We start from the raw sequence: 72,089 nt of genomic DNA on the forward strand, positions 1-72,089 counted from the left end.
TTTGTATAATGATCGTTAGACCACCAGCAACAAGTTGAAATTAAGAATGTTCAGCATCTATTTTTTTCAGTAATTGATATGAGCATTCTGTCTTAGTTCATTTCTTGAAATATTTAGCGTTGGACTTCCAGTGCCTTGACTGGCTTTGGGATAGATGATTATCCATGGTTGGATATGAGGAGGTGAGTTAAAAGGTTGTAAGGTCTGCCTTTCAAGGGTCTGCGTTTACAGTAGATTCTAGAAAATGAGTATTTAAGAAAGCAAATAACAGACATGTCTATTATACTTGTCAAAAATTTGGAAAGTAGAATTTTAAGGAATATTTAAATAATATGTCATTGTGCTGTGCTTAGTTGCTCAGTCGTGTCTGACTCTTTGTGACCCCATGGACTCTAGCCAGCCAGGCTCCTCTGTCCATGGGGATTCTCCAGGCAAGAATACTGGAGTGGGTTGCCATGCCCATCTCCAGTGGATCTTCCCAACCCAGGGATCAAAAGCAGGTCTCCCACATTAAAGGTGGATTCTTTACCAACTGAGCCACCAGGGAAGCCCAATATGTCATTACTATTGTTAAATATTCATAAACAACATACTATATTTCTCTCCAGTTTCTGTATATACATTTGCATAGTTATGATCTTATGTTTGTGCATATTCTTTTATTTTGCTTTTTTATTATTCTTAACATAGTGTAAATATTTCACTACGTCCTTAGAAACATTAAAAGATAAATTATAAATGACTGAATTGTATTAAATTATTTGGGTATGTGATTCACCTAGCTAGTCCTCTGATATTACAAATTTTGTATGTTTCCAACATTATAAATATTTTTTTCTTTTTTTTAAATTTTATTTTATTTTTAAACTTCACAATATTGTATTACTTTTGCCAAATATCAAAATGAATCCGTCACAGGTATACCTGTGTTCCCCATCCTGAACCCTCCTCCCTCTTCCCTCCCCATACCATCCCTCTGGGTCATCCCAGTGCACCAGCCCCAAGCATCTGGTATTGTGCATCGAACCTGGACTGGTGACTCATTTCATACATGATATTATACATGTTTCAATGCCATTCTCCCAAATCTCCCCACCCTCTCCCTCTCCCACAGAGTCCATAAGACTGATCTATACATCAGTGTCTCTTTTGCTGTCTCGTATACAGGGTTATTGTTACCATCTTTCTAAATTCCATATATATGCATTAGTATACTGTATTGGTGTTTTTCTTTCTGGCTTACTTCACTCTGTATAATAGGTTCCAGTTTCATCCATCTCATTAGAACTGATTCAAATGTATTCTTTTTAATGGCTGAGTAACACTCCATTTTGATGAAATTCTTTGCTCACAATTTTTTCCTGCATTTTGCTTTTTGTTTTTTTTGCATTTTGGGTTTTAATCTTTTTTTCTTTATTAGATTATTGATATGTAATAAGGAAGCTGGGTATGAGGACTTTTAATGCTTTTGAGTTTTGTCAAGTTATTGGCAACTTACTGAAAGGATTATGTCATTTTACAACATGGCTTCTGTTAATTCTTTTTGCTCATGATCTAGTGATGCACTAAAGAAATATAATACTCCTGACAGTATGAGTGGATCTTGTTAAATTTAATACTAACTTTAAGGAGAGAGATCTAGGTTTGTACTTTATCCACTAAGAAACATATGTTCTAGGAAATAGTGGCAGAATCATGAAAAGTACTAGCTACCTTTTTGTGAATTATCCATTCATTAAAACAATAATTTATTTTTAAGTAATTAATTAATTTGGCTTAATTAAGTCTTAGTTGCATCATGTGGGATCCACACACTGACTTTCTAGTTGTAGCACATAGGCTCCAGAGCGCTTTTTATGTTCTTGTGCTTTTTATGTTGTTGTTGTTCAGTCACTAAGACATGTCTGACTCTTTGTGGCCCCATTGTCTGCAGCACACCAGGCTCCTCTGTCCTCCACTATCTCCAAAGTTTGCTTAAATTCTTGTCCATTGAGGCAGTGATGCTATCTAACCATATCATTCTCTGCTGCTCCCTTCTCCTTTTGCCTTCAGTCTTTATAGCATCTAAGTCTTTTCCAGTGAGTCAGCTCTTCACATCAGATGGTCAAAGTATTGGAGTTTCAGCTTCATCATAAGTCCTTCCAATGAATATTCAGGGCTGATTTCCTTTAGGATTGACTGATTTGATCTCTTTGCAGTCCAAGGACTCTCAAGAGTCTTCTCCAACACACAATTTGAAAGCATCAGTTCTTCCACACTTAGCCTTCTTTATGGTGCACCTCTCACATAGATATGTGACTAATGAAAAAACCATAGCTTTGACTTTATGGACCTTTGTCAGCAAAGAGATGTCTTTGATTTTTAATATGCTTTCTAGCTTTGCAATATCTTTCCGTCCAAGTAGCAAGCATCTTTTAATTTCATGGCTATAGTCACCATCTGCACTTATTTTAGTGCCCATGAAAATAGAAATTGTCATTGCTTCCACTTTTTCCCCATTTGCCATGAAGTGATGGGACAAGATGCCCTGATCTTAGTTTTTTACTGTTGAGTTTCAAGCCAGCTTTTTCACTCTCCTCTTTCACCTTCATCAAGAGGCTCTTTCATTCCTCTTTGATTTCTGCCATTAGAGTGGTATCATCTGCATATCTGAGGTAGCTGATATTTCTCCTGCAGTCTTGATTCCAGCTTGTGAATCACACAGTCCAACATTTCTCATGGTGTACTCTGCATAGAAGTTAAGTAAGCAGGGTGACAGTATACAGCCTTGTCATACTCCTTTCCCAATTTGAACCAGTCGGTTGTTTCATGTCTGGTTCTGTTACTTGACCTGCATATAGGTTTCTCAGGAGGCAGGTAAGGTGGTCTGATATTCCCATCTCTTTCAGAATTTTCCACAATTTGTTGTGATCTACACAGTCAAAGGCTTTCGCATAGTCAATGAAACAGAAGTAGATGTTTTCCTGGAATTCCCTCGCTTTTTTTATGATCCAACAGATGTAGACAACTTATCTCTTGTTCTTCTGCCTTTTCTAAATCCAGCTTGTGCATCTAAAAGTTCTCAGTTCATGTGCTGTTGAAGCCTATCTTGAAGGATTTTGAGCATTACCTTTCTAGCATATGAAATGAATGCAATTGTGCAGTAGTTTGAACATTCTTTGGCAATGGCTTGCTTTGGGATTGGAATGAAAATTGACCTTTTCCAGTCCTGTGGCCACTACTAAGCTTTAGCATAGTCAAAGAAGCTGAATTAGATTTTTTTTTCTGGAACTCCCTTGCTTTCTCCATGATCCAACAAAAGTTAAAAATTTGATCTCTGGTTCCTCTACCTCTTAGAAATAGCATAAAATTATGTATTACCTTTCTCACTCTTTATATTTATATTAAATTATATTATCTAGTCTAAAATAAATCTAAAATCTAGTCGGAGAAGGCAATGGCAACCCACTCCAGTACTCTTGCCTGGAAAATCCCATGAATGGAGGAGCCTGGAAGGCTGCAGTCCATGGGATCCCTGAGGGTTGGACATTGACTGAGCGACTTCACTTTCACTTTTCACTTTCATGCATTGGAGAAGGAAATGGCAACCCACTCAGTGTTCTTGCCTGGAGAATCCCAGGGATGGGGGAGCCTGGTGGGCTGTCATCTATGGGGTCACACAGAGTCGGACATGATTGAAGTGACTTAGCAGTCTAAAATAATGATCTCATCAGTGATTGGCATCATACTCTCTGTGTCCTCATACTAGACAGCCACTCTGATGTCTAATAACCTTAAATCTTATGATTTATTATCTTCCTAGAGAAACCTCTTTAGAAAATAAAGTGATAGCATAAAGATTGAGGTCTTGGCACTGAAGGCAGATAGACATGGTTTCATATCACATATCTGTTTCTGTTACATATTAGTCTGGATGACCTAAGGTAAGTTTTGCAACTTGTCTTATTCTTTTTCCTCATCTGTGAAATTGGAATAATACTAGAACTCATGCTGTTGTTGCAAGGAGTAAATGAATTTTTGCAAGTCTAGTACTTGGCCCATAGTTAGCACTCAAAATGTTAATATTATTGATTTAATTCTAATAAATGTTAGCCATTAGCTATTTCTATCCCATATGCTCTTTATTATTTTTACTTTATGTAAACCTTGATTCTCCAAAGTTAACAAAAAATCTAGTTCCTATTTCAGCTTTATTTTCTCCATATTTATTTCAAATCTTTTTGAATTACTAGTTTTAATGATAAAATTTCCCCTACATAAGTCCTTAATATAAATTGGAAGTCCACCCAATATCATTAAAACATTTTTAAAAGATCACATCATTAGTTGTAATAAAAAAAATTAAACTTAGTAAAGATAATACTGAGTCACTCTACCCCATCTGGAGGAGGAAATGGCAACCCAGTCCAGTATTCTTGCCAGGACAATCCAATGGACAGAGGAGGCTGGTGGGCTACAGTCCATAGGGTTGCAAAGAGTCAGACATGACTGAAGTGATTTAGCACACACTCTACCCGTATTGCTTATTCAGGAGCACATTTGCATCTACATGTGATGACAAATGGTCAAAAGTTGCAATCTTCTATTTGTAAGATAAATAAGTACTAAGGATCTAAAGTACAATATGAGTAATATAATTACCACTGCTTAATGTTATATGTGAAACTTGTTAAGAGAGTAAATCCTGTGTTTTTATTACAAGGACAATTTTTTCCTTTTATATCTATATGACATAATGGATGTTCACTAAACTTATTATGGTAATCATCTCATGATAAATGTAAGTCAGATCATTATGCTGTACACCTTATACTTATCCAGGCCTGAATGTCAATTTTATCTCATTAAAACTGGAAGAAAAACTTTTTTTTAAATATTCATGATAATATAGTACAGAATTCAGTGAAAACAAAGCCACTGTATACATTTTTACTGAATTAAATGAACTAATTGTCAAAGAAGAGGAAAAAAGTCAACTAAATGTCTACATAAATGAATACTGATGAAGAGAAGAGCCACTGCCAACGTTTGGGGGCTGGCCTGGTACTATCAACATAGGCTTAGTGTTCTTATCAGTTTCCCTGCCATTCCTAGCTAAATGTTGGTGTTCTTTTTGTTGCTCATAGAATAATTTTACAGAATGCCAAGATTAGACAAAGCTACTGTGTGACCATGATGGAGCAAGACAAAAACAAGCCCACTTAATCATGTCTGAACACAAAAGAACATAAATAACTGTGGAACGATAGAAGAGCAAACACTTCAGTCTTCTAGCTAATATGAATGACTATTGCTTCTTTACCAATTATAGCTTTAGCCTCACTCTAGTGTACCTTTCTTATAAATAAGATTTATTGAGATACCCAATCATAAAATTGTCCCATTTTCTAACAATCAACTTCAGGACATCACTGCTTGCACCCTCCCCAACGTTGTGTAGCCAGAGTCTAGATCTCTGAAAACTTCCACAGTTCTCCGTAGCATGCCTTCTCTCTCACAATAGCAAGCAACAAACCTAACTTGTTCAACTATAGACGTGTTCCTTATTTGGTCTTTGACTAGAGGGCATGACAAAACCTAAAAGCTGACAACTACTCAGATTTTCTTTACTTATATCCAACATCAACTGTTATCCATTCTGTTGAATAGTAGGGCCATTTTAAGGTATCATAGTTGGTTATTTAACAGTAAACTGTGAAAACTTTTGTACAGTTTTTATGTTAATGGCTAAAAAAATTTCAGTGTACAGATTGGTGGTTGCCAGAGGCAAGGGATGATGGTGGGAGAAATGGGTACAAACTTCCAGTTATAAAACGCGAGTCTTGGGGATGTAATGTAGAGCATGATCACTCCAGATAAAAATACTGCATTGTATATTTGAAAGTTACTAAAAGAATAGATATTACAAGTTCTCATCACAAGAAAAAGTGCATAAGGTAATAACTGTTAAATTGATTGTGGTGATCATTTTGCAGTATATACACATATTGCATCATTAAGTTGTACACCTGAGAATGTTATATATCACATTTCTCAATACAACTTTTGTAAAATTCCATTCTGTTTCTTCATTTGGTGATTGCCATACTGTTTTTTTTTTTGTATTTAATAATATCCCTCAAATACTGTGTTTACCAAATGCTGTTGTATAGCATTCAGTGTTTTTAAAGTAAATTCACTTAAGAGCTAATTAGAGCCACCTTCTAAATTGGAATACACCATTTAGTTGCATGTTGAGACAGTTAATGATTTGTGATTGTAAATTACAGTGTGAAACCTTTATAATGCTGTACTTTGCAGTAGGACAAAATAAGATATAATCAGTTCACTAACTTTTATATTGAACTACTGCCTAAAAGAATTGTTTAATCACTAGTTCCAAGGACAGTAATATTTAACAAGATAAACATTTAAGTAAACGGAACTTTTTAACACTCTGCTATCAATTGCAAATTCAATTCAATAGGAAATACTTTCTCATGAATAATTTTTTCACTAATCTAATCATTTAAGCCAGTTTGGGCCTTTTTTCCCCTATTCTTATAAAATGTCAGAGAGTGTAAACAAATAATGTTTCTATTTGTATCCTTATAAATAAAATGTTTTATTTATCAAAGATTATGTTTAACTCTACCTTGCCATAAAATGTATATGTAATGGCAATATGAGATCATCTTTTTTATATTTATAGTGATTAATCATCCAGATGGACAATAATATGTTCAATGGAATTGCAGAAATTTCAAACAAAGCTAAATTTATATTTAGGTCAACTATATCTTTTAAATTAACCACTGTAAATCAGCAGTACTAGACCCTATTCAGGGGAAGCATAAGGAAACAGGATAAATACACTTCTTTAAGATGCTTTTAATAGGACTTAATTATCCTGAGTTAAAGGACAAGAATTTGTATATGGGAAATGAATTGAAAATAATAATGGACATATATTGAGTACTTACCATGAATCTTTGCTATGTAAAATACTTAGAAGAGTATTATTCCAGAGATAACAAAATCACTAAAAAAAAAACTTGTACTTAAAAATGTAATTATAGACCAAATTCCTAGAGAATGTTTTTCCCCTTTATTAAGAACAGAGGATAGCTTAGTCTGTTAAGGAAGACTGTTAAAGATTTATATAGTAGAACTTTAAAAATTGGAGCAAAATATTCAAAGGTACAGATTTTAAAAGGTTAAATGTCAAATTTTTAATGGTCACTCCCCCAAAATGTATAGTTAATTACTTTCACACTGGAGGTAAAAGGGTCCAATAGAAGTCTAAGTCTCAACTTTGCCCAAGGCTTTTCATCAGCTTTTACACAAAAGAGCAAAGGGCTGATGAAGAAATGATCAGTCTATGTAGTACACTATAGTCTTTCAAAATGTAGGATGATTAATTTTGGTAAGGGATGTAGATTGGTTTTTGCAGCCTAGTTATTAGACTCTGTTTCTCTTGGTAGCCCTGTGCCTGAAGGGCTACCTGTGTCTCTATTCTAAACTATGAAGTTTAGGGGAAGTTAAAAATGTTCCTGTTGGTAGGCAAAGAAAGAAAGGATGAGAAAGCTATGGATAGTGAAGTTAGTGACAGTGAGGGTGTGACAGATATGTTTATGTGATTAGATAAGCAGTGTAGTAAGTTATCACATTTCATCCAATCAAAGATGCATTTTTTTCCCTAAATACTAACATATCTAAAATTAGAATGCATCTTACAATTGCTGTCAATTAAGTGTCAATTGTGATGTACTAGCTAATGCCTATACTTATTATGCAAACTTGGCATAGCTAAATTATATTTTACTTATCTAATTGAGTTATGTGTATTATTGGAACTACATCTGTTCTTCCTGCACATGCAACAATGCAACCAAAGCAGGAGAGATTACCAAGTTCATTGAAATAAATGAAACAAATTATAAACTACGGGCTAAAAGAATGACCAAATCCCTTCATCACACAAGGCATTGTTAGAGTATTGAGACGTCAATTTGTTTTAAAACCTCCCATTATTTTTTAACAGAAGCTGCATAACTTTCAGAAAAATATAATTCAACTGAGGAAAAAATAATACTATGATCTTTCAAATAGAAAAATACCAGCATCACAACTTTCAGAATGGATATTAAAAACTTGAAGATAAATCTTGTAGACAACAAAATGGAAGTCTTTTAAGAAATGCTGTAGCACCAATAAAATTTGATGAAACAGATTATGTTGAAAAATATGGAAGACAATGATTCCAAGTTAAAAACAAGATTTTATAGATTTAGATTTAATGAAGAAGTTTTTAGGAATAAACAAATTTCCTTAAGTAACATTTTCCTTGTGATATATGTTAAAAATCTATATCTAAATAAATATGTTTTCAATAAAAACTAGAAGAGTACATGTCTCTATGTATAACTTGGAGTATTTGCTAATATCCTATCATAAAAGATAGTGAGATGTCTTCAAATCAATATCAGATTAGATAAAATATCATAATTTATCATATCTTCCATGATCTAATAATAGAATATTTTGAAACACTTTTTTAAAAAGTCTTAAGCCCATGTTTAAGGATATGTGATATTTAAATGTTGATACCCATGAATTGGTTGATCCCTTTGGCCCATCTGGTGTTATAACTGTTTGTCTAATATAGAGGAAAGGGAAGAGTGACTTCATTATCATTATCATGGCTTACAGTGATTAAATAACTTCAGTTAATAAACACTAAGCTGAGGGCTCTTTGTGGGCTATGTCATATAATCCTGACAAAGATCTGAATAAGACATAATTCCATTTATCATTCTAATGTGCAAATGAGGAAACTGAGGCTGAGAGAAATTATGCTCAATGTCACATACTAAGTATACAGTGAAGTTAGTATTTGAGTTCAGGCAGTCCGGCTCCAGAGCCTGTGCTCTTTACCTTTGTTCTATGCAGGGAGATTATATTGTTTAGAGCAGACACAGAAGACTGGTTGGGTTAAAAAAAATTATACTCTGCCACTAACCAGTTGTGTGACTTTGAAGAATGAACCTCTCTGTCTCAATTATCTCTTCTGCAAAGTGCTTATGAAAATAGTAATAAAAGTATCTCATTAGTATTTTTTTAAGGATAAATAAGATATGTAAAGCATTTAAAACAGTGTCTGGTATATGATTAGCATTATCTAAATCTTAGCTAATACTACACAATCTACTTCATATTATAATTGGCCAGGAGAAGGACTGTCTGCCCTGAAAGCAACAACCTGGTCATCTCAGAAAAATCAATCAGGCATTTTCAAAATTTCTCTGCTACCTGCATTCATTTTTTAGCAGAATACCAAGTGAGATAGCCCTTTTCCAGTTGTTCTGTTTAATTGAACAATTAGGATTAAAGGGCAGTATTTACTTTAAGGAGTTCTCCTATAAGTATATTAACCCTACTCTTTAAATTGGTCTTCCATGGACCTTTTTATTTTCTCATTGATATTAGCAAATTCAAAGTCATTGTTTTATTCACTTGTTAAATGATTTTTTTCCTAAAGGTGAGAATACCAAGAAAGTTTAAAAGGACCTCTGAAAAAATCACAGTAACAGGTCATATCGGAATAGAGATTATTATTGAAATGTACTTAATGTATTCTTTTTCCATGAATTTTGTTGTCATAAAACCTTCTTGATAGAACTAAGTTATTTGTTTTGGCTCTAAAAGTTACCCATGCTTTACGAGTACTAGGGAATCATAACATAGAGGATAGAGTACACAGTGACACAGATCTGGATTTTAATCTTGGGTGTATTAATTATTACTTGTATGACTTTGAACAAATTGTTTTAATGTTTTTGAGTTTCTGTTTCTTAGTAAGCATTGAATAAATATCTGTTTTATAGGCCGGTTTTGAGGATTAAAAGAGTAAATTAATATAAAATATCTAATGTATGTGTGTGTGCGCTCAGTTGCACGGTTATGTCCGACTCTTTGTGACCTCCATGGACTTCAGCCTGCCAGACTCCTCTCTCCGTGGGATTTTCCAGGCAAGAATACTGGAGTGAGTTGCCATTTCCTACTCAAGGGGATCTTCCTGATCCAGGAATTGAACCTGTGTCTCCTGTATCTTCTGCATTGGCAGGCAGGCTCTTTACCACTGAGCCACCTGGGAAACCTGGAAATAAAGTACGCCAACTTACATAAAGTTTCCTGAATATTGAACATTATAATTCTTCCAGTCTTTGTTAGTGGGCTTCCTTGATGACTCAAGTCTTCCCTGGTGACTCATATGGTAAACAGTCCACCTGCAAGGCAGGAGACCCAGATTTGATCACTGGGTTGGGAAGATCCCCTGGAGGAGGAAATGGCAACCTACTCCATTATTCTTGCCTGGAGAATTCCATGAACAGAGGAGTCTGGTGGGTTATAGTCCATGGAGTTGCAAAGAGTTGGACATGACTGAGTAATTAACACTTTCACTGATGGCTCAAATGGTAAAGAATCTGCCTGCAGTGCTGAAGACTGGAGTTCAGTCCCTGGGTCAAGAAGATACCCTGGAGAAGGGAATGGCAACCCACTCCAGTATTCTTGCCTGGAGAATTCCATGGACAGAGGAGCCTGGAGGGCAACAGTCTATGGGGTCACAAAGAGTTGGGCATGACCTAGTGACTAACACACACAGTCCTTGTTAGAGGATGTAAACTTTTAAAAGTTATTAATGTAGGAATTTTAATATTTCTTATTAATGCTCATAAATACTATGATGGAGAATAAAACGTTGGCTGAAATCAGGTTTTGGATTGTTTTTTGATTCTATTTATCCATTTTATCTCTACCTTTATTATTACAAAATCTAGGTTCTCTATTGGAATTGATAAGAGCACTTGATAACTTGAGTCAATAGTGTTTTATTAAATATGAAGACTTCTACAGTCATTCCTGAGTGTTTAATCTCAGTAGAATTTCACATAAATCAAGAAATAAATGGAAATCCTGATGAACTAAACATGGATTAATTCTTCAGGCATTTTTGGCAAAACTTGCAAACTTAATTCAGGTAATTAAATGTTTCTCACAGCTGTAGCTTCATCATCCTCTATTTATAATCCTTAACCTATTACACGGAGAAGGCAATGGCACCCCACTCCAGTACTCTTGCCTGAAAAATCCCATGGACAGAGGAGCCTGGTAGGCTGCAGTCCATGGGTCGCTAAGAGTCGGGCATGACTGAGCGACTTTCCTTTCACTTTTCACTTTCATGCTTTGGAGAAGGAAATGGCAACCCACTCCAGTGTTCTTGCCTGGAGAATCCCAGGGACGGAGGAGCCTGGTGGGCTGCCGTCTAAGGGGTCACACAGAGTCGGACACGACTGAAGCGACTTAGCAGCAGCAGCAGCAGCAACCTATTACAAGCACTACATTGGATGCTTAATAAATGAAGTTCTAAAGAATGATAACTTTCAGAAAAATATGTTTACTGGTAGAATATAATGAATATATTTTATATAACTTTGCATGTTATTAGAAATGCCCATGTTGAACTTATTTATATTTTTATCAGCATTGCAAAATCCAAGTGTATATAATTTATTAATATACCTATTAAACTATACTTTATAGATGACAATTTTTCTAAATTTTATAAGCATTAATATTGTACAAAAATAAATTACAATGCATTATTTTTTGCTAATTATTGAGGTATTGAAAAATGGAGTAAAGTGGGGGATTATATTCAAAGATGTATAGTTCCACATCTGAACTTAAAGAAATTAATCCAGGAAAATATGGGTAAGGTTATAAAAATGTAGGTGGACAAAATTTTATAGTTCAGGAAACAGACAAGGAAAGAGATTAAAATCATATAGTTTTTACAGGTATTGATGAGATTTCTTTAGACTACATATATGAAAACTGAGTCTTGGACTTATTCAGGGTTGTAAAACTAGCAAATAACATTTAGTGATTGAAACTCATATTTTACAATTTTAAGCCAGTGTTTTTTGTTCAATATCAAACTGTAGAAAGAATAAACTTCAGTGTCTTTGTATCACATTTTAAAAGGTTTACCCCTCTTACCAACTTTGTTTTTATTCTGAAGATTGTCAGTAAAAAGGGTTTTGATGATTTTTATTTCTAATAATAAATTTTGAAACTCAGCAGTGGCCACAGGACTGGAAAAGGTATTTTCATTCCAGTCGCAAAGAAAGGTAATGACAAAGAATGCTCAAACTACCACACAATTGCACTCATCTTACACGCTAGTAACTGCTGCTGCTGCTAAGTCACATCAGTCATGTCCGACTCTGTGCGACCCCATAGACAGCAGCCCACCAGGCTCCCATCCCTGGGATTCTCCAGGCAAGAATACTGGAGTGGGTTGCCATTTCCTTCTCCAGTGCATGAACGTGAAAAGTGAAAGTGAAGTCGCTCAGTCGAGTTCGACTTCGCGACCCCCTGGACTGTAGCCTACCAGACTCCTCTGTCCATGGGATTTTCCAGGCAAGGTACTGGAGTGGGGTGCAATTGCCTTCTCCGCACATGCTAGTAAAGTAATGCTTAAAATTCTCCAAGCCAGGCTTCAACAATATGTGAACCGTGAACTTCCTGATATTCAAGCTGGTTTTAGAAAAGGCAGAGGAACCAGAGATCAAATTGCTAACATCCGCTGGATCATGGAAAAAGCAAGAGAGTTCCAGAAAAACATCAATTTCTGCTTTATTGACTATGCCAAAGCCCTTGACTCTGTGGATCACAATAAACTGTGAAAAATTCTGAAAGAGATGAGAATACCATGTTTTTTAGATTCCACTTATAAGTGATATCATATGATATTTGTCTTTCTGATTTACTTCATTTAGGATGATAATCTCTAGATCCATCCGTGTTGTTTCAAATTGCATTACTTCATTATTTTTATGGCTGAGTAGTATTCATATGTACTATATCTTCTTTATATGTTCCACTATTGGTGGACATTTAGGTTGTTTCCTTGTCTTGGCTATTGTAAATAGTGTTTCAGTGAACTTTGGGGTGCATGTATCTTTTAGAATTATTGTTTTCTCCAGATATATGCCCAGGAGTAGGATTGCTGGATCATATGGTAGTTCTATTTTTAGTTTTTAAAGGAGCATACACAATGTTCTCTGCAGTGGTTTTACCAATTTACATTCCCACCAACAGTTTAGCAGGGTTCCCAGTTATCCACACCCTCTCCAGTGTTTGTTGCTTATAGAATTTTTGATCATGGCCATTCATACTGGGAGCTGACTGTGGCTCAGATCATGAATTCCTTATTGCAAAATTCAGGCTTAAATTGAAGAAAGTAGGGAAAACCACTAGACAATTCAGGTATGATCTAAATCAAATCCCTTAAGGTTATACAGTGAAAGTGACAAATAGATTCAAGAGATGAGATCTGATAGACAATGCCTGAAGAACTACAGATGGATGGAGGTTTGTGACATTGTACAGGAGGCAGTAATCAAGACCATCCCCAACAAAAAGAAATGCAAAAAGGCAAAATGGTTTTCTGAGGAGACCTTACAAATAGCTGAAAAAAGAAGAGAAACTAAAGGCAGAGGAGAAAAGGAAAGATATACCCATTTGAATGCACAGTTCCAAAAAATAGCAAGGAGATATAAGAAAGCCCTCCTCAGTGATCAATGAAAAGAAATAGAGGAAAACAATAGAATAGGAAAGACTAGAGATCTCTTCAAGAAAATTATAGATACCGAGGGAATATTTCATGCAAAGATGGACACAATAAAGGACAGAAATGGTATGGACCTAATAGAAGCAGAAGATATTAAGAAGAGGTGGCAAGAATATACAGAAGAGCTATACAAAAAAGATCTTCATGACTCAGATAACCACAATGGTGTGGTCACTCACCTAGAGCCAGACATCCTGGAATGTGAAGTCAAGTGGGCCTTAGGAAGCATTACTGCAAACAAAGCTAGTGGAGGTAATAAAATTCCATTTGAGCTATTTCAAATCTTAAAAGATGATGCTGTGAAAGTGCTACACTCAATATATCAGCAAATTTGGAAAACTCAGCAGTGGCTACAGGACTGGAAAATATCAGTTTCATTCCAATCCCAAAGAAGATCACTGCCAAAGACTGTTCAAACTACCGCACAATTGGACTCATCTCACATGCTAAGCAAAGTAATGCTCAAAATTTTCCAAGCCAGTTTTCAACAGTACATGAACCACAAACTTCCAGATGTTCAAGCTGGATTTAGAAAAGGAAGAGGAACCAGAGATAAATTGCCAACATCTTTTGGATGGTTGAAAAAGTAAGAGAGTTCCAGAAGAACATCAACTTCTGCTTTAATGACTATGCCAAAGCCTTTGACTGTGTGGATCACAACAAACTGTGGAAAATTCTGAAAGAGATGGGACTACCAGAACACCTGACCTGCCTCCTGAGAAATCTGTATGCAGGTCAAGAAGCAACAGTTAAAACTGGACATGGAACAACAGGCTGGTTCCAATTTGGGAAAGGAGTACATCAAGGATGTATTGATGACAATATTGTCACCTTGCTTATTTAACGTGTATGCAGAGTACATCATGAGAAATGCTGGACTGTTTGAAGCACAAGCTGGAATCAAGATTGCTGGGAGAAATATCAATAACCTCAGATATGCAGATGACACCACACTTATGGCAGAAAGCAAAGAATAAGAACTAAAAGAGCCTCTTGATAAAAGTGAAAGAGGAGAGTTTAAAAATTGGCTTAAAACTCAACATTCAGAAAACTAAGACCATGGCATCTGGTCCCATCACTTCATGCAAAAAGATAGGGAAATAAGGGAAATAGTGAGAGATTTTATTTTCTTGGACTCCAAAATCACTGCAGATGATGACTGCAGCCATGAAATTAAAAGACATGTCCTCCTTGGAAGAAAAGCTATGACCAACCTAGAAAGCATATTAAAAAGCAGTGACATTACTTGGCTGATGAAGATCTGTCTAGTCAAGTCAATGGTTTTTCCAATAGTTATGTATGGATGTGAGAGTTGGACTATAAAGAAAGTTGAGTGCCGAAAAATTGATGCTTTTGAAAAATTGATGTGTTGGAGAAGACTCTTGAGAGTCCCTTGGACAGCATCAAACCAGATATCAAGCCAGTCAATCCTACAGGAAATCACTCCTGAATATTAATTGGCAGGCCTAATGCTGAAGCTGAAACTCCAATACTTTGGCTGCCTGATTCAAAGAACTGAGTCATTGGAAAAAACCCTGTTGCCAGGAAAGATTGAAGGCAAGAAGAGAAGGAGAAGACAGGATGAGATGGCTGGATGGCATCACTGACTTGATGGACATGAGTTTGAGCAAACTCCAGGAGTTGGTGATGGACAGGGAAGCGTGGTGTGCTGCAGTCCATGAGGCTGCAGAGAGTCATACACATCTAAGCAACTGAACCAAACTGAACTGATTCATACTGATGTGAGGTGATACCTCACTGTAGTTTTGATGTGCATTTTTCTAGTAACTACTGATGTTGAGCATATGCTTGTGGCCATCTGTATGTCTTCTTTGGAGAAATGTCTATGTAGATCTTCTGCCTATTTTTTGTCGGGGTTTTTTGTTTTTTGATCTAGAGTTGTTTGAGCTGTTTATCTTCCTTTTCTTAATGTTGTGTAACACATTGATTTATGAATATTAAGCCATCCTTGTATCCCTGGAATAAGTCTAACTTGATCGTAATGTATGACATTTCTTATATATTGTTGGATTTTGGTTTGCTTATATATATATATATATAAACTTTGGCCAGTAACTTTATTTTTTTGTAGTATTTGTATTTTTTTTTGTTTGTTTCAAGGTAACGGTGGCCTCATAGAATGAATTTGGGAGTACATCATCTTCTTGAATTTTTTGGAATAATTTGAAAGGAATGGGTAATAAATCTTTTTGAAAATCTTGTTTTTTTCTGCTTTCGTTGCATTTTTTTTTTCTTTTTTTGGTGTCAGATTCAAAAAAACCATTGCCAAGACCCATGTTGAGAAGCATATCTTCTATGTTTTATTTAGTAGTTTTTTTTGGTTCCAGGTTTTACATTTAAGTCTTTAATCCATTTTTAGTTAATTTTTGGTCATGGTGTAGATAGTGGTGTAGTTTCATTATTTTGTAACCAGTTTTCTCAACATAATTTGTTGAAGAGACTGTCCTTTCCCATTTATATCCTTGGCTCCCTTGTTATACATTAATTGACCATACATGCATGAGTTTATTCCTGGGCTTTCTTTTTTGGTTCCACTGGGGTGTGTGTCTGAATTTTTACCAATACCATACTGTTTGGATTACTATAGCTTTGTAATCTACTTTGAAATCAGGAAATGTGATACCTCCTGCTTTGTTTTTCTTTCTCCATTTTGCTTTGGTTCTTTGGAGTCTGTTTTAGTTTCATACAAATTTTAGGATTTTTTGTTCCATTTCTGTGAAAAATACCATTCAAATTTTGATAGAGATTGTACTGAATCTGTGGATTGCTTTGGGTATGAACATTTTAACAATATTAATTCTAATCCATGAAGCATGATGTGCCTTTCCATTTATTATGTCTTCTTCAATTTCTTTCATCAGTGTTTATAGGTTTCCATTTAAACCTTGATTAAATTCATCTGTTAGGTATTTATTCTTTTTGATGGTGTAAGTGGAATTGTTTTCTTACATTCTCTTTCTGAAAGTACATTATTACTGTATATAAATGCAGCTGATTTTTATATATTGATTTTGTATCCTGCAACTTTACAGAATTTATTTATTAGTTCCAACTTTTTTTTTTTTGGTGGAGTCTTTAGGGTTTCCTATGTATGATAACAGGCTTCCCTGGTAGCTCAGCTGGTAAAGAATCTGCCTGCATTGCAGGAGACCCCAGTATTCTGGGGCTTCCCTGGTGGCTCAGACAGTAAAGAATCTACCTAAATGGGGGAGATCTGATTTTGATCTCTGGGTTGGGAAGATCCCCTGGAGGAGGGCATGGCAACCCACTCCAGTATTCTTGCCTGGAGAATCCCCATGGACAGAGGAGCCTGGTGGTCACAGTCCATGAGGTTGCAAAGAGTTGGATGCAACTGAGCAACCAAACCAGCACAGCACATGTATGGTATCATGTCATCTGCAAATAGTGACAGTTTTACTTCTTCCTTTCCAGTTTGCAAGCCTTAAATTTATTTTTATTGACTAATTTCTCTGACTAGGACCCAAAAACCTACTTTTTATAAATTCTATTTTATCCTAGATTTCAGAAGCTTACAAAGCAATAGTTCTTTACAAACCATATCTCATTATTTTCAAGATATTCTGCCTCATTTTATTGGGAACAATTTATAGATCACAAAATATTCTTAAATTACTAAGCTTCTCTGCTTGAGAGTAGCCCTAAAGAAGGCAGACATATAGGTATCATTCAAGGTTGTTAGCCTTGAAATGGCGTAGAGACAGTGAGGGTAGGATATTGACAACAGAGTGTTTGAAGTGTTGGGATGTATAGCTAGGGAAAATAAACATATGTCAGTAAAGTTGAGGGCCCAGTCAGGTAAAAAATAATGGAAGTAGATGGAAGGATAAGGGATTGGAGTCAGAAAGTTGTACTATATTATGGTATTCAGGTATTCACTAGACCATTTAGTTTTGTTTGTTTGGCTTTGGGGTTTTTTTCACCATGCCTTGTGGCTTCTTGGATTTTAGTTTCCCAACAAAGGGTCAAACCTGTGCCCCCTGCAGTAGAAGCATGGAGTCCTAACCACTGGACTTAAGGGAATTCTCTAGAACATCTAGTTTAACTAGAGAAAAATAACGTCAAAGCTATGGTTTTTCCAGTAGTCATGTGTGGATGTGAGATTTGGACCATAAAGAAGGCTTAGTGCTGAATATTTGATGCTTTTGAACTGTGGTGTTGGAGAAGACTTTTAAAAGCCCCTTGGACAGCAAGGAGATCAAGCCAGTCAATCCTAGAGGAAATCAACCCTGAATATTCACGGGAAGGACTGACGTTGAAGCTGAAGTTCCAGAACTTTGGCCACCTTATGTGAAGAGCCGCCTCACTGGAAAAGACCCTGATACTGGGAAAGATTGAATGTAGAAGGAATAGGGGATGACAGAGGACCAGATGGTTGGATGGCATCACCTACTCAATGGACATGAGTTTGAGCAAACTCCAGGAGATGGAGAAAGACAGGGAAACCTGATGTACTGCAGTCAATGGAATCACAAAGAGTTGCACATGACTGAACAAAAACAAGAAGCAGCCTAATTACTGGATTGATTAAATTTTTGGCTGACTTGAATTAGAATTTTTCCTTGAGAATTCAAGATGGTGAATATAAATTAAGTAATATTAAAATACTTCCCAGTTTATTTGTATACAGTTGTGAAATTCGATACAGCAAACAGGGATATTCTCTATTTTACCAGCTTAGAGTATATTGTCATTTAAAAACCAATATAACCAAGTAAAATGCTAATAAAATAAAAGTATATTCCTGAAATAAAGTTTCAAAAGTGCTCATTGTCACTACTGATTTAAAAAGGAAAGTTTATGGTGAATAAGGAAAAAATAACGTCAAATATTCTGAGGTAAGATAGATTTATTCTTTTATAATTGCTTTCATGTTCACACACTTCTAGGAAAAAGAGCCATAATATAATGCTTTCTTCTTAATTTCCCATAAATGGAATGTTTACATTAACATACATTTAAAATTTTTCTGCTTCTAAGCTATCAAAGTTTATTTTCTTTTGAATAAATCATCAAAGACTTTGTCAAGTATTACTTTGTTTTTAATTAGAGTCCACAGATATTTATGAGACCAGTTGGTTTTTGTGGGGTTGAAAATTTTAAAATATAAATTGGCATTGAGAGTCTAATACATATTAAATTTATTATTGCAATTATACCACCATTCTTCATTAAATAAACCTTTTACTCCAGAGCACCTACTTGAGTGTTGTGTTGTTGTTATAGTTGACCTGTAGAGGTCACTATTAACAGGCAAATGAAAAGCCTGTTAGAATTACAGGTTAATATAGTTAAAACTTAAAATCTGTTTGTCCCAAATCACTGGAAAGACCATGGCAGTACTTTATATTAAGATAGCATAGAAATATGACACAACTTTAAAATCAGAATAGTTTTAGATAAATTATAATAAAAATCGATGTTATTACTTGGATCAGTTAGCCACAATCTCATGATTTAAAACTGCAATTACTTAAATTGAAAACAAAAAGTGACCCCACTAAATTGAGTTCTAATGATTTCCTATTATTTACTTATTTCTCTAATATTTAGTGTCAGAATATAGGGTAAAGACAGAGATGGAAACTGGATTCTGTTTGGACTCAAACCAAACATGAGCTGTATCTTTAGAAAGTGTAAATTTTACCCCATTTAAAAAAAAAAAAAACCCTGAGAAAATTCTAATAAAAAGTTATATAAAGTAACCATTTTTAATGTTTATTTAGCTGGACGGTAATCAAGTGGATATATCTAGGGAAAGATAGGAGAACTACTTAACAGAGAAACCACCCTTACCATGCAAATGCCAGTAAAACCTCCTTAAAATGAAGGGAATCTGTCATTTTGTATAAATTCTCTTCTGCTTCCATAAACACAGCCGTAATCAATTAAAGACCCACTTGTGAAGGAGTCATTGTTTGCAGTTCCATTCAGACATTGCTGAGTTGTCTTTTAGACTGCCCATGCGGAAAGCCTGGTAAGGTGATGAGAAAGTTCAAAGCACCTAACTTTTCAATGTGGATTTTGTTATTGAGACTTCTCTATCTTTTTTATTCATTTTAAACTTTGGAGTGTAGTATGTGTTGATTATTGATTCTAGGAAATGGAGGGGGCTTAAGAATGTAGCAAAGAATGAAAATGATCTAATGATATAATTCCATGTGACTTTCAGATTGCAGTGCCTCATAGATTAGTTCAAGAGACATCAGTGCTGAAAATGTTCACAAAGATAAATAATATTACTTTATCATAAGTCTTTTAGTACAAAGTAAGAGTGATTTCTCCAACACCAATAAGTCTTTCATTATTTTTTGTCATAGTCAGAATTTTATTTTTGTTCTCAACCTCTCCCTTACACTCTTAATTTAAGCTGGACATTATAATTGTATTATTATTGGTACCAATAAGTACTATTGGTACTAAAATGGTCAATATCCAATTTTGGTTGCTGGATTTGCGAGACTGGTGGAATTTCTTCAAAGATGTAGATGTAAAAATATTTCAGAGAGAATTTAGCATAAGTGATTTAAAGCATTAAGATAAAAAATGTCTCAATACAAATGATTTAATGCTATTGATATGTACTAAACTAGAGGGAGTAAAGAAATTACCCTCAGATTTGGGAATACAAGTTACTTAGTATATTAAAGTAAATTCTCATATGGTAAGCCTAAGGGCTAAGAAAGAAATGTCATAAGGTTAGTGTCAGGACCTCACCTTATCAGAGTGGGAATCTAACTTGTGGGTCACTTTTGATCCTTTGCTGTCTGGACAGAAACAGACCAACTTTCTCACCTGATTAGCTAAAGAATAATCTGGCATAGGTCTGGAAAGTCAAATTTAACCATATTTAGCAGGATAGTTAAACCAAATGTAAAAGATTTTGGGATGGAAATTAAGGAATGGAGAGATCTAACAAAAATGTTTGCTTTCCTAAGATCCCTTTGCTTTTCTAGATCAAATGGAGGAAACAGCTTTCCTTGGGACTACAATTTAATAAAACTACCACGTCTGTCACTGTTATGCAAGCACATAGCCTCTCTCTTTTCCTTGTGTGATAAATCTGGGGAGGTTATAAGGAAGAGCCTCAGTGTCCAGACCAGCCACTCTACAGATGACTCAGGACTACACCTTCACTAAATCCATTCATTACAGTGGCCCTAGTGGGAGTTACAAGTGAAGCCTGCCAATTAGACATTGGTAATGTGGACTCTACTTTAGGGAATTGGGCAAGACTGCCAGAATTCATTCCTGAACTTGAGCAGCCACAAAAGAGTATTTTTCTGTCGCCTGTAACTGATTCAAAACCGGGTCTCAAAAGGACAAGCTTCCTTTTGTGCACCATCTTTCCTGAAGTCCAACAACTAATAATGTTACAAACATCAGGTTTTTCACAAGATCACAAGAAACATCTGACGAAGGAGAAGCAAAGAAAAAAAACTGTCATCTTTTGACTTGATTAGCCTCTGCTTTACTGTTTTCCAATTTTAGAACATTCTCTTTGGAAAATTATTTTGTGGTTATTTACCACAAATTAATGGTACCTATTTGTTAGATGAAAGATTAAATTGTGATATATCAAGGATAATAAAAAGTTTCCAGTATTTTTAGATGTTGATTAAAGCAGTTCATGTCAGGGTTAGTTCATATTCAAAACTGCTAGCACTTACCTTGAAAACGTATTCAGTACTTTCTTCTCTGCTAATAATCACATATAAAGGTGAATGCTTTGCCTTCAAGTTCACTAAACTTTTTTTTTTTTTTTTAATTTTTATGTTTTAGTTAATTTGAATGCTTGGGGGATCTTTTGAAATTTTTTAAGAAGCAAAGGTAGATTTTCTTAACAAAGATCTTATTATTAGAATAAACAAATCTCAGAAAATTTCCAGGTCATTTTGTGGAAAATAACAGAGAGCTCTAAACATAGGAACATTAGATAGTAAAGCTCATAGAATCAGCCCCTGTAGACTTTAACAAGAAAGATTTGACTCTGTACCTTTATATCAAGTGTTGGTTTTTTTTTTTTTTTTTTTTTTCCTTTTTAAAGCAATGTACTCTTTTGGCTTCTAGTCCTAATTTTACTTCAGAAATTATTTTTAATGTGCTTCAGACAGGGGCCTTCTGTCCAGGTCTTGAATGCAAGTACTGTATTTTTGTTTTGTATTCTTGTACAAATATATTTTATTGGGAACCTATTTCAAAATGCTTGTTAAACATATGACCTTATTCACATGAATGCATTCAAATGCTGTAAATGTAGGGGCAGATGTTGGAACAGAGGAACCAATGTCTCATATTCATGGCTGCAGCTTACTGTTTGAGGCAAGAGGTTTCCTTCATCAGATCACTGCTAATGCACATGCTGCACTATGTACATGCTTCTTGCTGCTGTGACTCACACACACAGGCATGCACCCACACACACACACACACACACACACACACACACTTCCCTATGATTTAAGAGGGAAAAAAACGCATCAGTCATAAAGCTCAGAAGTTGAAAGTAAGAGAGTAAGGCTGGGATAGTAACAGTTCAGAACTTGAATGAATTGCCAGTTTTCACCAAGTAACTGGCTGGCCTTCTCAGGCAGGCTCCAAATTCCTGTTGAAATGAAGACTTTCTTTCCTGGACTAGGCCTGGCATTCCTGGGAAACAATGGCCCTTTTCAAATAGGCTCTGAAATTTCACAGGTGAAGGGAGAGGGGCAGTCATTTGATCCCACCCACAAGAAGCCTGTTAGTATTTTACAAAGTGAAGACAGAGCATATCGTGGAAATGCATGCAAAGCTGGCTAGTGGCTAAGAACTGCAATCTAGACCCATAGTTCTGCAGATCTCTGTGAAATATGAATAAATTTCAACGTTCTGTCTTTGACTCACATTACAACTCTTTTTCTAGATTTTCTTAAGAGCGATCTGCAAAACCACCAAAATAGGATTTTATTTCGTGTCTTGGAAAAGCAGTATTCTGGCTTGTCTTTAATTAGATATTGACATTAGAACTATAAAATAAAGAATTCAATTGCTGATATGTGTGTGTGTGTGTGTGTGTGTGATTTTGGAAGCCGTACAAGGTAAAAATATCCCATAGATGTATAAACATACACCTATATAATTAAATACATACATATACACATGGATATCTGTAATGATTTTATGTTGCTTCCAAAATGGTTTTAAGTAAGATCTCATTATAATTCAATAATTTAAAAAATTCAAAAATATTCAGGTAAGTTTATGAATCATAAATGGAAGTGTAGACTAGGAATCCCCAACTACTGGGATCTAATGCCTGATGATCTGAGGTGGAGCTGATGTAATAATAATAAAAATAAGGTACACAGTAAATGTAATACACTTGAATCATCCCAAAACCAACCCCTTCCCCCATTCCATGGAAAAATTATCTTCCACAAAACCAGTCCCTGATGCCAAAAAGGTCGGGAACTGATGGTATAGACAATATCAGTTTGAAAGAATTTGACCACAATGATCACCATACTTAGATGTACAATTCAGTTCATAGATTTTATGAAAACTTATATTTGAGCAGATGTTTCAATAATTGAATGAGATAAACTGAGGATTTTGGTACTCAGTTTCACGAATGAGAAAATTAATGGAAGTTCAGATTTATCATTAGTAAACTGGGAGTCTATGTACCTGTTCAGCAAGAGACTGAGTCTTTTCTTCTTTTTAACAATTCTGATAACTCCTCCAAGACTAATGACACACCCAGTATGTAACCTATCTTGAAGACTTATTTTGAACATGGATTACCAAAGACTCAGGAAGTAAAAACAAATAATAAATAATTACAAATAATTATTTATTATTATTAAAAATAATTATAAAACATAAATAATAGAACTATTTATGATTATATGGTCATTATGTAGCATTTTAATATTAAAATTTTTTTTAAGTTGTTGCAGTTATTACATAGTAATCTTTCCCCTACCCTCAGTGGCCTCAATTCTGGCAGCAACCAGAGTATTTTGAGCTTGTGTCTTTTTTTTTTGTCCTGTGCTCACTTGCTCCAGTTGTGTCCGACTCTTTGTGACCCTATGGATTGTAGATTGACCTGGCTCCTTTGTCCATGGGATTCTCCAGACAAGAATACTGGTGTGATTGCCATGTCCTCCTCCAGGAGATCTTCCCAACTCAGGGATCAAACCCATGTCTCCTGTGGCTCCTGCATTGCAGGGAGGGAGACTCTTTTGCCACTGAGCCATTTGGGATTGAACTTATGACAATATTGCTTCTGTTTTATGTTTTGGTTCTTTGGCCACAAGGCATGTGGGATCTTATCTCCCTGACTAGGGATCAAACCGGTACCTCCTGCATTGGAAGGCAAAGTCTTAACCACTGGACAGCCATGGAATCTCAAGCTTATGTCTTATAAAAAGGGTGAAAGAGAAGAACAACAACAATACAACCAAAGTATCAGTGCTTGAGTTTCAAATGCAAAAATTGAAAAAAAAAATTTTTAAGCACAAATGCAAAAAGCATGTTAAAAAAAAAAAAGGTGCATTAATACATTAACACATCATCAATCAAAACCAGTTTCCCCAACCTACAAAGACAAATTTGAGGAGTGAGGAAGAGAAGAAATAAAGGGTAAAGAGTGTTTAGGGTAAAGGGTAAAGAAATAAAGGGTACAGAGTGCATCACTTGAGAAAATATTCTGGGTATCTGTTTCCCCGTCTCCTCGGTTATAGAGAATTAACAATAGAACCAACTGTTAAATTTAGGATTCTAGAACTAAGAGACCTGATATTTCCCAAATGAAGTTTATAGACGCAACTAGCTTTAAGTCTGTCCTACTCCTCTACCCTTATTCAAACCTCTTCCCCCTTACACGGAGAGAAATAAAAGAGTGGAGGTGGATGAGCTGTTCAAAATACAGCACTAAGGTGACCCTATAGTATCTCTTGATCCATATACATATAGTAGCCCAGACAGAAGCAGAATGTTTTTCCAGTGAACTGAAAGCAACACAAATATGGTATAGAAAACCAACAGACTGGGGGAGGCCAGTTTTCCCTAGTCCTTGGCCAGTTTTTCCTGCTAATCTGTGTGAAAATTCAACTCAACAGTTAATTAGTGAACAGATGTATATACCATGAAGATTATGTAAGTAAATAAATGACAGAATCTGCTTTTAAAAAGAATATAATTTATATTTTTAGGGGACATAAGACTATAATATTTATATAAATATGTATAATACAAAGCAGGATGTGATACATGCAGAACAGATTATTGAAATGGAATATTTTTACCTAATTTTGACTGAAGTAATAATTCAAGAGATATGAAATGAATATGAGACAGACCTTACCCTTTGCCCATTTGCTGAATATAAAAAGGAAAATCCAGAAACTCAGTTTTCTGATTTTTGAAACCCTCAGGTATTTCAAGGACATAAAAAACTGTCAGAATATAGAGAAGATGTTTTGAGAAAAATTTCTTTCAAGAAAGTGATGCAGTAAATCTCACCTTCTCTTTTCAGAAAGGTAATGTGGCTCTTCCTGTCAAAAAGAGTGGTCTTCAACAAGACCACTCAGAGAGCTTTATATGTTTTTCCTAACAATAAAAGGCCTTGCAACCTGGAGACAGATGCTTACCTGATCTATCTAAAGGATGAAAAAAACACAAAAACAAAAACAATTAGCTTCTTGGTGTAGAGCCAGGAGACTGTTGCTGTTGCTTTGAGACTAGCCTGTTCTAGAGCTTGGGGCAAAGGATGTGTGAATAGATCAGCTATTGGCCATGTGGGCAACAGCTGGGTAAAATCCATTTAAGGACTGTCCAAGATCAATAGGGATTGTTGAAGCTTCTTCGATAGTTTGAGGTTATGTAAGGAAAGGGACTTCCCTGGTGACTCAGATGGTAAAGAATCACCTGCAATGCAAGAGATGCAAAAGACATGGTTGCAATCCCTGGGTCAGAAGATTCCCTGGAGAAGGGAATGGCTATCCACTCTGGTATTCTTGCCTGGGAAATCCTATGGACAGAGAAGCCTGATGGGCTACAGTCCATAGGGTCACAAAGGTAGGACACTAGTGAGTGACTGACTAACACTTTCACCTTTTCAGTCTCATGGGACGGAAATCTCCAGGGAAGTTAGAGACTGATGGGATCCAGCCAAAGAATGAAAACCACAGCTATGAAAATCTACAAAATTCACAAAATCATCGCATAAGAGAGGAAATTTTGTCCCATAAGAGAGACATTTGGCCAATGTCCAGCAGAGAATATGGCACAATCAATCAAAGGAAAATAATTTTATTCTCACTTTTCCTGCTTACTTTGACCCTGAAGGAATATGAGAAAGCTGATAACCTGTTAGTGAAAGGGAGACACGGAAGGAAAAAGAGCACAGGACCACTCTCATAGGTCTTGAGAAGATGAGAAATCTTAATTTGAATGCCTATTGAAACATTAATCAATAACCTGGAATGTATATGTTATAATTATTGAACTGACACAACCACCAATACAAAATAAAAAGTTTTTAAAAATAAATAAGCAGAAAATTATTTCCCTGAAAAATGAAAAAGGGCATTGAAGATAAAACAGAATTGTGATTTTTTTTTACATCCTGTAAGTCTTGTGTTCTATATACTAATTGTATATCTTATAAAATATGTATGAAATTCTGTGCAGTCACGTATAGTGGATAGACTATTTCTACATCTGGGTTAGGTAACTATTTCTTATAAAGATCACTGGATAAGGACTTGCTGAAGCACTGTTTTAGTCTTAGCTCTATCTACTTTTCTATACTGTGTCACCTTACGTATTATGTTTCACAGATTTTCTTAATCTCAACTTCTTCCCATGTAAGAGTAAAAATGTAATAATACTATATGAAATGCCTTTTCTCCTAAATGAGATCATTTAGAGCAAATGTGATGATGTAATGAAAACATTTCAATATTAAGTACAATACATATGTAGTATTGTATAGGAAATGGCAGCCCACTCCAGTATTCTTGCCTGGAAAATCCCAAGGACTGCGGAGCCTGGTAGGCTACCGTCCGTGGGGTCGCAAAGAGTTGGACATGACTGAGCGACTTCACTTTCACTCTCAGGGAAAATTATGAACTCAAATTACTTTGTTAAAGAAAAGGCTTTAGTTTTTTTTTTTAATTTGTATTAATATGTATTTGAGACATTTTTTAAACACACAGCACAAACATACTTGACTTATGATTTATCATATTTTGTTTATTCATACTTTTTGATGGCATCTTAAAACAAGACTTTTTATCTCAAGTTTAAATTATAAAATAATTAAGAACATAATAGTAGGTTTCAAGAACATATGGTAATTACTAATGAACATGAGTACATGTGTAAACATACACATTATTATATACTAATATGAGTATATAATATATTCTTATATTTAATATACTTGCTTCTTGGAAGAAAAGCCATGACAATACTAGACAGCGTATTAAAAAGCAGAGACATTACTTTATGGACAAAGGTCCTTGTGGTCAAAGTTCTGGTTCTTCCAGTAGTCATGTATGGATGTTAGAGTCAGACCATAAAGAAAGCTGAGCACTGAAGAATTGATGCTTTCTAGCTGTGGTGTTGTTGAAGACTTTTAAGAGTCCTTTGGACAGCAAGGAGATCAATCCAGTCAATCCTAAAGGAAATCAACTCTGAATATTTGTTGGAAGGACTGATGGTGAAACTGAAGCTCCAATACTTTGGCCACTTGATGGGAAAAACCAACTCACTGGAAAAGACCTTGATACTGGGAAAGGTTGAAGGCAGGAGAAGGGGACAGCAGGGGATGAGATGATCATATGGCATCACCAACTCAATGGACATGAGTTTGAGCATGTCACCAACTCAAGGAGATGGTGAAGGACAGGGAAGCCTGGCATGCAGTCCATAGGGTGGCAAAGAGTCAGACATGACTGAGTGACTGAACAACAACAGCAATATAATATATAGCATATGTATTCTTAGTTGTGTGTATATTGTGTTTGTATGTGTATATGCAGTGGCATATACACACAAGACTGTATATAAGCATGTGTAATAGTTAATTTAATTCTCATAATAACCCTGTGAAATCTATATGATTTTTTTCTGTATTAGAAAAAAATTGATTTTTTACAGATCAAGGAACCTGAAACATGTAAAGTTTAAATAACTTAGTCAAGGTCACACAGTAAATGATAAAGCCAGGAGTTATATCCAACACAGTAGCACCAGAATTTGTTCTCTGTAAGTATATATTTTATCCCCACTATGTAAAGAGAGGTACAATACAACTCATGTAGGAATTAGAAGGCAAGTGATTAAAAATTAGCTTTTGAAAGGTCAGTGTTTATGTAAGTGAAGATTAATAACTCAGCCAGGAAGTAGGAAACTGATAAGAATTGTCAGGGTTCTATTAGTCTCCTGTAAATGAGGATAGATGACTTCTCACTTATGTCACGTCAAGTAAGAGGAACATCAAGAAGAATACAAATAGAACTCAATAAATGCCCTTTGCAGCTTGGAATAGAGACATTCCCATGTCTGATTCACATCTAAGAAATCTAAACAACAAAGCCTGGCAAAAGCTGCTTATGGCTAAATATAATATAGGACCCTATCCTAGAAAAATGCTTTAATAATAAAAGTTTTATACAGGAAAAAAATAATTGAAAAATTTCACTTTGATTCAGTAAATTCTAGTTTGTTATTTTTATTATGAAAACAAAAAAGTATATGTTGTTTTACTCTTTTCTGTTTATTGATTTTTCTCCTTTATTTGAAACATAGGTAAGCTGAAGAAATCAGATTTAGTGATTTGCAAATGCCAGTGAAAAAAAAGTCATGGCTGGAGAAATGTTGGCTAACAAACACATGAAAAGATGCTCAACATCACTCATTATCAGAGAAATGCAAATCAAAACCACAATGAGGTACCATTTCATACCAGTCAGAATGGCTGCAATCCAAAAGTCTACAAGCAATAAATGCTGGAGAGGGTGTGGAGAAAAGGGAACCCTCTTACACTGTTTGTGGGAATGCAAACTAGTACAGCCACTATGGAGAACAGTGTGGAGATTCCTTAAAAAACTGGAAATAGAACTGCCATACGACCCATCAATGCCCCTGCTGGGCATACACACTGAGGAAACCAGAATTGAAAGAGACACGTGTACCGCAGTGTTCATCGCAGCACTGTTTATAATAGCCAGGACATGGAAGCAACCTAGATGTCCATCAGCAGATGAATGGATAAGAAAGCTATGGTACATATACACAATGGAGTATTACTCAGCCATTAAAAAGAATACATTTGAATCAGTTCTAATGAGGTGGATGAAACTGGAGCCTATTATACAGAGTGAAGTAAGCCAGAAAGAAAAACACCAGTACAGTATACTAACGCATATATATGGAATTTAAAAAGATGGTAACGATAACCCTGTATGTGAGACAGCAAAAGACACAGATGTATAGAACAGGCTTTTGGACTCTGTGGGAGAGTGAGAGGGTGGGACGATTTGGGGGAATGGCATTGAACATGTATAATATCATATAAGAAATGAATCTCCAGTCCAGGTTCAATACAGGATGCTTGGGGCTGGTGCACTGGGATGACCTGGAGGGATGGTATGGGGAAGGAGGTGGGAGGAGGGTTCAGGATGGGGAACACACGTACGCCTATGGCGGATTCATGTTGATACATGGCAGAACCAATACAATATTGTAAAGTAAAAAAAAATAAATAAATAAAATAATTAATTAAAGAAAAAAGAAAAAAAAAAGTCATGGCTGGAGCCAAGAATCTCTCACTATGAGACCATTGTCCTTTAATTTACTGTGAAATATGTTGCTTCTTTGAAAATATGACAGAGTCATTTCCTTGGGAAGAAGGACTGATGTAGATCTATGTAATCTTAACCATAAAGTTGGATTTACATTGTTTCAATGCCTTCCTCAAGTGACAATAAACATATCTTTAACATTATACAAACAATTTATAGGTGGTCTAAAATATGTTTGGACCCTGTTAAAATTGTTGGGAGGGAATAGTCCAGGTAGAAATATTTGCAAGACTTTTGTATTTAAATGTGCCTTAGAAGTGCCTTGAGAACCCCCCACACCACTGTGGGCCATCCCTGCAGGTTATTTGGTTCCTCCTACTGTCCTGTTAGACTTGATAATTAATATTTGTAAAACACTTTTGAAAGTTTGGTGCACTTATAAATTATTTTCTTGTTCTTTTTGGATATAGCAATGAGTCTAGAGAAATAGAGATCGATAACTCGAAGAGTAATGACTTCAACTTCTCTCTGTGAGTGACAGCACAGTCTTGATATTGTGACTTTTCCCATCCCATTATTGAGTAGCCTTGAGTCAAATTGTTTTGGAAGGAAATAGATAGCAGTTGACCTTAGTCATTTGATTAGGTTCTCTTCCAGAGAAGTTCAGGAAGATTTTTTCATTGTAGTTCCTGGATATTATATAAAAATGCATCATGTTTAAGACTTCTTTGCCTTCCAGTGAGTTATAATCTAAAAAGAGATTAGATCTTACTCAGTATTTTAGCATGGTACCATAAAATGAGCTGGGGAAATTTTATATTTACAACTATATTTGTGAAGTGGGTCAGTTTGGAGATCAAATTTTTCATGCTACTTAAAGAACCAAATAAGGTATTTCAAGCATATTTATTCTAGAAGAATAGGATTGAAATCTTAATTAGCTTTCTCCATTGCATAGTTTTTGGTTTTGTGTTATAGCCACTGTTCTTAATGAGTAGTTATGAAAAGAGAAAAATAAGACTTAGACTCTACCAGACCCCTTTCATTTGTACATGTATAATGGGTTCTTGGAAGGAAAGTTCTGACCAATCTAGATAGCATATTCAAAAGCAGAGACATTACTTTGCCAACAAAGGTCCATCTAGTCAAGGCATATGGTTTTTCCAGTGGTCATGTATGGATGTGAGAGTTGGACTGTGAAGAAAGCTGAGTGCAGACGAATTGATGCTTTTGAACTGTGGTGTTGGAGAAGACTCTTGAGAGTCCTTTGGACTGCAAAGAGATCAAACCAGTCAATCCTAAAGAAAATCAGTCCTGAACATTCATTGGAAGGACTGATACTGAAATTGAAACTCCAATACTTTGGACACCTGAAGTGAAGAACAGACTCACTGGAAAAGACTGATGCTGGGAAAGGTTGAAGGCAGGAAGAGAAGGGGATGACAGAAAATGAGATGGTTGGATGGCATCACTGACTCTATGGACATGAATTTGAGCAACCTCCAGGAGTTGGTGATGGACAGGGAAGCCTGGCGTGCTGCAGTCCATGGGGTTGCAAAGAGTTGGACATGACTGAGTGACTGAACTGAACTGAAATAGCTCTTTATATAGTCAAGTAAGTAAAATAATATGGGCAGATTATTCTCTTGAGCTCTTATATAATACCGGTTTTTAAGTGAAAAAAATATAAAAACTTACAAGATTTTAGAGAAGTATTTTGCTAGCCTCATCTCTAGTAAACCATACACTATAAAATATATTAGAAGGTGAATAGTTTAGTAAAGTTATCATAGCAATTCAAATATAACAAATACAAATTATTTACTGGAAAAAGAAGAACTGCATACTTTATTTCTTAATCTTAGAGTAAGTAAAGGCTATTGGGCTTCAAAAATTATGCTAAAATGTGGCACAATTAGCATAATAGATACTATCAGTATCTGACATGTAAAATATTGTGTATTTACTCATCAAAGAAAAGTTACTGTCTCTGAGTACATATATTTGATAGTTCTTTTTCTTTATTTTATTTATTTATTTTACCACTTGTGTATGGTTTGGGAAGGTCTGATAGATAGTTTACACTGTACCATTTGGAGTTAAAGGTACCTGGATTTGAGTCTTACACTATGTACCAATTTATTGTGTGGCTAACAGTAAAGGAGGATGATAGGGACTTCCCTGGTGGCCCAGTGGTTAAGAATTCTCCTTCCAATGCAGAAGATACTGGTTTGATCCCTGGTTAGGGAGTCAAGAACCCACAAGGCTTGAGGCCAAAAACCAAAGCATGAAAAGATAAAAGAATCAATATTATAACAAATTTAATAAAGACTTTAAAAATGACTTGCATCAACAAAAATCTTAGAAAAAAGTGGGGTAGATAATAATGCTACTTTTTCATAGTGCTATTGTGGACAGTTTATCTTCATTCAGAATATTGTAAACATCCCCTTTTGTCATCCATTGTAGGGAACGATGATGATATATGGGCTACAGTGATAATAAATATCAACCACAACATGTAAACTAACCCTCTTAGAATATTATTTTAAAATGTAAGAATATAAATATGTATTTAATAACTTTTAAAATTTTAGAACAATTTTAGATTTACAGAATTATTACATGGATAGTACAGTATTCTGTATACTCTACACCCTACTTCATCTATTATCAGCATCTTATATTACTATTAAAACTTTATTATAATTAACTAATCAACACTGATACATTTTTATTAACTAAATTTCATACTTCATTCACATTAGTCAGTTTTTCCCTGATATTCTTTTTCTGATCCTATCTAGGATATCACATTACATTTACTTGGCATATCTCCTTAGGCTTTTAGCAAACACACTCTTCCAATGACAAAAGAGAAGACTCTACACATGGACATCATCAGAAGGTCAATATCAAAATCAGAATGATTATATTCTTTGCAGCCAAAGATGGAGAAACTCTGCACAATCAGCAAAAAAAAAAAAGACCAGGAGCTGACTGTGGCTAGATCATGAGCTCCTTATTGCAAAATTCAGACTTAAATTGAAGAAAGTAGGGAAAACCACTAGATCATTCAGGTATGACCTAAATCAAATCCCTTATGCTTATACAGTGGAAGTGACAAATAGATTTAGGGGTTAGATCTGATAGACAGAGTGCTGGAAGAACTATGGATGGAGGTTCTTGAGATTGTACAGGAGGCAGTGATCAAGAATATCCCCAAGAAAAAGAAATGCAAAAGAGCAAAATGATTGTCTGAGGAGGCCTTACAAATAGCTGAGAAAAGAAAAGAAGCTAAAGGCAGAGGAGAAAAGGAAAAATATATCCATTTGAATGCAGAGTTCCAAAGAATAGTAAGGAGATATAAGAAAGCCTTTCTCAGTGACCGATGCAAAGAAATAGAGGAAAACAGTAGAATGGGAAAGGTTAGAGATCTCCTCAAGAAAATTAGAGACTGAGGGAACATTACATGCAAAGATGAGCACAAAAAAGGACGGAAATGGTATGGACCTAACAGAAGCAGAAGATATTAGGAAGAGGTGGCAAGAATACACAGAACTATACAAAAAGCCTTCATGACCCAGATAACCACGATGGTGTGATCGCTCACCTAGAATCACACTACCTGGAATGCGAAGTCAAGTGGGCCTTAGGAAGCATCACTATGAACAAAGCTAGTGCAGGTGATGGAATTCCAGTTAAGCTATTTCAAATTCTAGAAGATAATGCTGTGAAAGTGCTGCACGCAATATGTCAGCAAATTTGGAAAACTCAGCTGTGGCCACAGGACTGGAAAAGATCAGTTTTCATTCCATTCGCAAAGAAGGCCACTGCCAAAGAATGTTCAAACCAGCACACAACTGCACTCACCTCCCATGTTAGCAAAGTAATGCTCAAAATTCTCCAAGCTAGGCTTCAACAGTACATGAACCATGAACTTCCAGATGTTCAAGTTGGATTTAGAAAAGGCAGAGGAACCAGAGGTCAAATTGCCAACATCCGCTGGATCATCAACAAAGCAAGAAAGTTCCAGAAGAACATCTACTTCTGCTTTAATGACTATGCCAAAGCCTTTGTGTGGATCACAACAAATTGTGGAAAATTTGTAAAGAGCTGAGAATATCAGACCACCTGACCTGTCTCTTGAGAAATCTGTATGCAGGTCAAGAAGCAAGAGTTAAAACCAGACATGGAACAACCTATTGTTTCCCGATTGGGAAAGAGTATGTCAAGGCTGTATATTGTTGCTCTGCTTATTTAATTTATATGCAGAGTACATCATGTGAAATGCTGGCTGGATGAAGCACAAGCTGGAATCAAGATTGTTGGGAGAAATATCAGTAACCTCAGATATGCAGACGACACCACCCTTATGGCAGAAAGTGAAGAAGAACTAAAGAGTCTCTTGATAAAAGTGAAAGAGGAAAGTGAAAATGCTGGCTTAAAACTCAACATTCAAAAAACAAAGATCATGGCATCCGATCCCATCACTTCATGGCAAATAAGTGGGGAAACAATGGAAACAGTGAGACACTTTATTTTCCAAAATCACTGCAGATGGTTACTATAGCCATGAAATTAAAAGATGCTCCTTGGAGGAAAAGCTATGATGAACCTAGACAGTATATCAAAAAGCAGAGATATTGCTTTGCTGAAAAAGTCTGTCTAGTCAAATTATGGTTTTTCCAGTAGTTGTGTATGGATGTGAGAGTTGGGCTATAAAGAAAGCTGAGCACCAAAGAATTGATGCTTTTGAACTGTGGTGTTGGAGAAGACTCTTGGGAGTCCCTAGGACTGCAAGGAGATCCAACCGGTCTATCCTAAAGGAGATCAGTCTTGGGTGTTCACTGGAAAGACTGTTGTTGAAGCTGAAACTCTGATACTTTGGCCACCTGATGTGAAGAACTGACTCACTATAAAAACCTTGATGCTGGGAACGATTAAAGGCAGGAGGAGAAGGGGATGACAGAAGATGAGATGGTTGGATGGCATCACTGACTCGATGGACATGAGTTTGAGCAAGTTCCACGAGTTGGTGAGGGATAGGGAAGCCTGGCATGCTGCAGTCCATGGGGTTGGAAAGAGTTGGACATGACTGAGTGACTGAAATGAACTGCATTTGTCATAACTCCTTAGGCTCCTCTTGTTTGTTACAGTTTCTAAAACTTTCTTTGTTTTTGGTGACCTTGACAGTTTAAGAAATGTTGGTAAATTATTTTGAAAATAGAATGTCTCTCAGTTGAAATTGTTCTGATGTTTTTCTCATGTTTTCACTAGGATAATACTTTTTGGAGAAAATCACAGAGGTAAAGTGTCATTCTCATTATATCATTTTAGAACTACATACTATCAATATGATTTATCACTGTTGATGTTAACTTGATCACTTGGCTTAAGAGGATTTCAAGTTTCTCCACTGTAAAGTTATCTTTTTTTCCCTCTCCTTTTCTATGCTAGACTTTTTTTAAAAAGTCACTATGCACAGCCTATACTTAAAGAGTGAGGGGTTATATGCCTACTCTTTGAGGGTAGGGTATCTAAAAACAATTTTTAATTTTAGTAATAGCTATATATATACACATATACATATATAAATAAGTTTGAGTATTTTTATAGAAATTACAACACACATTAGAATATCATATATTGAAATATATAACAATTACTCTATATGGCAAATTTGTTTCTTCATTATTTATTTTTTAATAATTTGTTTTTATCGGCATGAACTTATTGATTCTATTTTTGTTTTGGATTATAATCCAATACTATTTAACTTTATTATTCAAGTTTTTCTAGGATTTGGCCATTTGTACCTCTTCATTTGGCTCTGTATCCTTTCTATCATGACACCCATCATACCCATCAATGTAAGGTTTTTTTAAAAAAAATTTTCTTACTTTCTACACAACACAGATGATGTGTAGTTAGGCTCATCTTATGAATTTCCTCTCCCAGTTCTAGAATCAGCCATTTCTCGAAGGATCCCAGGTTCCTTTTGCTGGAAAATAGTGTTAGAACCTAAGCAATGAGCATTAAGAATGCTTATTGCTATTGGGCTGTCTAGACCCTCTCAACTGACAGAGTAAGATACATGTTTTTATATATGTTTTTGTGTGTATATGTGTATATATATATGTGTGTATGTGTGTATCCATATGCATCTATAATAAGGGACACAAAAGCTTGTATGGTCTTCAATTCTAATCCATTATCACATGGATCACTGTAATTTCTTCTCCTTACCCATGTATAATCTCCCTCTTCAACAGTGAGAAACTTGGCTCTCATTATCTGCTATGTAATTAATTGTTTGATTGTTATATACATGTATTGTGGTTTCAAAATTTTTAATTTGTAGCCTTATCAGGAACAACTTCATCAAATAGAATATAGTGCTTATGTACAGTTCGTTTTGGCTTTAAGGCAAAGTCTCCACTCTTTCTAAAGTCTTAAGTCAATACTTATTTCTCTCACCCCCTTCAGAGAGGTTGATTTATACAGTAATTATGCATTGTTGTTATTGTTGTTGTTCAGTCACCTGGTTGTGTCTGACTCTTTGAGATCCCACAGACTGCAGCATACCAGGCCTCCCTGTCCCTCACCATCTCCCAGAGTTTGCCCAAGTTCATGTTCATTGCATCGGTGATGTCATCCAGCCATCTCATCCTCTGATGCCCTCTCCTCCTTCTGCCCTCAATCTTTCCCAGTGCCAAGGACTTTTCCACTGAGTCTTCTGTTCACATCAGATGACCAAAATACTGGAGCTACAGCTTAAGCATCAGTCCTTCCAGTCAGTATTCAGTGTTGATCTCCCTTGAGATTGACTGGTTTCATCTCCTTGCTATCCAAGGGACTTACAGGAGTCTTCTCCAGCACCACAGTTCAAAGGCATCAATTCTTTGGTGTTTTACCTTCTTTACATTCCAGCTCTCACAACTGTATGTGACCACTGGGAGGACCATAGCCTTGACTATACAGACCTTTGCTGGCAGAATAATGTCTCTGCTTTTCAACACACTGTCTATTTATATCTCCTGATATAAATTCTGTTTTTCATATTAGGATTCTCATATCTCCTATATTATTTTTTAAAATTTTCATCCATTACGTTTTTTTTTTTCTTTTTGGCTACAAGATTCACCCAATTTATTTGTATAGGGTAATGGTTTTAGTATATTTAGAGAGGTTTTCAACCATCAGGACTTGTACCTCTTACTACAGCAGCAGTGGAAAAAATGGCAAAGTTTCCTGCATTGTGAGAATATCTGATGCTTTATTAGCCTTATCTACATATACCTGATTTCTACTTAATGAATAAAGGTATTTACACATGCTGAACTTCATGTTTTGGTGTCCCATATTTTACCCAATTTTGATGGACAGCTTGAATTACATAGTTACTTGTTCCATGGTCAAATATTCAATCTCACTTACATTCCAATAATAAACGATGAACTGTTTCTTAAAGGGAGAATAGTTACTTAACTAAAGAAGAAACTTGCTTCAAAGTCCATGAGACTGAGCTAAGATTTCCTTAATGAGAATTGCCAAAGGCTCCAATCAATCAGAGATATTTTGTGTATCACTTAATCTGGTCTCATGTTGTCATGTGTTTGTGTGTGTGTTAGTCGTTCAGTCATTTCCAATGCTATGGACTGCAGCCTGCCAGGCATCTCTGCTCATGGAATTCTCCAGGCAAGAATACTGGAGTGGATTGCTATTTCCTTCTCTGGGGGTGCTTCCCAACCCAGAGATAACCCAAGTCTCCTGCATTGGGATCAGATTCTTTACCATCTGAGCTACGTGGAAAGCCCCAGTGGTCTTGTGGTAGAGCCATTTTCTCTGCATCTTGAACAGCTGGATAGATTTATTATATAGTACCTTCCCAAAAGACAAACCCCATGGATTTTACCTGTTTAATACTGTTAGGATGTTCATGGTGCAGGAATCTATCGATCAAAGAGGAACACTAGATTACTGGGTCACTAGATTATGGTATGCTCTGAATTATGGAAAGATGTAATAAATGCTTAGCAACATTAGCCAAAGTAATGTACAGTTAGAATGTAGCTTTTGATGAAGTCAAGAAGTTCATGGAGCAGTGTCTGAGAAAAGGCTACTAGACATATAACATAACTCAGAGCCTATCGTCATTTTCCAAATTGACCTACTAATATAGCGTTCTTCAAGTCATAGTTTCCTGCACCATGAACATCCTAAGGGGCTTCCCTGGTGACTCAGAAGGTAAAGAATCTGCCTGCAATGTGAGAGACCTGGGTTTGATCCCTGGGTCAGAAAGATCTTCTGGAGAAGGGAATGGTGACCCACTCCAGTATTCTTTCCTGGAGAATTCCATGAGCAGAGGAGCCTGGCAGGCTACAGTCCATGGGGTCCCAAAGAGTCAGACATGACTGAGTGACTACACTTTCACTTTCAGAGACTAATATTTAGGATGAGGTTCAAGAATTAAAGGTACATATAAACCTTGTCCTTAATTTCTTGGACTGCCTGGGATATTTTTAAAAAGAAATAATTTTTTTAAATGTTGCTGTGCCATCATAAAAATATTCCTCAAAAAATCTCTCCTTCACATTAGTTTTAATTGTAGATTCTGTTGTATACCAGTTGATTTGGTGATTCTATTTGCAAAAGTAAAGAGCCTCTTGATGAAGGTGAAAGAGAGTGAAAAAACTGACTTAAAACTCAACATTCAAAAAACTGAGATCATGGCATCTGGTCCCATCACTTCATGGCAAATAGATGGGGAAACAATGGCAACAGTGACAGAGTTTATTTTCTTGGGATCAAAATTACTTCAGATGGTGATTGCAACTGTGAAATTAAAAGACACTTGCTCCTTGGAAGAAAACCTATGACAAACCTAGACAGCATATTAAAAAGCAGAGACATTAGTTTGCCAACAAAGGTCCATATACTTAAATCTATGGTTTTTCCAGTAGTCACGTATGGATGTGAGAGCTGGACCATAAAGTAAGTTGAGCACCAAAGAATTAATCGTTTTGAACTGTGGTGTTGGAGAAGACTCTTGGACAGTAAGGAGATCAAATCAGTCAATCCTATACGAAATCAACCTTGAATATTCATTGGAAGGACTGATGCTGAATGAAGCTCCAATATTTTGTCCACATGAGGTGAAGAACAGACTCATTGGAAAAGACCCTGCTTCTGGGAAAGATTGAAGGCAGGAGAAGGGGATGACAGAAGACAAGATGGTTGGATGGCATCACTGATTCAATGGACGTGAGTTTGGGCAAGCTCTGGGAGATGGTGAAGGACAGGGAATACTGGTGTGCCTCAGCCCATGGGGTCACAAAGAGTCAGACACAACTGAGTTACTGAACAACAGCAACAACAAAACCTTTTTTTAGGTCAAAATCTTTATGCTTTTTCTAACTGATAAAAACAAGGATCCACCAAGCTCCATCAAAGTTTACTAAAAAAGTGAGGAAATATCTCTCAAGCTTATTACTGGTTCTGTTGCAGAGATGTGGTCATGTAGAAATATATGGAGAAGGTAGTAAGGAAACAGGTAATAGAGTCATAATGGCCAATAATATTTGATCTATCAGATTTTAAGTAAAGAATTAGACAAGTTTAGAAAGAAAGAAAGAGAAGTTGCTCAGTCGTGTCTGACTCTTTGCAACCCTATGGACTGTAGCCTACCAGGCTCCTCGGTCCATGGGATTTTCCAGGCAAGAGTACTGGAGTGGGTTGCCATTTCCTTCTCTAGGGGATCTTCCTGACCCAGGGATTGAACCCAGGTCTCCAGCATTGCAGGCAGGTGCTTTACAGTCTGAGCCACCAGGGAAGCCTAGTTTTAGACTAGTTTAGCCAGACTGAATTTGTCTGGTAAAGAAGAACATTTTTAACAGAGCAAAGGTGAGACAGTAACCATTTTTTCCACTATGAAAAGCTATTTTTATTTTTGTTCTAGTCAACCTGTAAAGCCAATCCATGAAATGTTAACACTTCTGTGCATTTTTAAAATGGGTCTTTCTGTTTTGTCTCTAACAATGGGAATTCCAGGAATGTCCCTAAGAGAAGATATATTTGGCTAGTGGGGCCCCTTGGTATTTCTCAGATCATACCACCTACTCATATGGCCAGTATTGGGTGCCACTGGATCCTAAAAGAGGTATTTTTTTCTGAGGTGTGAACACTAGAGTTAAATGGGGGAAAAACGACTTATAGTTGAAACCTTCCCTCTTAAAATGACTTTTCCCTGATGATTTGAGCAAGTCTCTGTTTGCTGTCCTTCAAATCACCGTCTATTATATGCCAACATATTTGGGGCAAAGCTGAGGTGAAGATAAGGGCCAAAAATACAGCTCAGTAGTTGTAATCCTACATATTTAATTAGTCTAGTATTTCCACTTTTCAGGTAGTTTAAAAAAATGGTATTAGTAATACTGTGATGATTAATTTCATGTGTCAACTTGGCTGGGCTATGGGATGCCCAGATATTTGGCCAAATATTATTCTGGGTGTTATATATGGTGTTGTATCTGAGTGGGTAATATTGTGCTGTGGTACTCAAATCACTTTGTGACTCTTTGGGACTGTAGCACTCCAGGCTTCCCTGTCCTTCACTGTCTCCCAGAGTGCTCAAACTCAAGTCCGTTGAGTTGGTGATGCCATTCGACCATATCATCCTCTGTCATCCTGTTCTCCTCCTGCCTTCAATTTTTCCCAGTACCAGTGTCTTTTCCAATGAGTCATATCAGGTGGCCAAAATATTGGAGCTTCATTCAACATCAGTCCTTCTAATGAATATTCAGGGTTTATTTCCTTTAGGATTGACTGGTTTGATCTTCTTGCTGTCCAGGGAACTCTCAAGAATATTCTCCAACACCATAGTTCAAAAGCATCAGTTCTTCTTCAGTGCTCAACCTTCTTTATGATCCAACTCTAATATCCGAGCATGACTACTGTAAAAACCATGGCTTTGACTTTGTGGGCCTTTGTCAGCAAAATAATATCTCCGCTTTTTAATATGCTGTCTAGGTTGATCATAGCTTTTCTCTCAAGGAGTAAGCGTCTTTTAATTTCATGGCTGCAGTCACCACCTGCAGTGATTTTGGAGCCCAAGAAAATAAAGTCTGTCATTGTTTCCATTGTTTCCCATCTATTTGCCATGAAGTGATGGGACCAGATGCCATGATCTTAGTTTTCTGAATGTTGAGCTTTAAGCCAACCTTTTCACTTTCCTCTTTCACTTTCATCAAAAGGCTCTTTAGTTCTTCACTTTCTGCCCTAAGGGTGGTGTCATCTGCATATCTGAGGTTATGAATATTTCTCCTGGCAATCTTGATTCCAGCTTGAGCTTTATCCAGCCCAGCATTTTCCATGATGTACTCTGCATAAAAGTTAAATAAGTAGGGCAATAATATACAGCCTTGATGTACTTCTTTCCCACTTTTGAACCAGTTTGTTGTTCCATGTCTGGTTCTAACTCTTCTTGACTTGCATACAGGTTTCTCAGGAGGCAGGTAAGATGTTCTGGTATTCCCATCTCTTTCAGAATTTTCCAGTTTCTTGTGATCCACACAATCAAAGGCTTTCGTGTAGTCAATGAAACAGAAGTAGATGTTTTTCTGAAACTCCCTTGCTTTTTCGATGATCCAGTGGGTGTTGGCAATTTGATCTCTGGTTCCTCTGCCTTTCTAAATCCAGCTTGTACATCTGGAAATTCTTGGTTCACTTACCGTTGACGTCCTTGGAATTTTCCTGGTAAGAATTATGCAGTGGGTTACCATTTCTTCCTCGAGGGGATCTTTCCAACCCAGGGATTGAGCTCCTGCCTCCTGCATTGCCTGTGGATTCTTTTACCTCTGAGCCACCAAGGAAGCCCTTAGGGTAATATTAGATGAGATAAAGATTTAAATTGGTAGACTTGAGTAAAACCATTGACTTCCATATTTTGAGTGGCCTGAATGAAACAAAGAGCCCACCCTACCCTGAGCAAGAAAGAATTCTATAGCAGATGAACTTTGGACTTGAATTTAAATATCAGCTCTCCTGGGTTTCTAACCTGCCTGCCTACTCTCCAAATATTAGGTGTGCTCCATCATCAGCAATCCAATTCATTATAATAAATATCTTTATATATCATATATTATATTGATATAATCAATTTACTTATATATATTTTATATAATGAATGTCTCTGTATAAATAAATATGAAATTCATGTCCATGTATCACTTCAAATTTAACTTGATAATAGTTTCTACAGGGCCTTCCTGTATAGCATCTCATTTAATCTCCACAAGCACCTTATGAGAGAGAGAAAGAGAAGGGGAGTCTCAAGGAGGGGTATATATGTATAATTATGGCTGATTTGAGTTTTTGTTTGGCATAAACCAATGCAACATTGTAAAAAATAAATTAAAAACAAGTAAGAAGAAGAGAAAATGTATTATCAATAATCTGATTTTACAGTTAGGCAAGAGAGACTTGGAGAGGTCATCTGAGTTATTCAAAACTTTACAGCCCATAGGCAAAAAAAAATACTGGATTTAAACTCAGGTCTTCAGACTTCTAGTGTAGTTTTGATTCTATTGACTAGCTATTTAGCTGGAAAGCTATTAATAATCCTGATACTCAGGCCATACTTCAGATAAATTAAGTAAGAATGTGAGAGTCAGATGTCAGTAGTTTTAAAGATTCCAGGTGAATACAGTTTTGAACAATGTTTAAAAACTACTAGTATTTTTAATTGGGAGAAGGCAATGGCAGCCCACTCCAGTACTCTTGCCTGGAAAATCCCATGGATGGAGGAGCCTGGTAGGCTGCAGTCCATGGGGTTGCGAAGAGTCGGATATGACTGAGCGACTTCACTTTCACTTTTCACTTTCATGCATTGGAGAAGGAAATGGCAACCCACTCCAGTGTTCTTGTCTGGAGAATTCCAGGGATGGGTCAGCCTGGTGGGCTGCCGTCTATGGGGTCGCACAGCATCGGACACAACTGAAGCAACTTAGCAGCAGCAGCAGTCTTTTTAATTACTATTTTTCCTGAAGATTATTTACTCATTTTCAGGATTGTTTCTAAGGCATAATTAACACATATTCTCACTGATTTCTTACCATGAATTTTATTCACGCAAGTGGAGGATGTTATCCCTAAACATAGAGACATAAATGTAATTAGCAGGCTTTTATCAGTGAAATCTCATATGCTAGAAATATGTGAAAGATAAATTGGCATTTATAAGTCCTATGAGAACTGATTAAATTCTTAGCTTACTAATTGTGTCAACCTAGTTACCAAGAAAAAGAAAAATGAAAACAAAAATACAATTCCTAAAAAAACTTTATCTTTTTAAGCCAAAATTCCTGCTTATTTCTTTTGGGAACTGCTTTCAAAGTTACCTACTTATCTCGTTCTTTTATTATCATCTCTACCCCTGTTCTGTTTATTTCAAAGGATTTCTGCTAATAAGATTGGAGGAAACAAGCAACTTTTGCTATCAGTGGGTATGAAAGAAGGTCGTGGATATCGAATACACCACTCTGTTCTCTTTTGTAAATCAGGAGTCCAGGAATTCAGGCCTAATTTGGCAGGATTTTCTGTGCCCAGTAGGCTAAGAGAATTCAATTCAGAATACTCCAGGAAGTCTGTCCTCATTGGAACCAGAGACTGGTATGATAATGCTTTTGAGGTAGTCCAAGTGGGAAAATTCAATCAAAAGTCTAGGTTGGCTCATCAGGTACAGGTTTGTTATCAGCAACAAACTTCAAAGCTTCTGGCTCTAGTCAAAGGCATAGGTGTATTTAAAAAAATAATAAAAATTAAAAAACAAAACCCAAAAAAACAACTTCTTAATGGTTCTGGACAGGTGGGCCCTCTGAAAGAACCAGAAGTTGGTAGCAAGGAAGATGGAATTCTGTGAGTGCAACTAGAGCAAGTTAGTATCTTACAACCAACCAACCAGAGAGTAATCCCTTAGTGCAAAAATGCAATTGAATCCTTATTGGTTTCTGGTGGGGTCTTTGAGTGTTTGATCACTGAAGTTCTAAAAAGTAAGGAGATAGCAGTGAGAACTCCCAAATGACATAAAAAATATCTCCCTGACATATTAAGTACTTTCATGAGATTTGGGAAGCAGAGGGTGGGAAGGGGGAGGTGGAATTTTTATTCTTTGTTTGCTCTAGTGAATTTGGGCAGGTCAATTTCATTTTTTTAAGTAAAATCAGTAACATTTCAGCCTAAGAAAAACACATCTGTGTCTATAACAGATATCTCCTAGCAAATTTGATATGTGTAAACTTACTATACTAGAAAACCTCATAGAATAGTTAAGGTGACTTGTAAGGGTAAAGCTGATTTCTTTTTTTTTTTTTTTTTTTAGTATGGGTAAAATAAATTCTCTTGAATGTGACCCAAGATAAATCAGTTTTAAAGTATATTCTGCTCTAGGGTGACTAGGGATTATAGAATTAGCATTTGATTAAGAGTCAAAACATTTTCTCTTCTTGGCTCTACTGCTGATTAACTGTGCACTTTCAATTGGCTATGTCTCAATTTTCTAATCTATTTATAAATGGACATGGATATACTTTCTCTGCCATACTGCCATAGGTTAATGTAAGGGTCAAATATGAAAGTTCTTTGCCAAAAATGAAGTCTGAGGCATTATTTTTCATGCAATCTTTCTAAGCATACACTTTCACCTCTGTGTAAGAATGTAAAAATATCCACTTATTGCCTATGCTACCCTTTTGAAACAATGGTGCACATACTTCAGGAGATACACTGTGGCATGCTTTAATGTCAAAGGAAAAGCCCAGCATACTTTTACACAGTGTCAGTATCACATGAGTATTAGGGTAGAAGTTTGCTACTTTGATGAGTAATAAATATGTCCTATATTGGTTATTAGCATATAAATTTCTCCCAAATTTTAAATATAACAAATGAGACTTCAAAATAATTTTAACTAGTGGCAGATAGCTTCAAGTATACTTCTAGAATCTTAAGGCACTTCAAGTATACTTCTAGAATCTTATGTTCCTCTTTGCTATTAGAGACAGTTAGGCAGGACAATTTGAGAAGCCCTAGCACTGCGTCAGATTTAATCTTTTTAATTTATTTATTTTTAATCAGAGAATAATTATTTTACAATGCTGTCTTGATTTCTGCCAAACATCAGTCAGCCAATACATACGCCCCGTCCACCTTGAACCTCATTTCCACCTCGAACCTCCCTTCCAACTCCCACCCCATTGTCAAATTTGAATTCTTCCATTTGGTATATGAGGCCATCTATAATACTGGTCCTAAGCATCTATTGATTTTCATTTCTACATACTATGACTCAATATATGTTCTGACTAGTATGTCTCCTCCTACTTGTTACAGAATGACTTCTGAAATTTCGTAAACAGTTTCAGTATTTCATAAACAGTTCCATAATATACTTGCATGCTTACCTTGAACTAATCTTGCTTTATCAGGTACCAAGAAAAGGGAACTCAGATCAGTTCAGTTCAGTAGCTCAGTTGTGTCTGACTCTTTGCAACCCCATGAACCGCAGCACACCAGGCCTCCCTGTCCATCACCAACTCCCAGAGTTTACCCAAACTCATGTCCGTTGAGTCGGTGATGCCATCTAACCATCTCATCCTCTGTCATCCCCTTCTCCTTCTGCCTTCAATCTTCCCCAACATCAGGGTCTTTTCAAATGAGTCAACTCTTTGCATCAGGTGGCCAAAATATTGGAGTTTCAGCTTCAACATCAGTCCTTCCAATGAACACCCAGGACTGATCTCCTTTAGGATGGACTGGTTGGATATCCTTGCAGTCCAAGGGACTCTCAAGAGTCTTCTCCAACACCACAGTTCAAAAGCATCAATTCTTCGGTGCTCAGCTTTCTTTATAGTCCAACTCTCACATCCATACATGACCATTGAAAAAACCATAGCCTTGACTAGACGGACCTTTGTTGACAAAATAATCTCTCTGCTTTTCAATATGTTGTCTAGGTTGGTCATAACTCTCCTTCCAAGGAGTAAGCGTCTTTTAATTTCAGGGCTGAAGTCACCATCTGCAGTGATTTTGGAGCCTAGAAAAATAAAGTCAGCCACTGTTTCCACTGTTTCCCCATCTATTTGCCATGAAATGATAGGACTGGATGCCATGATCTTAGTTTTCTGAATGTTGAGTTTTAAGCCAAATTTTTCACTCTCTTTCACTTTCATCAAGAGGCTCTTTAGTTCTTCTTCACTTTCTGCCATAAGGATGGTGTCATCTGCATATCTGAGGTTATTGATATTTCTCCCGGCAATCTTGATTCCAGCTTGTGTTTCTTCCAGTCCAGCGTTTCTCATGATGTACTCTGCATAGAAGTTAAATAAGCAGGGTGAAAATATACAGCCTTGACATACTCCTTTTCCTATTTGGAACCAGTCTGTTGTTCCATGTCCAGTTCTAACGGTTGCTTCCTGACCTGCATATAGGTTTCTCAAGAGGCAGGTCAGATGGTCTGGTATTCCCATCTCTTTCAGAATTTTCCACAGTTTATTGTGATCCACACAGTCAAAGGCTTTGGCATAGACAATAAAGCAGAAATAGATGTTGCTCTGGAACTCTTTTGGTTTTTCGATGATCCAGCTAATGTTGGCAATTTGATCTCTGGTTCCTCTGCCTTTTCTAAAACCAGTTTGAACATCTGGAAGTTCATGGTTCACATTTTGCTGAAGCCTGGCTTGGAGAATTTTGAGCATTACTTTACTAGCATGTGAGATGAGTGCAACTGTGCAGTAGTTTGAGCATTCTTTGGCATTGCCTTTCTTTGGGATTGGAATGAAAACTGACATTTTCCAGTCCTGTGGCCACTGCTGAGTTTTCCAAATTTGCTGGCATATTGAGTGCAGCACTTTCACAGCATCATCTTTCAGGATTTGGAATAGCTCAACTGGAATTCCATCACCTCCACTAGCTTTGTTTGTAGTGCTGCTTTCTAAGGCCCACTTGAATTCACATTCCAGGATGTCTGGACCCATTTATTTATTGGAGTGTGTGTGTATGAAAACTAAAAGATTTAAATGACACCAATTACTCAGATCTTCCATTCTTCTACCCCTGGCTTTATGGCATAAGTTTCAAGGTCTGGGAATTCTTCCCCTCATGGTTAAAATTTTCTGTATCAACAATCATAATATGTTTTCTCATACCATAGTTTATCTTTCAGTGTCCTCATCTTCCTAATATGTTAAGAAAAAATGAGTACAGGAGTACAGATGAGTCTCAGGAAAACTCTATAACAGGATAGATGTTCATTTATGTTGTTGCATATATCAGTAGTTTCTTTTAATTACTGAATAGTAATTTCTTTGTATGCATATACATTAATTTGTTATTCACCTTTTGATGGACATTTGGGTCGATTTCATTGCTGGGTTATTATGAATGAAATTGTGATGGATCATCATGCAAACAATCTTTGTAGTATATATGATTTAGCTTCTCTTGGGTAAATAACATGGAGTGGAATTGGTAGTCAAATTGTAAATTTATGTATAACTTTAAAAGCTTTCTCTGAACAACTTTCAAAAATTTGTTTTATCATTTACAGTCCCAACTAACAATGTATGAGAGTTCTTGTTGTTCCACATACTTCCCAATACATGGTGGTATCAGTTATTTTAATTTCACTCATTTTGGTTAATATATAGTAGTACCTTTTTGTGTTTTAATTTGCATTTGCGTTTCTCTGATGATGCATTGAGCATCTTTTCTTGTGTTTATTAATAATTTGCATGTGTCCTTTGTGAGGTGTCTATTACATATTATACTTACTTTTAATTCACTTGTTTGCCCTTTTAATGCTGTGCTTAGTTGCTCAGTCACGTCTGACTCTTTGTGAGTCGGACATGACTGGACTATACTGGACTATACATGGACATCACATGGACTATAGCTGCTAGTCTCTTCTGTCCATGGGGATTCTCCATGTAAGAATACTGGAGTGGGTTGCCATGCCATCCTTCAGGGAATATTCTCAACTCAGGAAGCAAACCTATGTCTTCCACATTGCAGGTGAATTCTTTTCATTCTGAGTCATCAGGGAAGCCTGCCCTATTAATAATTTGCTTTATAGATACAGATTTTCTTTGACTTACGATGGGGTGATATCCCAATAAACCAATCTAAAGTTGAAAATATCCTAAATTGAAAGTGTGTTTGCTGCTGCTGCTAAGTCACTTCAGTTGTGTCCGACTCTGTGTGACCCCATATACGGCAGCCCACCAGGCTCCCCCATCCCTGGGATTCTCCAGGCAAGAAAACTGGAGTGGGTTGCCATTTCCTTCTCCAATGTCTGAAAGCAAAAAGTGAAAGTGAAGTCGCTCAGTCGTGTGCGAACCTCAGCGACCCCATGGACTACAGCCCACCAGGCTCCTCCGTCTGGGATTTTTCCAGGCAAGAGTACTGGAGTAGGGTGCCATTGTCTTCTCCAAAATTGCAGCCTAGACAAAGCTGTGATGTTTGGTAAATTAGATGTGTACTAAACACACTTTCAATTTTTGTGTGTAGTACACATCTAATCTACCAAACATCACACCTTTGTCTAGGCTGCCATGATTGTTCTCAGAACACTTACATTAGCCAGGAGTTGGACAAAATCATCAACACAAGGCCTATTTTATAATAAAGTGTTGAATATTCCATGCAATTAATTGACTATTGTGTGTGTGTGTGTGTGTGCACACCTAGTTGCTCAGTCGTGTCCAACTCTTTGCAGCCTTATGAACTATAGCCCGCCAGGCTCCTCTGTTCATGGAATTTTCCAGGCAAGAATACTGGAGCAGGTTGCCATTTCCAACTCCAGAGGATATTCCCAACCCAGGGATTGAACCCGCGTCTCTTGTGTTGATTGTTTGTATGAGTACAGAATGGTTGTAACTGTATTAGATGTTTAACCTCTTGAACTTGCAGCTGACTGGAAGTTGAGGCTCACTGACTCTGTGCAGCTTTGGAGAGGGTATCATTCCTACTGTACATGGCTAGCCTAGGAAAAGATCAAAGTTTGGGAAAAATCAAAATTCAAAATGCCAAGTATGGTTTCTACTGAGTGTGTACTGCTCTTGCACTATTGTAAAGCCTGAAAATCATAAGTGGAACCACATTTTAAGTTGAAATATGTTAAGTTGGGAACTGTCTGTATATCAATCTGAGGAAGTAGAGAGAAATTTATTCAGTTCCCTTCCACAACGAAAATGGGTCTCCAGATGTTCACTTGGACAGACTGCTGCTCTTCCCACAGTGTCTTAAGATTTTATTCTGTAGAGGATTCAGGTGAGACTTTCTAATGTTCCATAGCTAGATTGTTCTGCTCCACCACATCTTCACCAGCAAATTAAACCCTCTAGGCTTCAGCCCTGCCCATATGATGCTGTGTAGAAACAGCACATGAAGGGATGTACACTCCCTTTGTGTTTCTGGCTCCAAGACACTGTATAATCTCATGCTATCCTACACTCAGATATAAGCAGTTACAAATTTGGCTAAATTATTTTTATACATTTTTGAATGCCAGCTCCATCTCCTTCCTGAGTTCTGCCTTTGGTAAGCAATACTTATATCCTGTCTTTCTCTGGAAATGTTTGTCTTTCCTCAGATTTCAGGCTACTGGATTACCTTGCAACTTTACTTCGGATGAGTTCAAGAAATGTTATAATTTAATAAATCATTTGACTTTATCTAGATGTTAAGTTGATTACAACACTTTTTCACTTAATGCATACTAGGGACCAGAGACAGAAAGTTCTTTAAACATTTAAATCATTTAAATTATCTCATATATGAAACTTGAGAAATTAACAAAATGTAAGAAGTATCTTATTAAACTCATTTATATCAGTGTTTAAATGTTTGGGAAATTCTAATTTGTTAAATTTTACATTTTTAAACTTTCAGTTTGAAAGAACAGTAGACTCACAGGAAGTTGCAAAAATAAAGAGTCCTGTGTACCTTTTACCTAGCTTCCGCAATGCTTATATTCCACCTAACTGTAGAATAATCTCAAAACCCGTAAATTGATATTGGTAAATGCTCTTGTCTAAGTTACAAGCCTCATTCAGATTTATCAGCTTTTACTCAGCATATACTCATGTATGTGTGTGTGTAGCCCCATGCAATTTTACTTTGTATATAATTTTACTTTGTATATATGGTAACTTTTCATTACCATAAAGGAATTCCCTTATGTTAACCGTTATGCCATCACTGTCTTTTGGCAAACACTAATCTGGTTTTTTTTTTTTTTTTTGAAGCATTTGTCATTTTCAAGACATTACATTTTGCCAAGAATGTTATATAAATGGGATAATATAGTATATAATCTTTTGATCTTGGCTTCTTATCCAAGTTGTTGGATGTATAAGTAGATTTCTTTGTATTTCTGAGTAGTATTCCATTTTATGAATGCGCCACAGTTTGTTTACACATTCATGCATAGAAGGATTTTTTTTCTTCCAGTTTTTGATTGTTTTAAGTATCTGTTATGAGCATTTATGTGTAGGACTTTATGTGAAAATGAGTTTTAATTTCCTTGGAATAAATGTGTAGGATTGCAAGTGTTGAGTCATATGATAAGTTTATATAGTTTTATCAGAAACTGCCAAGCAGGTTTCCTACACAGGGTAACTATACTATTTTACATCCCACCAGCAGTGTATTACATATCTAGTTTCTTTGCAGCCTCATCAGTATTTGATATTTATTGCTTTTTAAATTGTAACCTCTTTAGAAGATTTATAGTGATACTCCATTGTGTTTTAATTTTTGTCTCCATAATGGCTAATGAACATCTTTCAATGTGCCATTTGCTATTTGCCATCTGTATATTTTCTTTGTATTTATGTCTTTTGCCATTTTCTAATTGAATCCTTTTCATCTTTTTGACTGTTTTTGTAATACTTCATACATTCCTGATATATAGTTTGCAGATATTTTCTTTCAGTTTTTAATTTGTTTCTCATACACTTGATAGAGTCTTTTGCAGAGAAAAAAATCTTTAATTTTAATGAAGTCCAATTTTTTTATTACATCCTTTTAGTGAATTGCATTTTTGCTGTCATGTCAAAGAATTCCTTTCCTAATCTTAGTTCTCAAAGTTTTTTTTTTCTTCATCTTTTCCCCAAAATTTTATAATTTTACATCTTTCAATTAAATCTGTGATCCATTTTGAGTTAATTTTTGTATACTGTGTTAGATTTTATATCAAGGTTTATTTATTTATTTGGGCTAAGGACGTCTATCTAATTGCAGAAGCATAATCAGTTGAACTGAGTAAGAAATGGCAACCCACTTTGGTATTTTTGCCTGGAAAATTTCATGGACAGAGAATCATAACAAGCTACAGTCCATGGGGTTTCAAAGAGTCAGACATGACTGAGCATGCATCAAGACCTGCTTCCTGGTTCACAGATAGCCATCTTTTTTGCTATGCACTCACATGCCCAAAAGCATGAAAGAACTCTTTTGGATCACTTCAGTTCAGTTCAGTTCAGTCGCTCAGTCATGTCCAACACTTTGTGACCCCATGAATTGCAGCACGCAAGTCCTCTCTGTCCATCAAAAACTCCCAGAGTTCACCCAAACTCATATCCATAGAGTTGGTGATGTCATCCAGCCATCTTATCCACTGTTGTCCCCTTCTCCTCCGCCCCCAATCCCTCCCAGAATCAGAGTCTTTTCCAATGAGTCAACTCTTTGCATGAGGTGGCCAAAGTACTGGAGTTTCAGCTTTAGCGTCAGTCCTTCCAATGAACACCCAGGACTGATCTCCTTAGGATGGACTGGTTGGATCTCCTTGCAGTTCAAGGGACTCTCAAGAGTCTTCTCCAACGCCACAGTTCAAAAGCATCAGTTCTTCTGTGCTCAGCTTTCTTCACAGTCCAACTCTCACATCCATACATGACCACTGGAAAAACCATAGCCTTGACTAGACAGACCTTTTTTGGCAAAGTAATGTCTCTGCTTTTGAATATGCTATCTAGGTCGGATCACTTCAGTTCAGTTCAGTTCAGTTCAGTCGCTCAGTTGTGTCTGACTCTGCGACCCCATGAATCGCAGCAGGCCAGGCCTCCCGGTCCATCACCAACTCCCAGAGTTCACTCAGACTCACGTCCATCAAGTCAGTGATGCCATCTAGCCATCTCATCCTCTGTCATCCCCTGCTCCTCCTGCCCCCAATCCCTCCCAGCATCAGAGTATTTTTCAATGAGTCAACTCTTCACATGAGGTGGCCAAGGACACTAATCCTATTTATCAGGGTTCCATCCTCATGACTTAATCACTCCAAAGCTTCATATCCATATACCATCAAAATGGGGGTTAGGAGTTCAACATGTGAATTTTTTTGAACAGGGGACACAAATATACTGTCTCAAGCACATAGTTTCTGAGGAGAAGTTGTATAAAAATCTTATCTTTACTCCTCTATATGTAAGGCATTTTTTGTCTCTGGCTTCTTTCAGGATATTTCATTTTTTATTTTCCTTATGTTAAAATGATATGCCTATCTATAGGTTTTCTTTGGCATATATCCTGCTTGTATTCTCTGAGTTTCCTAGATCTGTGATTTGGTGTCTGATATTAATTTGGAGAAAATTCTCAATCATGAATGTTTTAATTATTCTGTATTTCTCTCTTCCTCTTCTGGTATTTCCATTACCTATATTTACACCTTTTGTAATATGTACCACAATTATTCAATAGTTTGTTCTTTTGCTTTTGTTTTCTTGCAGGTTATGTTTGTTTGGGAGCTTTCCACTGAGGTATCTTCGAACTTAGGAATTCTTTCTTTTTTTTTTTTTCCCATGGAGATCTATTTATTTATTTATTTTTTAAAAATATGTTTATTTATTTTAATTGGAGGCTAATTACTTTACAATATTGTATTTGTTTTGCCATACATCAACATGAATCCACCACGAGTGTACACGTGTTCCCCATCCTGAACCCCCCTCCCACCTCCCTCCCCATACCATCCCTGTGGGTCATCCCAGTGCACCAGCCCCAAGCATCCTGTATCCTGCATTGAACCTGGACTGGTGATTCATTTCTTAAATGAAATTATACATGTTTCAATGCCATTCTCCCAAATCATCCCACCCTCTCCCTCTCCCACAGAGTCCAAAAAACTGTTCTATACATCTCTTTTGCTCTTCTTGCATACAGGGTTATTGTTACCATCTTTCTAAATTCCATATACATGCATTAGTATACTGTATTGGTGTTTTTCTTTCTGGCTTACTTCACTCTGTATAATAGGCTCCAGTTCATCCACCTCATTAGAACTGAGTCAAATGTATTCTTTTTGATGGCTGAGTAATACTCCATTGTATATATGTACCACTGCTTTCTTATCCATTCATCTGCTGATGGACATCAAGGTTCTTTTGCTTGTTCTTTTGCTTCCATGTCCTGGCCACTATAAACAGTGCTGCAATGAACTTTGGGGATTACATGTCTCTTTCAATTCTGGTTTCCTCGGTGTTTACCCAGTAGTAGGATTGCTGGGTCATAAGGCAGTTCTATTTCCAGTTTTTCAAGGAATTTCCACACTGTTCTCCATAGTGGCTCTACTAGTTTGCGTTCCCACCAACAGTGCAAGAGGGTTGCCTTTTCTCCACATCCTCTCCAGCATTTATTGCTTGTAGACTTTTGGATAGCAGCCATTCTGACTGGCGTGAAATGCTACTTCATTGTGGTTTTGATTTGCATTTCTCTGATAATGAGTGATATTGAGCATCTTTTCATGTGTTTGTTAGCCATCTCTATGTCTTCTTTGGAGAAATGTCTGTTTAATTCTTTGGCCCATTTTTTGGTTGGGTCATTTATTTGTCTGGAATTGAGCTGCAGGAGTTGCTTGTATATTTTTGAGATTAGTTCTTTGTCAGTTGCTTCATTTGCTATTATTTTCTTCCATGCTGAAGGCTGTCTTTTCACCTTGCTTATAGTTTCCTTTGTTGTGCAGAAGCTTTTAATTTTAATTAGATCCCATTTGTTCATTTTTGCTTTTATTTCCAGTATTTTGGGGGTGGTTCATAGAGGATCCTGCTGTGATTTATGTCGGAGAGTGTTTTGCCTATGTTCTTCTCTAGGAGTTTTATAGTTTTTGGTCTTATGTTTAGATCTTTAATCCATTTTGAGTTTATTTTTGTGTATGGTGTTAGAAAGTGTTCTAGTTTCATTCTTTTACAAGTGGTTGACCAGTTTTCCCAGCACCACTTGTTAAAGAGATTATCTTTTCTCCATTGTATATTCTTGCCTCCTTTTCAAAGATAAGGTGTCCGTAGGTGCATGGGTTTATCTCTGGGCTTTCTATTTTGTTCCATTGATCTATATTTCTGTCTTTTTGCCAGTACTATACTGTCTTGATGACTGTGGCTTTGTAGTAGAGCCTGAAGTCAGGCAGGTTGATTCCTCCAGTTCCATTCTTCTTTCTCAAGATTGCTTTGGCTATTCGAGGTTTTTTGTATTTCCATACAAATTGTGAAATTATTTGTCTAGCTTGATAGGGATTGCATTGAATCTGTAGATTGCTTTGGGTAGTATACTCATTTTCACTATATTGATTCTTCTGATCCATGAACATGATATATTTCTCCATATATTAGTGTCCTCTTAGATTTCTTTCACCAGTGTTTTATAGTTTTCTGTATATAGGTCTTTAGTTTCTTTAGGTAGATATATTCCTAAGTATTTTATTCTTTCCATTGCAATGGTGAAAGGAATTATTTCCTTAATTTCTCTATTTTCTCATTATTAGTGTATAGGAATGCAAGGGATTTCTGTGTGTTGATTTTATATCCTGCAACTTTACTATATTCATTGATTAGTCCTAGTAATTTTTGGTGGAGTCTTTAGGGTTTTCTAGGTAGGGGATCATGTCATCTGCAAACAGTGAGAGTTTTACTTCTTTTTTTCCAATTTGGATTCCTTTTATTTCTTTTTCTGCTCTGATTGCTGTGGCCAAAACTTCCAAAACTATGTTGAACAGTAGTGGTGAAAGTGGGCACCCTTATCTTGTTCCTGACTTTAGGGGAAATGCTTTCAATTTTTCACCATTGAGGATAATGTTTGCTGTGGGTTTGTCATATATAGCTTCTATTATGTTGAGGTATGTTCCTTCTATTCCTGCTTTCTGGAGAGTTTTTATCATAAATGGATGTTGAATTTTGTCAAAGGCTTTCTCTGCATCTACTGAGATAATCATATGGCTTTTATTTTTCAATTTGTTAATGTGGTGTATTACACTGATTGATTTGCGGATATTGAAGAATCCTTGCATCCCTGGGATAAAGCCCACTTGGTCATGGTGTATGATCTTTTTAATGTGTTTTTGGATTCTGATTGCTAGAATTTTGTTAAGGATTTTTGCATCTATGTTCATCAGTGATACTGGCCTGTGTTTTTCTTTTTTGTGTGGCATCTGTGTCAGGTTTTGGTATTAAGGTGATGGTGGCCTCATAGAATGAGTTTGGAAGTTTACCTTCCTCTGCAATTTTCTGGAAGAGTTTGAGCAGGATAGGTGTTAGCTCTTCTCTAAATTTTTGGTAGAATTCAGCTGTGAAGCCGTCTGGACCTGGGCTTTTGTTTGCTGAAGATTTCTGATTACAGTTTCAATTTCCATGCTTGTGATGGGTCTGTTAAGATTTTCTATTTCGTCCTGGTTCAGTTTTGGAAAGTTTTCTAAGAATTTGTCAATTTCTTCCAAGTTGTCCATTTTATTGGCATATAATTGCTGATAGTAGTCTCTTATGATCCTTTGTATTTCTGTGTTGTCTGTTGTGATCTCTCCATTTTCATTTCTAATTTTATTGATTTGATTTTTCTCCCTTTGTTTCTTCATGAGTCTGGCTAATGGTTTGTCAATTTTATTTATCCTTTATCCAGCTTTTGGCTTTGTTGATTTTTGCTATGGTCTCTTTTGTTTCTTTTGCATTTATTTCTGCCCTAATTTTTAAGATACTTTTCCTTCTACTAACTCTGGGGTTCTTCATTTCTTCCTTTTCTAGTTGCTTTAGGTGTAGAGTTAGGTTATTTATTTGACTTTTTTCTTGTTTCTTGAGGTATGCCTGTATTGCTATGAACCTTCCCCTTAGCACTGCTTTTCAGTGTCCCACAGGTTTTGGGTTGTTTTGTTTTCATTTTCATTCCTTTCTATGCATATTTTGATTTCTTTTTTTTTGATTTCTTCTGTGATTTGTTGGTTATTCAGCAGCGTGTTGTTCAGCCTCCATATGTTGGAATTTTTAATAGTTTTTCTCCTGTAATTGAGATCTAATCTTACTGCATTGTGGTCAGAAAACATTCTTGGAATGATTTCAATTTTTTTGAATTTACCAAGGCTAGATTTATGGCCCAGGATGTGATCTATCCTGGAGAAGGTCCTGTGTGCGCTTGAGAGAAAGGTGAAATTCATTGTTTTGGGGTGAAATGTCTTATAGATATCAATTAGGTCTAACTGGTCTATTGTATCATTTAAAGTTTGTGTTTCCTTGTTAATTTTCTGTTTAGTGATCTATCCATAGATGTGAGTGGGGTATTAAAGTCTCCCACTATTATTTTGTTATTGTTAATTTCCCCTTTCATACTTGTTAGCATTTGTCTTACATATTGTGGTGCTCCTATGTTGGGTGCATACATATTTATAATTGTTATAGCTTCTTCTTGGATTGATCCTTTGATCATTATGTAGTGTCCTTCTTTGTCTCTTTTCACAGCCTTTGTTTTAAAGTCTATTTTATCTGATATGAGTATTGCTACTTCTGTTTTCTTTTGGTCTCTATTTGCATGGAAAATCTTTTTCCAGCCCTTCACTTTCAGTCTGTATGTGTCCCCTGTTTTGAGGTCGGTCTCTTGTAGACAGCATATATAGGGGTCTTGTTTTTGTATCCATTCAGCCAGTCTTTGTCTTTTGGTTGGGGCATTCAACCCATTTACATTTAAGGTAATTATTGATAAGTATGATCCCGTTGCCATTTACTTTATTGCTTTGGGTTCAAGTTTACACACGCTTTTTGTTTCTTGTCTAGAGAAGATCCTTTAGCATTTGTTGGAGAGCTGGTTTGGTGGTGCTGAATTCTCTCAGGTTTTGCTTGTCTGTAAAGCTGTTGATTTCTCCTTCATATTTGAATGAGATCCTTGCTGGGTACAGTAATCTGGGCTGTAGGTTATTTTCTTTCATCACTTTAAGTATGTCTTGCCATTCCCTCCTGGCCTGAAGAGTTTCTATTGAAAGATCAGCTATTATCCTTATGGGAATCCCCTTGTGTGTTATTTGTTGTTTTTCCCTTGCTGCTTTTAATATTTGTTCTTTGTGTTTTATCCTTGCTAATTTGATTAATATGTGTCTTGGGGTGTTTCGCTTTGGGTATATCCTGTTTGAGACTCTCTGGGCTTCTTGGACTTGGGTGATTATTTCCTTCCCCATTTTAGGGAAGTTTTCAACTATTATCTCCTCAAGTATTTTCTCATGGTCTTTCGTTTTGTCTTCTTCTTCTGGGATTCCTATGATTCGAATGTTGGGGCATTTAACATTGTCCTGGAGATCTCTGAGATTGTCCTCATTTCTTTTAATTCGTTTTTTCTTTTTTCCTCTCTGATTCATTTATTTCTACTATTATATCTTTTACTTCACTAATCCTATCTTCTGCCTCCTTATTCTACTATTTGTTCCCTCCAGAGTGTTTTTGATCTCATTTATTGCATTATTCATTATATATTGACTCTTTTTTATTTCTTCTAGGTCCTTGTTAAACCTTTCTTCAATCTTCTCAATCCTTGTCTCCAGGCTATTTATCTGTGATTCCATTTTGATTTCAAGATTTTAGATCATTTTCACTATCATCATTTGGAATTCTTTATCAGGTAGATTCCCTATCTCTTCCTCTTTTGTTTGGTTTGGTGGACATTTATCCTGTTCCTTTATCTGCTGGGTATTCCTCTGTCTCTTCGTCCTGTTTATATTGCTGTATTTGGTGTGGCCTTTCTATATTCTGGCAGTTTGTGGAGTTCTGTTTATTGTGGAGTTTCCTTGCTGTGGGTGGAGTTGTACAGGTGGCTTGTCAAGGTTTCCTGGGTAGGGAAGCTTGTGTAGGTGTTCTGGTGGTTGGAGCTGGATTTCTTCTCTCTGGAGTGCAATGAAGTGTCAAGTAATGAGTTATGAGATGTCAATGGGTTTGGAGTGATTTAGGGCAGCCTGTATATTGAAGCTCAGGGCTGTGTTCCTGTGTTGCTCGAGAATTTGCGTGGTATGTCTTTCTCTGGAACTTGTTGGCCCTTGTGTGGTGCTTGGTTTCAGTGTAGATATGGAGGCGTTTGATGAGCTCCTGTCAATTAATGTTCCCTGGAGTCAGGAGTCCTCTGGTGTTCTCAGGATTTGGACTTAAGCCTCTTGCTTCTGGTTTTCAGTCTTATTTTTACAGTAGCCTTAAGACTTCTCCATCTATACAGCACTCCTTTCGAAGACAATGGGCTGCTTTTCTGGGTGCCTGATGTCCTCTTCCAGCATTTAGAAGTTGTTTTGTGGAATTTACTCAGCATTTAAATGTTCTTTTAATGAATTTGTTGGGGAGAAAATAGTCTCCCCGTCCTATTCCTCCGCCATCTTAGGACCGCCCTCCAGGAATTCTTTCCTCATGTGTCCTGTCTACTGGACCATCAAAGGCATTATTCATTTCTGTTATAGTGTTTTTGATCCTTAGCATTTCTTTTTCTTTTTTTTGCTTAGAATTTCCATTTCCCTGCTTATATTACCCATCTGTTCTTGCATGCTGTATACTTTATCCATTTGTGCACCTAGCATATCAGTCATAACTGTTTGAAATTCCTGGTTTGGTTATTTCAACATTCCTGGCATATCTGATTCTGATTTTTATTCTTTGTTTTTTCCAACTGTGCCTTTTGCCTTTGAGTGTGTCTTGTAATCTTTTTTTAAAAAAATTTTTAATAGCTGAGCTAAATGTACTGGGTAAAAGGAACTGCTGTAAATAGACTTTTTGTAATTTGATAGTAAGCTATGGAGGAAAGGGAAGCATTTTAAAGTCCCATGATTAAATCTTAGTGTTTTAGAGCCTCTGTCTCTAGACATTACTTTGGACATGATTTTCAGTCCTTTAGGTAGGACAAAAGATTAAAGGGTCCTTGAGTTGGATATTTCTTTTCCTCCATGTAGAAGAATAAAGCTAACTAGAATGCTGTATATCCCTTCTCCCAGCATTGCATGGTTCCAACATTACTCTTCCTTCTCCATCATAAAAACCAGATAAGGCTGTTTTTTTCAGCTTGGGTCCTGCAATGAAGACAATATAAAGCAAAGCACAGATGAACTCAGAAGACCAAGTGACAGGAACAAGAAATCAACTTTTGTTGTTGTAGGCTACTTATATATATATATATATATATATATATATATATATACATATATACACACATACATACATATATTTACTAAGAATAACTTTGCAGAAGTTATGAATTTATTAATGAAATTAATATAAATTCAAAATAAACTAAAGTACTAATATGAGCAATTGGGCCTTTCCACATCCACTCAAAACCTAAGGTAAACTTTTTCTTTTCTCCGTTACTTTCATTTTTTCTATATTCATGCCATGTGTTTGTGCACACTCACACACATAAACATTTGTTTATCCATAGTAAAAGCAAATATGTTTTTAATAATTCTAGAACCAATCATTTAAAACACTACACACCCATTCTGAAAGAAGAAAACCACTGTAAAGTTAACCTCAAAAAATGAAAGAAATCAACTGAAAAAATATAGATGAAGTCAATTAGATCATTAAAGTTGCTGTGGCAAGCAAAAGTAGTTTTAATTTCCTTAGTTTTATTAGTGTTCAATTTTATTTTCTCTCTCTCTTCATTGCAATTCTTCTGGTTGCTTAGAGTGAGTGTGTATTTCATGCATGTGTTGAGAACACAGAACTGATTGCCATCCTATTTACTATTGCAGTTGTCTTAATCTAGACAACGTCTATTTTTGAAGTTTCACAAATGCAAAGTTGGCTAAATCTCAAATCTATGCTTCTTCAAAAAATATAAGCAGCATTTTCTTTCTGGGGTAATATAAAGCAAGATTTTATAATTCTCTTTATATTAGTTTATATACTGTAGTATATTGTTTAAACCTAACATGTATTCAATAGGGCATGCAATTTTAGAAATTAAGATCATAAATAATAATCTCTAATCTCACAATTATTCTAGTGAATCAAATAGGAAGCAAAATATTTGTAAAGGATTTCTTTTTTTCTCTGCTGCCTTATTAAACTTCTCTTACCTGGTGGCTCGGATAATAAAGAATCTGTCTGCAATGTGGGAGACCCAGTTTTGATCCCTGAATTGGAAAGATCACTGGAGAAGAGAATGGCAACCCACTCCAGTTTTCTTGCCTGGAGAATTCCATGGACAGAGGAGTCTGGTGAGCTACAGTCCAGGGGGTCGCAAAGGGTCAGACACTGCTGAGTGACTAACACACACACACATACACACACACAATTCAAAAGATGGCAATTTTAAGTGCTTAAAATGAATTTGTAATAAGAACTTCCTTTCTCCTTTCCCTCTTTCTCTCTCTCTCCCTCTTTCTCACCACATTGCCATATTCTCCATCCCTTCATCCCTCCCTCTTACTCTCTCTCACACACACACACACACACACACACCTGGTATCCTAGGTTTTCTTGCTGTTGTGGAAACCTAACAAGAAAATATAAAGCATTTTCTTTCTCATGTTCACCTCCCTCCCTAAAAGTCAGAAGTACTCATTATATTTTTAAAAGTCTGAGTTTCCACAAGTAACGCATTCAAGAGGAAAATGAATAGCACTTTTTTTTAGGCTGAATTTTCCCTGAGAAGTAGGCAATGAAAGTGAGTTTTCATTGGGAGTTAAAGATGTGGTTATTCTAAGAGTATTAAGTTATATGCAAATGCAAAAGGGACTTTTACTTTTCTGCTTGCTATGGAAATCTGTCTCTAGATAGTATATAATACCCCACTTTGGGATTGGGGTTAAAGATTGCTGCGTGCTGCCACTTAGGGGCCAATGGAGAGGACAGGGTGACAGGAATGTCTGAGTTTGGTTAAACTCAGAGAGAACCAATTTCTGAGGGGCAGTCAACCTCACTGCTCAATTGCAGCAATGTGATGCTAAAGGACTGATGATAAGTTGAAAATAATGATGGACTGTTTTTCAGACATCATATAAATCCAGGATTTTAAAAGTATCTCATGGGGAAGGATTCTAATATTGACTGAACTGAATTTACTTTCCAGAAAGTTACACAGAGATATGGAAGATATTTGATCTAGAATATTATGGGATAAAATTAATACCAATTGCATATGGGAAAACAGAATTTTAAAAAAGTTTTGGGCAACATGCATTTATAAGGAATACTAATAATAATACCTGAAATTGTGGACAGCTAATTTTTAGATAGTACATACAACCATGTTGGAAAGTTAACAGATAGTGGGCACTCTCATGAGGAGGTCATGGCAACCCACTCCAGAATTCTTGCCTGGGGAATCTCCATGGACAGAGGACCCTGGAAGGTTACATTCTGTAGGGTTGCAAAAAGCTGGACACGACTGAAGTGACTTAGTATAGCACACATGGGCACTCTCATAGAGACTGTGGATTATGAAATGGGAGTAAATGTGAAGGCAGTTTATATAATATTTTAAGGATTGTGAACATGTATGTAGTGATTGGCAGATAACAGTAAGGGAAGAGAAATTAATCTTTTAAATTAATTTCTCTGTGATTTCCAAGAGACTACAGAGAAGTAAGGGGCATAAAAGAGAATATTTAAGTTTCCTATCTCAAGTCCTACATTTCAAAAATAACCATTTTCATCTGAGAAAGGAGTATACATTAGTCAATGTCCTCATTGTCCTAGAGAAGTGTTTTTTTAATTGTTTTTTGGGACCTATTAGTAAATTATGAAATAAGTTTGGAGAATCACAACAGTCATTGTTTAAAACATAAATTAAAGTACAATAGGATAAAATGGAAATACCTGATTACATCACATATAGTAAGATTCTATTATTTTATATTTATTATATGTATTTTATATACCTATAAATACATATATAATGGATCACAATGAAATCTGTATTTGACTAAGGTTCAGATCAAATGAATTGGAGACTGTCATATTTTGTGGAAATTATCATATTCTCCAAACTTGGATACCATTTACACATGGAGTAGAATGTTATGACTATAAGTAGAGAAAACTGTTCTTCCAATGAAGATGATAAACTCTCCAAAACTGAGGACTTTTGAGAAGAATAAAACTTCTGGGTGGATTGAGAAGACACTGGAAAAATTCACTTCTAGACTAATGGAAATTATATGAGGTCATGGAACACTAACAATGATGAAATAGAATGAAAGTCTCAGAGTTTGAGGCTATTTGATTCTCAAAAGTGTTAAGTGCTGTGGCTGACTGTGAGTAGTTTACAGCAAGTTTCTGATCAGGTCAGTTTTTTAAATGCCAACCAGAGGGCTGGTTAAAAGGTTTCTACATGTTGATTCTGAGGCTAGACAGTTTGGAGACTTGGCCTTAGTCAGAAGAGACATAGACCCATGGAATGTGGCTCAGGTCCATCATGAACAGGCACAGAGAGGGCCTGCTTTGAGTAAACTCTCCACTGTGAGCTCCACCTGGTAGACAGTGAACCTCTCCCTTCAACTGTTTTCAATGTTAAAAGCTAACTAAAGAAGGAAAGGAGGGGGAAGTGGTAACTCACTCCAGGAGAGAGGGAAGTCATGCATGAGAGATGATTTTAGTGACCCAAATTTGTACTCTATCAGCTAGGACAGATAGGGACTTAATATCACAACTGAAGATTTGATTGTTTTATCTTTCTTTAAGTCACCTGGGGGTGTGCTTTCACACACAAGGGGTGTGCCCCTTGAAATACCAATACTTTGATATCTGGACAACACCATTGCCCATCATTTTGGGGTGGCCTGAGCCACACATGGAAGCAACCTAGATGTCCATCAGCAGATGAATGGATAAGAAAGCTGTTGGACATATACACAATGGAGTATTACTCAGCCATTAAAAAGAATACATTTGAATGAGTTCTAATGAGGTGGATAAAACTGGAGCCCATTATACAGGGTGAAGTAAACCAGAAAGAAAAACACCATTACAGTATACTAACGCATGTATATGCAATGTAGAAAGATGGTAACAATAACCCTGTATATGAGACAGCAAAAGAGACACTGATGTATAGAACAGTCTTTTGGACTCTGTGGGAGAGGGAGAGGGTGGGATGATTTGGGAGAATGGCATTGATGTATAATATCATGTATGAAACGAGTCGCCAGTCCAGGTTCAATGCAGGATACAGGATGCTTGGGGCTGGTGCACTGGGACGACCCAGAGGGATTGTTTGGGGAGGGAGGAGGGAGGAGGGTTCAGGATGGGGAACACATGTATACCTGTGGCAGATTCATTTTGATATATAGCAAAACCAATACAATATTGTAAAGTTAAATAAAATAAAATTAAAAAAGAAGACTCTGAAGAGTAACAGCAATCTAAGTCAAGACTCTACTGCTCAACTACACAGAAGAAGAACATTTCTGATAGTGGTTTAAGATTTCAAGTAAACATAATAGGCATTTGCTTTGCTGGTAGGAAAGCTGGACTGGGAAATCCCATGAATAGGGAGCCTGGAAGGCTCATACACCTGTGCTAGGTTCTGTGACAATCACGAGGGACATTAAGAGAATGAAGAATCCCTCATTCCCATTGCATGTGTGCTAAATCAGTTCAGTTATGTCCAACTCTTTGCAACCCCATGGACTGTAGCCCACCAGGACACTCTGTCCATTGGATTCTCCAGACAAGAATACTGGAGTGGATTGCCATGACTTCCTCCAGGGGATCTTCCTGACGCAAGGATCAAACTCACATCTCACGTCTCCTGCATTGGTGGATGGTTTCTTTGCCACTAGTGCTACCTGGCAAGTCCTCATTTCTTTTGACCCAGCTAGAAATCTTGCATTTCCACAGTATGATACCATTAGCTAAAAAAAAAAAAAAAAAAAATCCCCCTTTTACCTGAACCAATTTGAATTGTGTTTCTTTCACTTGTAACTCTAAATATTCTGACCAATAAGTGCTAAATTATTTATATATCAAATTTCTATATGCACTACAGTCCTGTTCTCTACCAATATATTCTACTCCATTGATATATCCATGCATACCAGCGCTTGAACTACATTGTTTTAATTACTACAGCTTCATAATATATTTTAAAATGTTACTGGAAGAGTTTTCCCCCATCACACGTTCAAATTAAATTATTTTGGATGTTTTATATGTTGATTTTTCTTTAGATTTAAGCTAAAATGAATCATAAAAAAGGAAAAAATAATAGTAAAATGTATGTTAGTCTTTTATTGAGATTATATTAATTTATGTGTTAATTTTGAAAGAGTGAATCTTTACAATATTGAGTTTGACAATACAAGAGAAAGATATTTCTTTTTGTTTATCCAAATCTTTATAATACTTAGGTAAATTTTAATGTTTCTTCTATACAGTTATATTTATTACTAGATTAATTTATAATCCAATGTTAATATTATTTTCCACTCTTATACATAAAATATTTTCTTTTGTTATACCTCCTAACTGGTTATTATTTGTCAAAATGAAGGGTTTTGATTTTTGTACTATTCCATATTAAGGGCTTACCTGGTAGCTCAGCTGGTAAAGAATCTACCTGCAATTCAGGAGATCCCAGTTCAATTCCTCTGTTGGGAAGATCCGCTGGAGAAGGGATAGGCTACCCACTCTAGTATTCTTGGGCTTCTCTAGTGGCTCAGCTGGCAAAGAATCTGCTTGCAATGTAGGACACCTGGGTTCGATCCCTGGGTTGGGAAGGTTACCCTAGAGAAGTGAATGGGCTACCCACTCAAGTGAACAGCTACCCACTCCAGTATTCTGGCCTGGAAAATTCCATGGACTGTATAGTCCATGGGTTTGCAAAGTGTCAGACATGACTGAGCAACTTTCAATTTCACTTTCTCATTTAAATTTTCATTGTTTTTGATTTCTAAATTTGAAGACTATCACTAAAAATAATAAAAAGTTTGCTTTTTACTTTGTCTTATCTAATTACATAGATTGCACTTTTTAAATAATTTAAAAAGTAATGTGTTGATTATTTACTCTTGACTTTAATGTAAACGCTCATCATATTATATGATTAGCCATATAATGTTTCTGCTTTTGCAAAACTACATATAAATATATAATTTTTAAATCCTTTTTTGTATTATATGGAGATTTTTATTCATTTGGCTTCTTACTCCATGAATTATAATTGATGTAGTTTTTCTGTATTTCCTTTTAATGCTGTTTTAAGTTTGTTTATGATCTTTGCATTAAAAGTGATAAGGAACAATAGTCTGAAGTTTTATGCTGGATAATAAATAATTTTGAAGTGTTTTTTTCTCTATACTATAGAATATCTTAATTGCAGAAAAATAGCTTTCTTCAAATAAATGTATTTCATGAAGATAGTAACAAGAGCTTTCCCTCCATTACTTTAGAAAGAAAATATTATTCTACATTACATATAAACCCTAAGACTCAAACAAATTTCCCTAAATATAACTAAAACATGAAACCCATATAAGAGTAATCAACTATTTGTTTGTGATTTAGCATATTTAAAACATTGAGTTCTGACTTCAAAGCATTTATATGGTTAATAATTACTTTTAGGCAGAAAAAAATATTTTCTTTCATTTTAATCAATTTTCTCAATTAAGATGCTGAATTCTGTACAGTTTTCTTCAACATTTTCTCAAAAACTTTGTGTACTAGTTGCACAACATTAGACAAAAACATGATTATGTTTAAAGCATGGTGGAGGACAAGCCAGAGTGACAGAGGGTAATGCTGAGTATGACACTGTGTTGCTGCTCTGAACACCAACCATACCTACATGTGATTCTGACAGTCTACCAATTGTATTTGCATTGCAGCTTGAGACTTTTCCTGTACGTCATTTTAATAAAAGTATTTTATAGTGTTTTGGGTATTAAAACACAATTTTTCCCATATAGCCTTCAACCACTTTTTTTTAATTGAGAAGTAAATACATTCTCAGAAATTTCAATTAAAAACCAAGAGGCTTTAAATTAGGAAAATATTAAATAGAAAGTTTTTGGAATATTTATTTGTTTACTTATTTTTTATTTTATTTATTTATTTACTTATTTGCAATATCTTTATTTCTCACAATAATATATGACCTACTAACCACAACTGAAGATTAAAAACATAAAACTTAAAGATAATATGCATTATATAACTAGTACAATGTGAAGGTGACATTGGAAAATTTTATAGACATTATTATAAAAGGAATCAGTATACACAATTATACTCTAAAAATATAATACTTCCCAGGTGGCACAGTGGTAAAGAATCTGCCTTCCAATATAGGAGACACAGAGACATGGGTTTGATCCCTGGGTTGGGAAGATCCCTGAAGAAAGAAATGGCATTACCTTTCCTAAAGAATTCTCATTACTATAGATGAATTTTAGAATGTTTATTATTGATAATCTTAAGAAATTTTCACAGTTTCATGATTGACAATAATAAAATGTTTAACAACCATATATTAATTATCAGAGACTTTAGTTAGTTAGTTAGTTCAGTTGCTCAGTCGTGTCCAACTCTTTGCGACCCCATGAATCCCAGCACGCCAGGCCTCCCTGTCCAACACCAACTCCCGGAGTTCACCCAGACTCACGTCCATTGAGTCAGTGATGCCATCCAGCCATCTCGTCCTCTGTCGTCTCCTTCTCCTCCTGCCCCCAATCCCTCCCAGCATCAGAGTCTTTTCCAATGAGTCAACTCTTCGCATGAGGTGGCCAAAGTACTGGAGTTTCAGCTTTAGCATCATTCCTTCCAAAGAAATCCCAGGGCTGATCTCCTTCAGAATGGATTGGTTGGATCTCCTTGCAGCCCAAGGGACTCTCAAGAGTCTTCTCCAACACCACAGTTCAAAAGCATCAATTCTTCGGCACTCAGCCTTCTTCACAGTCCAACTCTCACATCCATACATGACCACAGGAGAAACCATAGCCTTGACTAGATGGACCTTTGTTAGCAAAGTAATGTCTCTGCTTTTGAATATGCTATCTAGGTTGGTCATAACTTTCCTTCCAAGGAGTAAGTGTCTTTTAATTTCATGGCTACAGTCACCATCTGCAGTGATTTTGGAGCCCCCCAAAATAAAGTCTGACACTGTTTCCACTGTTTCCCCATCTATTTCCCATGAAGTGACTGGACCGGATGCCATGATCTTCGTTTTCTGAATGTTGAGCTTTAAGCCAACTTTTTCACTCAGAGACTTTAATAACTAACAAATTTCAACTTAAGACATTAAGAAATACTTGGGCTTTCCTGGTGGCTCAGTGGTAAAGAATCTTCCTGCCAACACAGGAGATGCAGGTTAAACCCCTGTTGCAGGAAATCCTCTGGAGAAGGAAATGGCAACCCAGTCCAATATTCTTGCCTGGGAAATCTCATGGACAGAGGAGCCCAGTGGGCTACACTCCATGGGGTTGGAAAAGGGTTGACCACAACTTAGTGACTAAAGAACAATAAGAAATACTTAAACGTTAGGAGTGAAAGGACAATGATGTGATAAAAACTTTACATTTAAGATGAAATTAGTAAAAACTAACAGAAAACAAGAAAAAATTAAATTTATTGGGACAGTATTGACAACATATGGGGTCTAAAGACTTAGGGAGGGTTGATACCAGGATGGTCTCAGAAACTTTACCAGTGGAGATGCTTGGACTTCCTTTCAGAACTAAAATTTTAACACGACCCATCTCAACAAACTCTCTTTCTGTGTGTCAATTCAAAATTCTGAAAGTTCCTGGTTGGAGAATCAAGACTAATAGTATCAGTTTTCTGCTATTGCGTTCATATTTGATGGTTATTATGAGTTGGTTGGTCATTTGATAGAAGTATGACCGCCATTAGCCTATTTCTGTGCAAGAATGACTATAACCATAATAAATGGGATTTTTAGCAAAAATGATGTCTTGAAAGATATCATGTTACAATTCCAATATTTCTATAATTATTTGGTGCTTCCACTGTATGCAATATTAAAATGGTTATTAAGATTTATATTTATTAAATATTAATTCTACATTAGCCATAGGTTTTTCATGACAAATATTCTGCTTGAGAATTCTTTATATCTTAAGAATATGTATTATAAAATCAGTCACTGGAACTGTTTCACAAGAAAGTACCTTAAAAAAATCTGATCTTAATAACTATTGGTAAAAAAAATAAATTTTAAGTCTACATCTAGAAATATCAAAAAGCTATTTGTTCAAGCTGTGTACAAAGCTTAGGCTATGTGATTGCATTCTAAAACTACATCATCACTGTCAACTTTTAAAAAATGCACAATGTAAGAGTTGTGAGTTAAGTTTTATTTGGGGAAAAATGAGAGTTGCAGCCTGGAGACAGCACTTCAGATAACTCTGAGAAACTGCTCCAGAGAGGCAGAAGGAGGAAGGTTAATATATGTGATTTTGGTGAAGTGGGAGTTCATGTAATCAAGCACTTATCTTACAATAAGGTTTTGTGATAGTCATAAGGAGCTGATGTCACCATGGAGGGATTTAGTGCTTTCCTAGATATGAGGAGATGCTAAAATCACATGGATCACAGCCTTGTGTAACTCAATGAAGCTATGAGTCATACTATGCAGGGCCACCCAAAATGGATGGGTCATGATGGAGAGTTCGGACAAAACATGGTCCACTGGAGAGGGGATGGCAAAACACTTCAGTATTCTTGCCTTGTGAAACCCATCAACAGTATGAAAAGGCAAAAAGATCTGACACTGGAAGATGAGTCCCGTAGGACAGTACGTGTCCAATATACTACTGGGGAAGAAGGAGAAATAGCTCTAGAAAAAATGACAGTGCTGGGCCAAAGCAGAAGCTATGCTCAGTTGTGGATGTGTCTGGTGGTGAAAGTAAAGCCTGATGTTGTAAGGAACAATATTGTATAGGAACCTGGAATGTTAAGTCCATGAATTAAGGTAAACTGGATGTGCTCAAGAAAGAGATGGCAAGAATGAACATCAGCATTTTAAGAGTCATGAACTAAAATGGACAGGAATGGGTGAATTTAATTCAGATGACCATATATCTACTAAAATGGGAAAAAATCCCTTAGAAGAAATAGAGTAGCCCTCACAGTCAACAAAAGTCTGAAATGCAGTACTTGGGTGCAATCTCAAAAATGATAGAATGATGTCAGTTTGTTTCCAATGCAAACCATTCAACATCACAGTAATCCAAGGCTGTGCCCAAACCACTGATGTTGACGAAGCTGAAGTTAACAGTTCTTTGAAGACACACAAGACCTTCTAGAACTAATACAAAAAAAAAAAAGTCCTTTTCATCATAGGGGACTGGAATGCAAAAGTAGGAAGTCAAGAGATACCTGGAGTAACAGGCAAGTTTGCCGTGGAGTACAAGATGAAGCATGACAAAGAGTAACAGAGTTTATCAAGAGAACACACTAGTCATAGCAAACACTCTCTTCCACAACACAAGAGATGGCTCTACAAATGGACATCACCAGATAATCAACATGGTAATCAGATTGATTATACATGGAGAAAATCTATAGAGTCAGCAAAAACAAGACCCGGAGCTGACTGCAGCTCAGATCATGAGCTCTTATTGAAAAATTCAAGCTTAAATTGAAGAAAGTAGGAAAAGCCACAAGACCATTCAGGTATGACCTGAATCAAATCCCTTATCATTATACAGTGGAGGTGACAAATAGATTCAAGGGATTAGATCTGGTAGACAGAGTGCCTGAAGAAGTATGATGGGAGGTTCATAACATTGTACAGAAGGTGGTGACCAAAAATATCTCCAATAAAAAATAAATGGAAGAAGCCAAAATGGTTGTCTGAGGAGGCTTTACAAATAGCTGAGAAAAGAAGAAAAGCAAAAGGCAACGGAGAAAGGGAAAGATATACCCAACTAAAAGCAGAGTTCCAAAGAATAGCAAAGAGAGATAAGAAAGCCGACTTAAATGAACAATGCAAAGAAATAGAGGAAAACAATAGAATGGGAAAGACGAGATCTCTTCAAGAAAATTAGAGACACCAAAGGAATATTTCATGCCAAGATGGGCACAGTAAAGGACAGAAACAGTATGTACCTTACAGAAGCAAAAGAGATTAAGAAGAGGTTGCAAGAATAGGCAGAACTCTACAAAAAAGGTCTTAGTGACCCAGATAACCACCATGGTGTAGTCACCTACAGCCAGACATCCTGGGATGTGAAGTCAAGTGGGCCTCAGGAAGCATTACTATGATGAAAGGGAAAGAGAGTGAAAAGTTTGGCTTAAAACTCGACATTCATAAAACTAAGATCATGGTATCTGGTCCCATCACTTCATGGCAAATAAATGGGGAAACAATGGAAACAGTGAGAGATTTTATTTTCTTGGGCTCCAAAATCATTGCATATCGTGACTGCAGCCATGAAATTAAGACACTTGCTCCTTGGAAGAAAAGCTATGACCAACCTAGACAGCATATTAAAAAGCAGAGACATTATTTTACTAACAAAGGTCTGTCTAGTCAAAGCTATGGTTTTTCCAGTAGTCATGTATGGCTGTGAGAGTTGGACTATAAAAAAGCTGAGCACCAAAGAACTGATGCTTTTGAACTAAGGTGTGGAGAAGATTCTTGAGAGTCTCTTAGACTACAAGGAGATCCAAACAGTCCATCCTAAAGGAAGTCAGTCCTGAATATTCATTGGAAGGACTGATGCTGAAACTGAAACTCCAATATTTTGGCCTCCTGATGACTCATTGGACTGACTCATTGGAAAAGACCCTGATGCTGGGAAAGATTGAAGGCATGAGAAGAAGGGGGTGACAGAGGATGAGATGGTTGGATGGCATCACTGACGCAATGGACATGAGTTTGAGTAGGCTCTGGGAATTGGTGATGGACAGGGGAGCCTGGCATTCTGCAGTCAATGGGTTTACAAACAGTCAAACACAACTGACCAACTGAACTGGTCTGAACTGAACTATGAACAAAGCTAGTGTAGGTGATGGAATTCCAGCTGAACTATTTCAAATCTTATAAGATGATGCTGTTAAAGTGTTGCAGTCAATATGCCAGAGAATTTGGAAAACTTAGCAGTGGCCACAGGACTTAGAAAGGTCAGTTTTCATTCCATCCCTAAGAAAGGCAACACCAAAGAATGTTCAAACTAGTGTGCCATTGAGCTCATTTCACATATTAGCAAGTTAATACTCAAAATCCTTCAAGCTAGACTTTGACAGTATGTGAACTGAGAACTTTCAGATATATGAGCTGGATTTAGAAAAGGCGGAGGAACCAGAGATAATTTGCCAACCTCCATTAGATCAGAGAAACACCCAAGAGAATTCCAGAAAAACATCTACTTCTTCATTGTTGAGTGTGCTAGAGCCCTTTTCTGTGTGGATCACAACAAACTGTGGAAAATTCTTAAAGAGATGGGAATACCAGACCATCTTTCTTGTCTCCTGAGAAACCTGTATGCAAGTCAAGAAAAAGCAAGCAGAACTGGACTTGGAACAATGGTCTGGTTCCAAATTGGGAAAGGAGTCTATCAAGGCTGTATATTGTCATTGTGTTTATTTAATTTCTATGCTGAGTACATCATGAGAAATGCCAGGCTGGATGAAGCCTAAGCTGGTATCAAGATTGCTGGGAGAAATATCAACTACCTCAGATATGCAGATGATACTATAAGGATAGAAAGCAAAGAGGAACTAAAGATTCTCTTGATCAAGGTGAAAGAGAGTGAAAAGGCTAGCTTAAAACTCAACATTCAAAAAGCTAAGACATAGCATCTGGTCCCATCACTTCATGACAAATAGAAGGGGAAAAAGTGGAAACAATGGTGGGCTTTATTTTTGGGGGGGCTCCAATATTACTGCAGATATGATATTAAAAGATGCTTGCTCCTTGGAAGATAAGCTGACAAACCTAGATAACATATTAAAAAGCAGAGATATCACTTTTCAGACAAATGTCTGCAAAGCTATAGGTTTTCCAGTAGTCATGTACAGATGTGAGAATTGGACCATAAAGAAGGCTGAGCACTGATGAATTGATGCTTTCAAATTGTGGTGCTAAAGAAGACTTCTGAGTCCTTTGGATAGCTAGGAGATCAAGCCCATCAATACTAAGGGAAATCAACCTTGAATATTCACTGGAAGGACAGATGGTAAAGCTGAAGCTCCAATACTTTGGCCACCTGATATGAAAAACTGACTCATTAGAAAAGACTCTGATGCTGGGAAAGATTGAGGGCAGGAGGAGAAGGGGACAACAGAGGATGAGATGGTTGGATGGCATCACCAATTCAATGGACATGAGTTTGAGCAAAC

The 72,089-nt window shown here is 36.4% G+C and overlaps 1 long non-coding RNA gene across 1 annotated transcript; it reads left to right on the forward strand.

Moving 5' to 3' along the window:
- Positions 1-24,505: 24,505 nt before the first annotated feature.
- On the forward strand, positions 24,506-26,006 carry LOC113890484. Its single transcript, XR_003510504.1, has 2 exons — positions 24,506-24,856; positions 25,822-26,006. It is a non-coding gene; the product is annotated as an uncharacterized LOC113890484 (long non-coding RNA).
- Positions 26,007-72,089: the final 46,083 nt, after the last annotated feature.

The sequence above is a fragment of the Bos indicus x Bos taurus genome, chromosome 3, assembly GCF_003369695.1.
Source record: "Bos indicus x Bos taurus breed Angus x Brahman F1 hybrid chromosome 3, Bos_hybrid_MaternalHap_v2.0, whole genome shotgun sequence".
NCBI classification, from domain to species: domain Eukaryota; kingdom Metazoa; phylum Chordata; class Mammalia; order Artiodactyla; family Bovidae; genus Bos; species Bos indicus x Bos taurus.